At 44.9% G+C, this 62,080-nt stretch overlaps 1 protein-coding gene across 2 annotated transcripts; it reads right to left on the bottom strand.

Annotated features, from left to right (window-relative positions):
- Positions 1-8,151: 8,151 nt before the first annotated feature.
- LOC140721545 (NACHT, LRR and PYD domains-containing protein 3-like) lies at positions 8,152-52,788 on the bottom strand. Of its 2 annotated transcripts, none has more exons than XM_073036369.1 (11): positions 52,659-52,788; positions 32,447-32,740; positions 29,656-29,752; positions 27,385-27,891; positions 26,737-26,903; positions 22,507-22,678; positions 22,342-22,410; positions 16,575-18,312; positions 14,256-14,342; positions 13,933-14,100; positions 8,152-9,524 (listed from the first exon to the last, which is right to left on the bottom strand). In XM_073036369.1, exons 3-11 carry the CDS (start codon positions 29,663-29,665, stop codon positions 9,431-9,433), a joined length of 3,012 nt encoding a protein of 1,003 aa, XP_072892470.1. In that variant the 5' UTR covers positions 29,666-29,752; positions 32,447-32,740; positions 52,659-52,788; the 3' UTR covers positions 8,152-9,430. The 2 variants fall into 2 exon arrangements, with proteins under 2 accessions (XP_072892470.1, XP_072892471.1); XM_073036370.1 differs by having other exon boundaries at positions 22,342-22,407; positions 52,659-52,787.
- Between the last annotated feature and the right edge of the window lie 9,292 nt (positions 52,789-62,080).

Below are 62,080 nucleotides of genomic sequence, written 5' to 3'. Positions count from 1 at the left end.
GGTAATATTCCCGGTGTCGATACAGAGAACCGACACCGTGCGCGGTAAAACTCTCGGTGTGGAGACAGAGATAGGGAACTGGGCCTGGCAAAAATTCCCAGTCTGGGATATGAAGACCGGGAACCGTGCCCTGTGTCACCTCCTGTGTGCAATGTGGACACCGGGAACCGGGTGCAATGAATCTCCCGGCGTGGGGACACGGAAATCATGAACCTCTCTCACACGAACCCACCCCCCCCCCCCCCCCACCGCCATCTTCAGGAAGACGTGTCGAAGGTCCTTATCCACCGTCTCCGCCAGGAGATGAGCATCGTCAGTGTTACAAAGCCATCAACATCCACACCACCCTCGACTTTCCGTGTAACTAATAAACCCAACGGCGTCCGTGTCAATTTCCGTAAACGCTGCTCCGAGTTCTGTCAAACACGGAATTCGGGCCTCCCCGACAATTTCCAGGTTCATAGATCCATTGGAAATGAACTGGAAGGTCCCTATTGGGAGGCAGATGGTGGGAGTGAATGGGTAGGTATGGGTCCCATTGGGAGTGAATGGGAAGGGGTGAGGTCCCATTGGAGTTCAGACGATTGGAATGAATGGGAAGCGGTGCACACGGTGGGGGTAAATGGGAAGGGGCGGGTCTCCACAGGCAGGCAAACAATGGGAGTGAATGGGAAGGGGTGATGCCCACTGCGAAGCAAACGGTGTGAGTGAATGGGAAAGCGCGGGCCCATTAGGAGGCAAACAGTGGGACTGAATTGGAGGGGGTGGGGTCCACTGGAAGTTTGGACGATGCAAGCGAATGGGTAGGGGCGCGTCCCGTTAGGAATGCGGATAGTTGGAGTGAATGGGAAGGGGTGGTGTCATTGGGAGTGCGGATGGTGGGAATGAATGGCATTTGATTCGGATCGCGGTCCGTGCGAGTGGACGGGAAGGGACGGCATCCTGTGAGGAGTGCGGACAGTGGGAGAGGACGGGAAAGGGGTGGAGTCCCGCTTTGCAAAATTATCCTCAATTTCGATTTCATTCTGGGCTACTTCTCGACACTAGAGTCAAATGTGATTGTTAACCGCTATGTTTATGAATCCCATCTGTACTCCCCTGCCCGTTTGTGCCCCGTCCCACCCTCTCCTGATCTGTGCACACTGCATACCCCGTCTCTGTGACCACTTCTACGTATATTCATTGTGTGTGTGTGGTTCCCTGTACTACTGTTCCAAGATGAACACAATGAGAGTCTCCTCTGTAAATCTGTTTCAACTCGAGAACTCAGTTGATATATCCCACACTACAGAAACCTTTTTTCCCGGTCTAAACCCGAGTGTGTGATGGGATGGTGTAGAGGGAGCTTCACTCAGCATCTGACCCCGGGAGTGTGTGATAGGACGGTGTGGAGGGAGCTTCACCGTGTGTCTGACCCCGGGAGTATATGATGGGAATGGTGCGTAGGGAGCTTCACTCTGTGTCTGACCCGAGGTGTGTGTGATCGGACGGTGCGAACTGAGCTTCACTCCGTGTCTGACCCGGGAGTGTGTGATAGGATGATGTGGTGCGAGCTTCAACCCGTGCTCATCCCACATCCCTATCGTACTTGGGACCTGAGTGAAATCACGTCTGACATTACAGTCGATTTTAACTGTCTGCAAGCAGGCAGGGGCAGTTAGCCACAATGGAGGTTGGGTGGAGTTGAGATCCTGGACACCCAGACTCTGCCAGTCCGACATCCCTCAGCCTGGAGCTGAGACGCTGCTATACCAGTGTGAGGAGCTCAGAACCACCGGGTGCGGGGGACAGCAGTAACCCCAGGTCACGATTTCTCCTCTGATGAGACTCAAGTCTGACACCAAGACAGGAAGTTACAGCGGTTTATTGATTTCATCATGACAAATGTAAATTAAACAATGTGTGAGCTGCTGACGTGCGGGAATAAATAAGCTGCTTCCAACTCACTCACAGTCACACACAATTAACTGACCGGCAACAACGAGTGACCGGTTGAATAATCAGTCCCGTTTCTCACCGTCACTCTGCATCGAGGAACCGATGATTATAAAATCACACTTCAGGGCCGTGTCCGGGATCGCTGCAGATCCAGGGTCACTGCCGAGAGATTTGTCAATTTCTTATCATTATATCGGCCAGACTGCTGAATGCACCGTCCTCAGCAAAGGGAGCAAAAAGGTTCTCTCCCGGATAATCTGGTGTCCCAGATTGAGATCCAGCCTTCCTGCACTCTTTCTGTCTGTGTAATTCCCCGGGGTGGACTGGGATAGTTTTTTTAAACATTTTTAGAGAAGATGAATTCTTTTTTTGTGTGTGTGTGTGTATATATATATATATATATAGTCTCTCATAAGACTGACTTTTTCACTTTTTTCTCTTAATGTCAGGGGACTTAGACACACAGTTAAACGTAAGGCTTTATTTTTGTTCTAATAGCAGCATAAACATGTGGACTTCTTTTTTAACCCAAGAATCACACTCTGTGACTGAAGACATTTAACTATGAAAATCCCATGGGGGTGGGGGGGGGACGATGTTTGGTTTTCACACGGTTCTGAACATTCTGCAAGTTGTCTTATTCTGATGTTTAACTTTAAAGGAGATGTTTTGCACTCTGACGTAGATACGAATGGACATTTTTTGCTTATTGTTCAAATTTGTGGTAAAACTTTTCTTATTGCTAATATTTATGGCTATAATGCTAGAAATGATAATGATAGACTACTTGAGATTTTGGAAAGACTTTTTTATTATTAGCTCTCTAAATATCCTGATCTATTTATTTTATGGAGTAGACTTTAATATGGCATTAGATGAAAATATTGATCGATGGCCACCAAGGCTGCACTCTACTTATAATAACTTTACTAGCTTTATTCAGAAGTTTAACATCATAGATATTTGGAAAGAGCCAAATATTTCCTGGAGTTAGAAATTTTACTTGGACTAATAAATCTATTACGTGCATATCTAGACTCGATTACTGGTTACCTTAAGAAATAATAATGTCACTTTTAATTTTTCCCTCACCTTTAACAGATCATAAAGCTATCCATATACAAATTGCATTATCTTCAGCTGAATCCAATTTTAAATTTTATTGGAAATTAAATAAATCAATTTTGGGGAATGATGTTGTCTCTTTGCGCATTAAAAAACTGGCAACCTACTTTTTACATAAGTGATAGTAGAGAATAATTCCTCTACAAATTCGGAACTTTTTAATTTTGAATCTGCCAAATTCTTTAGGAAATACAGTAGTGATTTAGTAAAGAAAAGTAAATTGGAAGAACAATTATCGATCTCAAAGATCGCAAATTTATGTGAGCAAACATGAGGAAATCTGCAGATGCTAGAAATTCAAATAACAACCACACACAAAATGCTGGTGGAACACAGCAGGCCAGGCAGCATCTATAAGAAACACTGTCGACGTTTCGGGCCGAGACCCTTCGTCAGGACTAACTGAAAGGAAAGATAGTAAGAGATTTGAAAGTAGTGGGGGGAGGGGGAAATGCGAAATGATAGAAGACCGGAGGGGTGGGATGAAGCTAAGAGCTGGAAAGGCGATTGGTGAAAGTGATACCGAGCTGGAGAACGGAAAGGATCATGGTATGGGAGGCCTCGGGAGAAAGAAAGGGGGGGGAGGGGAGAAATCACCAAAGGGAGATGGAGAACAGGCAAAACAACTAAATATGTCAGGGATTGGGTAAGAATGGGAGGAGGGGCATTAACGGAAGTTAGAGAATTCAATGTTCATGCCATCAGGTTGGAGGCTACCCAGCCGGTATATAAGGTGTTGTTCCTCCAACCTGAGTTTGTATTTATTTTGACAGTGGAGGAGATCATGGATAGACATATCAGAATGGGAATGGGACGTGGAATTAAAATGTGTGGCCACTGGGAGATCCTGCTTTCTCTGGCGGACCAAGCATAGGTGTTCAGTGAAACGGTCTCCTAGTCTGCGTCGTGTGTCACCAATATATAAAAGGCCACACCGGCAGCACCAAACGCAGTATACCACACCAGCCGATTCACATGTGAAGTGTCGCCTCACCTGGAAAGACTGTCTGGGGCCCAGAATGGTGGTGAGGGAGGAAGTGTAAGGGCAGGTGTAGCACTTGTTCCGCTTACAAGGATAAGTGCCAGGAGGGAGATCGGTGGGAAGGGATGGGGGGACAAGTGGACAAGGGAGTCATGTAGGGAGCGATCCCTGTGGAAAGCAGAAAGGGGGGGGGGGAGGGAAAGATGTGCTTGGTAGTGGGATCCCGTTGGAGGTGGCGGAAGTTACGGAGAATTATACGTTGGACCTGGAGGCTGGTGGGGTGGTAAGTGAGGACAAGGGGAACCCTATACCAAGTGGGGTGGCAGGCGGATGGGGCTGAAGGCAGATGTGCAGGAAATGGGAGAGATGCGTTTGAGAGCAGAGTTGATGGTGGAAGAAGGGAAGACCCTTTGTTTAAAAATGGAATACATCTCCTTCATCCTGGAATGAAAAGCCTCATCCTGAGAGCAGATGCGGCGGAGACGGAGGAATTGTGAGAAGGGGATAGCATTTTTGCTAGAGACAGGGTGGGAGGAGGAATAGTCCAGGTAGCTGTGAGAGTCTGTAGGTTTATAGTAGATATCAGTAGATAGGCCGTCCCCAGAGATGGAGACAGAAAGATCAAGAAAGGGGAGGGAGGTGTCAGAAATGGACCAGGTAAATTTGAGGGCAGGGTGAAGGTCGGAGGCAAAAAATTTATGTGAATTGTTTCCAGATACCCTTTCATGGAAAGATAAAGAGGAGCTGGCTTTGTTAAAGGATAAGTTAAACCATCTTTATCTTATAAAGGCAAAAGGTGCATATGTGAGATCTAGAAAACAATGGCTGGAAGAGGGTGAACAGAGTACAGCTTATTTCTTTCATTTAGAAAAGCATCATGCCCAGTTCAATTCCATTCATCAGCTTAATATTGATGGTGTGATTACAGAGGACTCTTAAGAAACAGCAAAATATTGTTCTGCATTTAATACTGAACTGTATAACTCAAAATATTCTACAGTACAAAGCATCTACACTACATTTCATGAATGATATTAATATTCTTAGGAACCTGTCCAATGATCAGAAATACCTGTGTGATGCTCTTATTACCTTGGGAGAGGTTAAGGCTACCATTTCAAATTTAAAAAAATAAGTCGCCGGGTGTGGACAGTCTGACTGTAGAATTTTATAAGATGTTTTCTAACACCTTAGCTCTCTTTTTACTAAAATTGTTTTTAGAATGTATTGATAAAGAATTTCTTTCCACTTCTTTAACATAGGGCCTTATTACTCTAATTCCTAAACCAAGAAGAGATAAATTATTTATCGGTAATTGGTGTCCGGTTTGCCTTCTCATCAGAGATTATAAAATTCTGGCCCAAATCTTTGCTAACAGAGTGAAAGTAGCTTTACCATTTATTATTGATGAAACATAGTCAGGTTTCATGAAGGGTCGTCATATCTGTAATAATGTCAGACCAGTTTTAGATCTTATTGATTATTCTGATCTTGTTCAAAATGATAGTTTTATACATTTTTTAGATTTCTACAAAGCTTTTGATAGTATTGAGCATCAGTTTACCTTCTCTGTTCTTGGTAAATTTGGATTTGGTCCATTATTTTCGAAGGCTGTTTAGGCTTTGTACACAAATGCAAATAGATCCAAAAAGTTGAAGTTGGGGACTTCACCGAGGTTTGATGTGAATGGGGGGGGGGGGGGTTGAGACAAGGTTGTCCTATCTCACCTTATTTATTCCTTTTATGTGCTCAGCTGCTCAAATATTCCACCAAGTCCAGTCCTCTAAAAGGCATTTCCTGTGCAAATTCCAATTTTGTGATTAGTCAGGTTGCAGATGATACAACTCTTTTCTTAAATGATGTTTTGGAAATCTCATTGGCTTTAAACTGTATTTCTGTTTTTTTTCCCCCCCAAAGCCTCAGGCCTCTGTCTAAATACTCACAAATGTGAATTGTTTTCTCTTAAAGGTTGCACTCAATCTATAATTAATAATATTCCAGTAAAATACAAAGTTACGTATTTGGGGATAACTATTGTAAAAAATGAATATTTAAGGTGTGTGGATAATTTTCAGCCTCTTATAGACATAATCAAAAAGAGATTAAACCAGTGGCTTCAAAGGGCCTTATCACTGAAAGGCCGAGTTTTGCTTTGTAAAACAAAAGGTCTTTCCAGGATTATATATATAGCTCTCCACTTATACGTCAATAAAAAAAATCTGTAAATTGATAGACACCATGTTGTTTAACTTTTTATGAAGAAACAAAGTTAATTATATAAAGGAATCTGCTGTCATGAATAGTTACGGCAATGGGGGGTCTAAATTTGCTTAATTTTGACAGTCTTAATAATACTTTTAAAATTAATTGGGTTACACAATTTTTATGTAATCCTACTTCCGTATGGAATTGTATTCCTTCTTTTGTCTTTTCCCGGGTTGGTGAATTGAATTTTTTTCTTTTATGTAGTTACAAAATAAAATTATGCTCCTCTCCGTTTATCTCAGTTTCATAAAAAAACAGATGCTTTTATCTTGGTCTTTGACTTACAAACACAATTCTTCTCCACATACCTGGAATAACCACAACATAACTTATAAGAATGAATCTTTGTTTGATAAAGATTAGTTTGATAATAATATTTTGTTAGCTAAACAGTTATTTAATTCAAGCGGAAGTCTATTGAGTTATACTGAGTTTTTATCCACCTTTGAATTTCCAGTGACTCCAAAAGAATCTGCTGTTGTTATGGATACAATTCCCTCTGATGTAATTATGTTGTTTAGAAATACATCATATTTGGTAGTTGAATTACCCAGCTTGGATCCATCCGGTACAGCTGTAGGAAAGATTTGTTTTCTTCCGTCTTTAAAAAAATAATATAGGTACTCGAAGTTTGTTTCAAAAAGACATTACTTCTATTCCTGCGGCTGTTAGTTTTTGGAATAATCGCTTGGGGAATCTGAGGTGGCGGAGTGTTTGGGACTTGTTTAATAAATTTTTATTGAGGAATAAAATTAAAGAAATTTCATTTAAATTTCTACATAGATATTATCCAACCAATATTTATTTGACTTGGGTTAATTCTGATATTGAAACTAACTAAGGAGGAGTATAGGAAACTGATACAGGATTTTGTGATATGGTGCAACTCAAACTACCTGCGTCTCAATATCACCAAGACCAAGGAGATGGTGGTGGACTTTAGGAGATCTAGGCCTCATATGGAGCCAGTGATCATTAATGGAGAATGTGTGGAGCAGGTTAAGACCTACAAGTATCTGGGAGTACAGTTAGATGAGAAGCTAGACTGGACTGCCAACACAGATGCCTTGTGCAGGAAGGCACAGAGTCGACTGTACTTCCTAAGAAGGTTGGCGTCATTCAATGTCTGTAGTGAGATGCTGAAGATGTTCTATAGGTCAGTTGTGGAGAGCGCCCTCTTCTTTGTGGTGGCGTGTTGGGGAGGAAGCATTAAGAAGAGGGACGCCTCACGTCTTAATAAGCTGGTAAGGAAGGCGGGCTCTGTCGTGGGCAAAGTACTGGAGAGTTTAACATCGGTAGCTGAGCGAAGGGCGCTGAGTAGGCTACGGTCAATTATGGATAACTCTGAACATCCTCTACATAGCACCATCCAGAGACAGAGAAGCAGTTTCAGCGACAGGTTACTATCGATGCAATGCTCCTCAGACAGGATGAAGAGGTCAATACTCCCCAATGCCATTAGGCTTTACAATTCTACCGCCAGGACTTAAGAACTTTTTAAAAGCTATTATTAATGCTTTTTGAGATAGTGATTTAGATGCATATCATATTTTTTACTGAGTTAAGTATTGTATGTAAATAGTTTTGCTACAACAAGTGTATGGGACATTGGAAAAAAAGTTGAATTTCCCCATGGGGATGAATAAAGTATCTATCTATCTATCTAACTGTTCTTTTTGTAGTTTATATCCAGAGGATTTATTTCATCTGTTTTGAGATTGCAAATATGGTAAAACATTTTGGGTTGATGTTTGTCAATTAATAGATCAATATATTAATGTGGATTTTACTTTTTGTTTTGAAAATGTCTTATTTGTGTTTACTAATAATACCAAATCTCATCGGGATCATCTCTTTATTATAAATCATTTGTTAACTTACAGCAAATTTTATATCCATAAATGCAAACACAGCAGTAAGAAACCTTCATTTATATTTTTTGTGTCAAACTATATGTTTTGTCTTCAAACTATATGTTAATACTCTGAAAACTTCCCAGAAACAGAAAGCTGTAAAGACTGTACAAATCTGTCAACGTTTTGGGTTATCTCTGTAAATGTTTCAGTTTTGTGACTCCTTTTAGATATAGTTCCTTCTGTCCAACAGCATTTAGACTAGATTTCCTTGTTTATTTGAATATTTAAAGTTAATAGTTATAAATTTGTTGCTGCTTATGTGTGATTCCCTGGTTTTGTTAGCATATGTTTAGTGTTTCTGTTTTTGTTTGTGTTCAAAAAAAAAATGAAAAAAAATTCTAAAAATTCTCAGCTTATAAATGCCACATACTTATATTTAAGATGAAAAAGAGAAAAATTAATGGAAAGGCTTGGGGCAAATTTTAGTTTATACACACAGGTTGCCGGGAGTGATATTGGAAGCAGACAGTCATTTTTTAAATAAAATGCCATTCCCTTTTCGCAGCTCCTCCTGCTTAACATCAAAGGATATCCTCTATTGAAAGGACAGGCAGAAATGCATATAGGCAGTGGTGTGGCTCTGTTGGTATGACATGGAATTAAATATTCAGAAGCAGGTGATATAGGATCAGAGAATGAATAAAATGTTTAAAATTATGTCTGTCATCAAATCCAGAACCTAGTCAGAACTTACAGGTGTAAGTTACAGTAATAAGTGTCAGCTATATTTTCTAACATCTGATCAATTACTGCTATGTGTACCATATGTATGATGCAGTCCCTACTCTATGTTACACCATTGTATATTACATTATGTTATCTTACTGAAAACCTTGTTCCCATTGTATTAGGATGATGATGCAGAGGTTTGATAAGATTAGTCATATTTTATCTTGTGTATGTTTATTCTTCTTAATTATTTGTCTCTTGAAATGAAATATTATGTTAAAGAAGAAAAAAAATTCCCCCGGGTCTCATGTGTGGGGGAGGGGTGTCTCGAACCTGCACATGCAGCAGAAGCAGTACCGCTGGACAACAGGTGGAAATACGTCACTGCGGGGCCGTTTCCAGTGTCACAGAGCGTGAGTCTGGAGCTGGTTCCTGTTAGAACAGTTGGGAATTAAACCTAGTGCACAGCCATTAAAGGGGAGGGCAAGAAATCGGTGAAAATGTCGCCATCCCGCAGGCAGGGATGTTCCCACATTCAGCTGCTCACAGTCACTGTCAGTCCAGGTCTGCGTTCCTGCAGAGATTGCAGTTCCTCCCTCCTGGTCCTACTGAACCGATTGTACTGCAGACTGAAACAGATGGAAGAATAAAGATGAAATAAACAGATTACACAACAGTGTCAGTAACAGGGGACCACGGTTAATGTTTCAACAACACTCACAGACAAATATCACCAGAAAACCCGCGGATCCGCTGATATTTTATCACACTGAACATTCGGATTCGGAACAAGAAGGCAGCCGGAGAGCACCTAAGGATTTCCAGTGGGAAGACATTTTGAGTTCTCGAGGGAAGAGAGAGGCCAGACTGCGCAGGCGTGTGACGTCAGCCAGCTGAGCGTGAACAGTTTAAAAAGAAGGCAGCCATATCCAGCGGGCAGCTGAGTGAGAGGCAGCAGAGCAAAAGGGCTTTGGCTCCACGAGCTTTGGTGGTAACAGGAAGAGGTGAGGCAGTTGTTGATTGCAAAAGGAGGTAATATGTGTGTGAGGCCAGTTTTCTGTGGTCGGTGTCAGATGTGGGAGGTCCTGGAGTCTCCCGGCGACACAGACGGCCACATCTGCACCCGGTGCAGCGAGATGCATCTCCTAAGGGACCGTGTTAGGGAACTGGTGCTGCAGCTCGATGACCTTCGTCTGGTCAGGGAGAGGGAGGAGGTGATAGAGAGGAGTTACAGACAGGTGGTCACTCTGGGGCCACAGGGGACAGAGAAATGGGTCATAGTCAGGAGAGGGAAGGGGAAGAGTCATGTACAAGAGAGTATCCCTGTGGCTGTACCCCTTGACAATAAGTACTCCTGTTTGAGTACTGTTGGGCGGGTGGGGAACAGCCTACCTGGGGGAAGTGGCAGTGGCCGTGCCTCTGGCACAGAGTCCGGCCCTGTGGCTCAGAAGGATAGGGAAAGGAAGAGGAAGGCAGTAGTGATTGGGTACTCTAAAGTCAGGGGTTCTGACAGGCAATTCTGTGGACGCAGGAAAGAAATGCGGATGGTGGTTTGCCTCCCAGGTGCCAGGGTCCGGGATTTTTCTGATCACGTCCAAGATATCCTGCGGTGGGAGGGAGAACAGCCAGAGGTCGTGGTACATATTGGTACCAATGACATAGGTAGGAAAAGGGAAGAGGTCCTGAAAGGAGACTACAGGGATTTCGGAAGGAAGTTGAAAAGCAGGACTTCAACAGTAGTAATCTTGGCATTACTGCCTCTGCCACACAACAGTGAGAATAGGAGTAGAATGAGGTGGAGGATAAATGCGTGGCTGAGGGATTGGAGCAGGGGTCAGGGATTCAGGTTTCTGGATCATTGAGACTTATTTTGGGGCGGGTGTGACCTGTACAAAAAGGACGGGTTGCACTTGAATCCCGGGGGACCAATATTCTGGAGGGCAGGTTGGATAGAGCTGTTGGGGAGGGTTTAAACTAGTTTGGCAGGGGGGTGGGAATCACAATGTGAGTGCAAGGATTAAGGTAGAAGGACAAGGGCATTATGCTAAGAGTTCTGAGTTGATGAGGAAGGACAGGCAGGGGACAGAACATAATTGTAGCCAGTTAAAGGGGTTGAAATGTATCTATTTCAATGCTAGGAGTATTAGGAACAAGGAGGATGAACTTAGAGCATGGATTAGTACGTGGAACTATGATGTTGTGGCCGTTACTAAAACTTGGTTGGAGGAAGGGCAGGATTGGATGATGCAGGTCCCGGGGTTCAGGTGTTTTAAAAGGAATAGGATGGGAGGTATAAAAGGGGGGTGGGGAGTGGAATTGCTGGTCAAGGATAGTTTCACGGCTTTAGAAAGGGAGGATGCTGCAGAACGAGTGTCCACGGAGTAAATCTGGGTGTAAGTCAGAAATAGGAAGGGATCAATCACTGCTGGGTGTAGTCTATAGGCCCCCAAATAGCCCTTGGGATACTGAGGAGCAGATAAGCAGGCAGATTTCAGAATGGTGCAGGAAATACAGGGTAGTAGTTATGGGTGATTTCAACTTCCTTCATATTGACTGGCACCTCCTGAGTGCAAGGGGGATAGATGGGGCTGAATTTTTCAGGTGTGTTCAAGGAGGATTCCTGACACAGTATCTGGACCGGCCAATGAGAGGAGAAGCTATACTGGATCTAGTTCTGGGTAATGAACCTGGTCAGGTGATAGATCTCTTGGGGAGCATTTGGGTGAGAGTGACCACAACTCCGTTAGCTTCAGCATAGCTATAGAAAAGGATAAAATCAGACAAAATGGTAAAGTGCTTAACTGGGGAAGGGCCAACTTTGAAGGGATGAGGCAGGAATCAGCGGGAGTAAATTGGAAACAGATGTTCAAAGGGGAAAGCACAGAAGAAATGTGGGAGAACTTTAGGGACTACTTGAGCTGGGTTCAGGATAAGTTTGTCCCACTGAGGCAAGGAAAAAATGGTAGGAAAAGGGAACCGTGGCTGATGAAACATGTGAGGCAACTTGTCAAGAGGAAAAAGGAAGCATATGTTAGATATAAGAAGCAGGAAGTAGGAGAGGCTTATGAGAAATATAGGGTAGCCAGGAAGGAGCTAAAGAAAGGACTTAGGAGAGCTCAAAGGGGGCATGAGAAGGCCTTGGCATGTAGGATTAAGGAGAACCACAAGGTGTTCTATGTGTATGTGAAGAATAGGAGGAGGACGAGAATGAAGGTGGGACTGCTAAAGGATAAAGAGGGCAACATGTGCCTGGAGGAGGTTGGGGAGGTCCTAAATGAATACTTTGCTTCAGTATTCACAAGTGGAAAGGATCTTGATCAGTATGAGGTTGAAGTAGAGTGGGCCTGTGTGATGGACAATGTGGAGATTAGGGAAGAAGTAGTGCTGGATCTTCTTCAAAACATTAAGATTGATAAATCTCCAGGGCTGGATATGATACACCCCAGGTTGTTGTGGGAATTGAGAGAAGAGATCGCAGGAGCATTAGCTATGATCTTTGAATACTCTTTGGCTGCAGGGGGAAGCCGGAGGACTGGAGAATGGCAAATGTAGCTCCCTTGTTTAAAAAAGTTAATAGGGAGGAACCTGGGAACTATAGACTGGTGAGTCTTACGTCGGTGACATGCAAACTGCTGGAAAGGGTTCTTAAGGATAGGATCTATGAGCATTTGGAGAAGTACAGTCTACTCATGGATAGTCAACATGGCTTTGTGAAGGGAAGATCATGCCTCACGAGCCTGATTGAGTTGTTTGAAGAGGTAACAAAAGAAATTGATGAGGGTAGGGCAGTGGATGTGGTCTACATGGACTTTAGCAAAGAATTTGACAAGTTACCTCATGAGAGACTCATCCACAAAGTCATGAGGCATGGGATAAGTGGAACCTTGGCTGTTTGGATAAAAAAAAAATGGCTTAAAGGAAGAAAGCAGAGGGTAGTTCTGGAAGGAAAGTATTCTGCCTGGAGGTTGGTGACCAGTGGAGTGCTGCAGGGATCAGTCCTGGGACCCCTGCTATTTGTGATTTTTATAAATGACCTGGATGTAGAGGTGGAAGTATAGGTAAGTTTGCAGATGACATGAAGATTGGAGGAGTTGTGGATGGAGCTATAGGTGGCCGAAGGTTACAAGATATAGACAGGCTGCAGAGTTGGGCAGAAAAATGGCAGATGGAGTTAAATATGGACAAGTGTGAGGTGATGCATTTTGGAAGGACAAACCAGAAGACTGAGTACAGGAAAAATAGTCAGTTACTTAAGAGTGTGGATGAATAAAGGGACCTTGGGGTTCAAATCCACACATCCCTCAAGGTCGCTGTCAAGGTTTACAGGGTAGTTAAGAAGGCCGATGGGATGCTAGGCTTAATTAACAGGGGGAATTGAGTTTAAGAGTAGAGAGGTCATGTTGCAACTCAACAAATCTCTGGTGAGACCGCAATTGTGTTCAATTCTGGTCACCTCATTATAGGAAGGATGTGGAAGCTATAGAGAGGGTGCAGAGGAGATTTACCAGAATGTTGCCTGGATTTGAGAACAAGTCATATGAAGCAAGGTTAGCAGAGCTGGGACTTTTCTCTTTGGAGCATAGAAGAATGAGAGGGGACTTGATAGAGGTGTACAAGATTATGAGAGGCATAGATAGGGTGGATAGTCAGTACCTGTTCCCAGGGCACCAATAGCAAACACCAGAGGGCATATGTACAAAATTAAGGGAGGGAAGTTTAGGGGAGACATCAAGGGTAAGTTTTTTTTGTTTTTGTGTGTTTTTTTTTTGTTTTCGTTTTTGTTTTTTGTTTTTACACAGAGGGCTGCGAGTGCCTGGAATGACTTGCCAGGGATGGTGGTGGAGGAGGCTAAAACATTAGGGGTATTTAAGAGCCTCTTGGACAGCAGGCACATGGATGAAAGAAAAATGGAGGGTTATGGGGTAGTGAGGGTTTAGTACTTTTTTTTTATGGGTCAGCACAACATGAACGGCTGAAGGGCCTGTACTGTGCTGTAGTATTCTATGGTTCTATGGTTCTATTAACACAAACACTCACCAGATCCATTTCAGACTCGGGAGGGTCAGTATGAGGCGGCGGAGAGCGGGGACAGATCGGTCTGTGAGTGAGTTATGACTCAGGTTCAGCCCCGTCAGTGATGGGTTTGTACTGAGAGCGGAGACGAGATCCTCGGCACCAGAATCTGTGAGATCAACATTGATCAGCCTGGAGATGAGAGAGAGTGAGGGTGAAGGACACAGAGAGACAGGAGATGGCACAAATCCCCAGTGTTTATCAGTAACACAATTACAAATCATATTAATGTTCAGTGTCAGACACCCAGTGACTGTAAACACAATCTCCCACAGTCTGGTACTTACCACAGTTTCTGGATTTTACACTCCGGGTTCCTCAGAGCCGCAGACACCAGTTTCACTCCTGAATCTCCCAGTTTATTCTCCCCAAGGCTAAACACAAACAGACAAATTGTAGAATAAAGTGATTCAAACCGTGGGTCTGGGGGAATTTCTCTCACTCGTATATTTCAGGAAACATTAAACCCTTCAGTAAATCACTGATTGGAGTTCCCATCACTGTCAATGTCCCTCACTGCCCAGCAACAGGGTATTCGCCAAATGTCAGTAATTTCGTCTGTCGGTGTGACCCTGTTAACTCCACATATTCTGTTTCATTCCCCGATGGTTAGAAAAGTGTTCCTGACATGAAAGGGTGGGGAGGGGCAGGGATGAAGGATGGGAGAAAGAGTCCTCCACAGTGAGGAAGATTTGTGAATGGGGAAATGCCAGTGGCAAATGACACCAGCTGAGGAAAAGAATGGAAAGGCAGAACCTGAAGGAGGAAGGTGGATGGGGAAGAGAGAGATCCCACAGGAGGAAGGGGGATGGGGAAGAGAGATCCCACAAGAGGAAGGGGGATGGGGAAGAGAGATCCCACAGGAAGGGGGATGGGGAAGAGCGATCCCACAGGAGGAAGGGGGATGGGGAAGAGCGATCCCACAGGAGGAAGGGGGATGGGGAAGAGAGATCCCACAGGAGGAAGGGGGATGGGGAAGAGAGATCCCACAGGAGGAAGGGGGATGGGGAAGAGAGATCCCACAGGAAAAAGGGGGATGGAGAAGAGAGATCCCACAGGAAAAAGGGGGATGGAGAAGAGAGATCCCACAGGAAAAAGGGGGATGGAGAAGAGAGATCCCACAGGAAAAAGGGGGATGGGGAAGAGAGATCCTACAGGAAAAAGGGGGATGGGGAAGAGAGATCCCATAGGAGGAAGGGGGATGGGGAAGAGAGATCCCACAGGAGGAAGGGGGATAGGGAAGAGAGATCCCAGAGGAAGAAGGGGGATGGGGAAGAGAAATCTACAGAGGAGGAAGGGGGATGGGGAAGAGAAATCCCACAGGAGGAAGGGGGATGGGAAAGAGAGATCCCACAGGAGGAAGGGGGATGGGGAAGAGAGATCCCACAGGAGGAAGGGGGATGGGGAAGAGAGATCCTACAGGAAAAAGGGGGGTGGGGAAGAGAGATCCCATAGGAGGAAGGGGGATGGGAAGAGAGATCCCACAGGAGGAAGGGGAATGGGGAAGAGAGATCCCACAAGAGGAAGGGGGATGGGGAAGAGAGATCCCACGAGGAAGGAGGACGGGGAAGAGAGATCCCACAGGAGGAAGGGGGATGGGGAAGAGAAATCCCACAGCAGGAACTGTTGCGGTGAAGAGAGATCAGATAGTAGAAGGGTAATGGGTAAGAAAAATCCAACAGGAAGAAGGACGATGGGGAAGAGTGATTGCACTGGACAAAGGAGGATGGCATTAGGGATGGGGAAGAGAAATCCATAGAAGGAAGGGGGATGGGGAAGAGTGATCTCATAGGTGAAAGGGAGATGGGGAAGAGAGATCTCACAGGAGGAAGAGGGATGGGAAGGAGAGATCCCACAAGAGGAAGGGGGATGGGGAAGAGAGATATCACAGAAAGGGGGGGGGGGGGTGAAGAGAGATCCCACAGGAGGATGAGGCAAGAGTAATAGAGAGCCCACAGGAGGAACGGGGATAGGGGCAAGATTCCAAAGAACGGAAGGGGGATTGGGATGAGAGGTCCCACAGGAGGATTCCAAGGGTAAACGATAATCCTACAAGACGAGAGGATGCAGACATTTTTTGTACGTGTGTGTTGGGTCTGAACAGAGCCCCAGAGGAGATGCGCCCTCGCTCTTTGCGTATCTGGAAGTGAGCAAAGTCACACACGGGGAAGGGCAGTGGGAGGACAATCTCACAATGGTATTTCTTTCCTTCTCACTGGGACAGTCTGCTGACGGTCTCTTGTCCCTCACCGGGATGGGGGTGTGAATCTCTGACCCACCTGCTGCAGTCAGTGTCGGTCTGGGTGTCAGTAACAGTGAGAAGGAACATTGTCAATGGACGTGTCACAGGCTGCGATAAACATGGCCATTCCTGTGATTTACTACCATTAAACCAATGGCCGTTGTTCACTGATTTGATGAAGTCTCCAACATCCCTTCACAAGGAACCACAGAACCCTCCCGTCCTTGGGGAATTACTGACCGAACCCCTGGTTATTTGTTACAATACTTCACAATCTGATTTACTACAGTTTTACCGAAATTCCTTTACATTGGAACACAATGGAACCGTTTCATAGTTCAGAGTGAAAGATAAACCAAGTTACCTCAACTCCTGGCACTTGCGCAGCCCGGGTCCCAGCCGCAGGATTCCTTCACACTGAATGTGGCATCTCTCCAGGCGAAGGTGCTTTATTGTATCACAGAGTCTGATGGCATGAGACAGGACCGCACAGTCAATCGGGGTCAGTGTTATTCCACTGAATGAAAGTGTTTCCACAGATCCCAGTGCGGTCTGAGCCAGTCCACGATTCTGAGACTCAAACAGGTAGTGCAATGTGTTCAGGAGGCTGCTTTTACCAGCTTCACTCACTGTGTTTCCACTCTGACGTTTAACCTCCTCCTTCACCCAATCAATCACCCGGCAGGTTGTTTGATGAGGAAATGGACCCAGAAACTCCTCCAGGCCCCGAGCTGTCATTGGGTTGGAGAGACCAGCTACAAAACGGAGAAATACCTCAAATCGCCCATCTGTCATGTTGTGGGCTTCAGTGAGGAATATCAGGATATCCCCGGGATGTGGATTCAGGAATTGTGCGACTGCAGCTACAAACTCTTGGATGGTGAGGTGTGGGAATGTGTACACCACGCTCCGGGCAGAATCCTCTCTCTCCAAAAGCTCCATCAGGAACCCGGACAGGAACTGGGAAGGCTGCAGATTGTACTTGATCAAATCTCCATCTGTAAACACAATCTTCTTCTCGGACACTCCTCTGAAGGCCATCTGACCAACCCTGAGTAACACATCACGGGGGTTCTCAATCTCACGGTCGTGGTTTTTCAGGATGTTGTAAATATAGTAGGAGTACAGTTGGGTGATGGTCTTAGGAACTCGCTGCGGGTCCCTGACTCTTTGTGTGAAGAAGGGGCCCAGTGCCAGAGCGAGGATCCAGCAGTAGGAGGGGTTGTAGCTCATGGTGTACAGGATCTCATTCTCCTGCACATGTTTGAAAACACCTGCTGCCACCGTCTGATCTTCAAAATGTCTGCTGAAATATTCCTTCCGTTCCTCACCGGATAATCCCAGTATTTCAGCCCAGACACTGATCTCAGCCTTTTCCAATAAATGTAACGCAGTGGGGCGGGTGGTCACCAGCACTGAACACCCTGGGAGCAGCTTGTGCTGTATTAAACTGTACACAATGTCAGACACCTTGCACTTGAATTCAGGATCTGTGCATGTGGACTGAGGTTCTGTGTCTCTCCGACTGTCAGCAAAATCAATTGTGTCATTGAATTCATCCAAACCATCGAATATAAACAGCAATCCCTTTGGGTTCTTCCAGACCTCTCTCAGGATATTCCCAAAGTAAGGATACTGATCCAGAATCAGTTCCTTCAGGTTTATTCGACAGTTAATACTGTTTAAATCACGAAATTTAAAACTGAACACAAACTGGAATTGTTGGTATATTTTCCCCGTGGCCCAGTCATAAACAATCTTTTGTACCATTGTGGTTTTCCCAATCCCTGGGACTCCAGTCACTGCTGCTGAACTCCCAGATTTGGATTTATTCCGGAAAAAGCTGCTCTGGAACAACTGAGCAGTCCGGATGTTTTCCAGCTCCCTGCGGAGATGTTTCTCTCTCCAATCCTCGTGGTCTCTGCCTCTTGCCAGCAGCTCATGTTCCACCAGTCTCCGATCTCGAACAGTAGAAATGACCGTGAGCTCAGCGTATCGATCAACCAGCTGGAAAACCTTCACCTTCTCCCTCATCAGGATCGTGTTCACTCTCAGTGTTTCAGTTTGTGCCCGTAGAGTCTCCTTATGTTTCTGTTGAACATCTTCCATGGGAACAGAGAACATAGTCAAAATGTTAAATGGCTCAACTGACGAGGAATATTATAACAGCATTTCAACATTCAGTGTTTGAGATTACAGTCCATGGATTAATTTCATACTTCCTTGGATATTCGGACAAAAGTAAAATTCTATTCACAGACACCGGAATTGACAGTGACGGAAGTCCCAGAAAATGTCCAGTCCTCATATTCTGGCATGAATTACTTGTGAAGGTGAACATTCCCCTGATATCCTATTGCAGTCCTGACTGCTCTCCCGTTACAACAACATTTCACTATATTTAAAACATTGTTTGGATCAGCAGCAGATGATGCTAATGTTGATCTGGTGTGGAAATATGGAGAGCAGGACACTGTGCATTTTGGCAAAGCTGCACACTGGGGAGTCACAGGTGTCCACTGCTCTTGTATCACAACAGGAGCAGAATATGCATGAAATACTCAAGGCGGACAGCATCTGGGGGAGAATCACAGTTAAGTTTCAGATTGATAACCCATCGGAACGACAAGATTGAAAATGGGTAGTTTTCAGTCTCAGTGATGGAGGAATCTCCGTGAACGGCAGAGACCATAAGCGTCTCAGTGGTGTACATCGTGTGTGTGGAGAGGGTGGGGAAGTCTTAGCAACTGCTTCTGATCAGTCTGGCAGGTGGAGTGTGGGGCAAGGTATTATGATGCCTCCGCCTATCAGAGTCGACCATGGATGTTGCATTCCAGCTGACTAGATGCGCAAGCCAGGACACTCTTCCATTGGTTAACTTTCTTCTCTTATGATAGTTTCTTCATTTTTATGGATTCTGCTTTCATTTCCATTCAGTGATGTGTACCCTTTATCAGAATTACATATGCTTGTACGGAGTGCTGAATACTCCTTGCGTTGATGAAAATATATCCTGAGAGCTAATTGTGGATTTCAAAGAAGGCAAAATGAGGGAACACAACACACCAGTCCTCATAGAGAGATCTGATGTGGAAAGAGTGAACAATTTCAAATTCCTGGCTGTCAATATCTCTGAGTATCTAACCTGGTCCCAATATATTGATTCAGCTACAAAGAAGGCACAACAGTGGCTATATTTCATCAGGAGTTTCCAACATCACTCGAATATTTCTACAGGTGTAACTTGCAGAGCATTGTAACTGTCTTCATCACCGTCTGGTTCATGGGGTCTACTGTACAGGATCGGAGTAAAGCGCACACTCAACGATTCAGAACAACTTCTCTGCCATCCAGTTTCTGAATGGACATTAAACCCATCGATAGTGACTCACTAATCTCTTTTTTTATTTCTATTTCTACACAACTTATTTATGGAATCACTTAGATATGCATAGCTATATATGGTTTCTTTGGAAACTAGTTCCATGATTTGAATTAATTGTTTTAGCTTTACTGATGCAAGAACAACTAATTTCAAATCATCCCTGTACAGCTGCGTCAAAGTATAATTCGTTTTTTTTCTGATCTGAAACCTGATTTTTGTCCGCTTCAGTAAATTAGAAAGCTAGTTTGAAACTAGACAAAACCATAGTAGGCTTTGTAAGTCGCTCTGGAAAATGCCTACATTTATTTTGATAACAGTGGTTGTTAATAGGGTGATTATTGTACGCCAATGGTTCATCAGATGTTGTAGAAATTTCATAAAGATTGGGTGCATCTTATATATATTAGGAAATTCTCTTAAACACGAGGGACAGAATCAAATGGTTTTTGATAGACAATATATTGAAAGATTCCTGCTCTCCCCAGGGCTTGCTAAAGTATTACATAATCTATTATCAGTTGTTCCTTAAATCCATTCATACCCAAGCTGTATTCTTACTGCACTTCTGTATGTCTATTGTGGTTATCTAAGTGAGTGGTAAAGTATTGTTAAGAAGCCAATAATAACATAGTAGATGACCATTCAATAGTATTATAAATGCAGAATTAAAGTTGTCCTTGAGGGTGGTGGTACATACCTTCAGCCTTTTATCTCTTCTACCCCATGGGAATATGAAAGAGAGAATATTTGTGGTAGGTTAGGGTTCAGCACCGAGGCTTTGGGCAGTGTTGCTAACTTGATTGTTTTCCTCCAGGAGATGCCAAAGGTGCTGGATGAAGTTACACATGGATATTGTCTGCTTGGATATTAGTCGGGTGTTTGACAAGATCCCACATGGGAGGCTCATACAGAAAATTAACATGCTTGAGAACAGTGGTGATTGTCCTGGCTGCTGGGGACCCACACTGGGAGAAATTTCTTTCGCTGGTGTGTAGTGAATCTGTGAAATTATTGTCATAGACAGCTGAGGAAGACAAGTCATTGGGTATATTTAAAATGCAGGTCGATATGTTCCTGATTAGGAAGAGTGTCAACATTTACTGGAATAATGGGGTAGAGGGGAATTGAGGAGCAAATTCACTGAGCCGATTGGCTTAATTCAGCTCCTAGATCTTAATGTTTTAGGGAGCATCTGGAGTATTGTAGTCACGTCTGACTGTCCAGCTCTTGGAAGGATTGGAGAGGGTGCAGAACAGGTTCATCAGGATGTTGCCTGGATTCGGTGACATGTGAGACAAGTAGAGTAACTTGATAGGCTTGGTTTGTTTACTCTGGAGTTAGAATAGAGATCTGACAGAGGTGTACAAGTTTGAGAGATAAGAGTTTAGGTACACAACCTGTATTTTGTTGGTTTTTGTTTCACATATGACTGGTGTCTAGTACCAGAGGCCATTTGATTAGGGTGAGATGTAGTAAATGTACAGCACGTGGGTAGCTGTTTCCACCTGGTAGTGGGTGCCTGGAACTTATTCAACACACACAAATTGCTGGTGGAACACAGCAGGCCAGGCAGCATCTATAAGGAGAAGTGCTGTTGACGTTTCGGGCCGAGACCCTTCATCAGGACTAACTGAAAGGGAAGATAGTAAGAGATTTGAAAGTAGTGGGGGGGAGAGGGAAAATGCAAAATGATAGGAGAAGACCGGAGGGGGTGGGATGAAGCTAAGTACCGGAAAGGTGATTGGGAAAAGGGATACAGAGCTGGAGAAGGGAAAGGATCATGGGACGGGAGGACTAGGGAGAAAAAAAGGGGGAGGGGAGCACCAGAGGGAGATGGAAAACAGGCAGAGTGATGGGCAGAGGGAGAAAAAAAAACTAAATATATCAGGGATTGGATAAGAAGGGGAGGAGGGGCATTAACAGAAGTTAGAGAAGTCAGTGTTCATGCCATCAGGTTGGAGGCTACCCAGCCGGTAGATAAGGTGTTGTTCCTCCAACCTGACTGCGGCTTTATCTTGACAGTAGAGAAGCCATGGATAGACATATCAGAATGGGAATGGGACGTGGAATTAAAATGTGTGGCCACTGGGAGATGCTGCTTTCTCTGACGGACAGAGCGTAGGTGTTCTGCGTACACCTTTATTGCCTGGGTCATGTCGGAGGCAACTATGATATAGATTCTCCTAGATATACGCACGAAGTGTGCAGTAAATGCAAGGATTTGGTCAGTAATATAGAAGAGGATAAAAAAGTATTTTTAAGAGTAAAAAAAGTGAGAGGGTCGATATTGGACGGCTGAAAAATGATGTTGTGGATGTAATAATGGGTGAAAAGGAAATGGCAGACAAACTCTGTGGAATTCACTAGCAGAATTACACAATGTAATGAGCATCAGCAGACAGAATTGAGTGCAGCTGCTATTACGAAGGAGAAGGTGCTTCGGAATCTGAAAGACTGAAGATAGAAAAGTCACCTGGACTGGAAGATACAGTGTATCAGGAACATGTCTGTTGTGTGTCGGCGTTCCCAGAGAGTTAGAACCTGGAGTGAAGGCTTCACCAGAACCAACAGCTGGATTCGTAGAAAAATACATTGTAGAATATTCAGGCTGCAACGAGAGATTCTCTGAATTGTACCCTGAACCAGAGATCAGCGAATGATTAATGGTGAATTTTGATTCCCAGGTTCTATCAAGTCACAGTCAAACATTTGAGATCTGGTTTGAACTGTGCATTTCATCACTCACCTATCAGATGAGAGGGTAACTCAAATAACTCTTGGGTGATGTTCATGTATTCTTGTGGATCAGGACCTGCTTGAATCAAAAAAAATGTCCATGAAAACAGAACTAAAATAATTAAACCTGTTTATTTCAATGTGCCTTTGTGTTCAGTGCGTGTTTTTAACGTACCGAGTTCCTGTATTTCCCTCAGTATTTTGTCCAACTTCGGTAACTCAGTCCTCCATGTCACAAAGGATTCCCACATCACCCACCGGGCCCGGGAGCCTTTGCCCATCACCAAACTGAGGAAGAGTCTGGAACTCTCTGTCCGGTTTCCCTTCTCTGTCAGTTCAGTGACTTTCTATAAAAGGAAACAATGAATTTATTGTGGAGCAGACAGACAGACATGGAGAATGCGGAGGAAAATATCTGTTCATGGCCCCGGTAGCTTCAGAACAGATGCAGTCACTGGGCTGCTGCCTCATCCTCCCTGGGTTCAGTCATTAACAGAGAAACAGTAACTGAAGGAAATTCTAAATCAATATTGTGTAAGAATAAGGATTCACTGACGCCCTGCGGTAGACGCAACGTGATTAATTTACCTGTCCGTCAATATGCAACATTACATCAAAAGGATGTGACAACAATAACGGAAGAGAGGGAGAGTGAGAGAGCAAATAAGAAAATGGATAGCAGGCATCACTGAATTGTGGCTGAAAGAAGATCCTAGCTGAGTGATTACATCTACAGATAAATACTTAATCGAAAGAATAGGCGAGTAGATGAAAGGGCTGGGTTGACTCCGTTCTCATAGAAAAATAAAAGTCCTTATAAAGAGGTGATAGCGGATTGGACGATGTGGATGTTAAGAAACTGCGTAGGAAAAATGACCCTGATGGAACAGTAACCAGGATGTGGGCTACAAATTCCAGTGGGAGAGAGAAGAGGCATGTGAAGAGGTCAATGTTAAAATAGTCATGGGGAATTCAATATGCAGGTAGCTTTGGAAAATCAGTTCAGTGCTGAATCCCAAGTGAGGGACTTTATAGAATGCCTATGAGATGGCTTTTGAGAGAAGCCTATGGTTGAGCCCACTATAGGAAAGGCAGATCTGGATTCAGTGTTGTGTACCGCAACAGGTTTGATTGGGGAGCTTCAGCTAAATAAACCCTTAAGAGGCAGTGATCATAAAATAGCAGATTTCATACTGCAGTTTGAGAGGGAGAAGGTAAAGTTAGATGTATCCATATTACAGTGGAATAAAGGAATTACAGAGGCATGAAAGAGGAGCTGGGCAAAATAAATTGGAAGAGGACACTAGCAGGGGCAACAGCAAAGCAGGGATAGATGAGAATTCGGAAGGTGCAGGTAGAGGTCGATAATAGACAACAGACAATAGGTGCAGAAGTAGACCATTCGGCCCGCCGAGCCAGCACTGCCATTTTGAGATCATGGCTGATCAACGACTATCAATACCCAGTTCCTGCCTTGTCCCCATATCCCTTGTTTCCCCTATCCATAAGATTCCTATCTAGTGCCTTCTTGAAAGCATCCAGAGAATTGGCCTCCACTACCTTCCAAGGCAGTGTATTCCAGACCCCCACAACTCTCCCCAAAGATGAAAAATTATACCAGAGGGAGGATGATCAACTGTAGCTGACGAGGAAGTTAATGCAGCACAAAAGCAAAGGAGAGGACACAGAATATAGCAAAATATAGTGGAAAGCTGAAGGACTGGGAAGCGTTTACTGAAAGCAACTAAAAAGCTGTAAGTAGAGAGAATATGAAATATGAAGGTAGGCCAGCTAATAATGTAAAATAGCTTACCAAAAGTTTCTTTTGATATACATGTCCTTTTAGGACATCCTATTGATTTTTTCTGTCATGCTTTGTGCATGGTAGTTCATATCTAATCAATCTTACTGTTTTCCCAGGAAGTTACCAGGAAAGTTGATGAATGGAAGGAAGTGGGTGTTGTGTGCATGGACTTTAGCATGGCATTTGACAAGGTACCGCAAGGAGGGTGGGCAAGAAAGTTCATTTGCTCAGCAGTCAAGGTAAAGTGGTAAATTGGATTAATCAATGGCTTTTTGGAAGAAGACAGAGAGTGGTTATAGACTGTTGAATCTCTAACTGCGAGTCTGTAACCCATGCGGTGCCACAGGGATCGGTGCTGGGTCCGTTGTTGTTTGTCATCTATATCAATGATCTGGATGAAAATGTGGTTAACTCGATCAGCAAATTTGCGGATGACACTAAGAGTGGGGACGTGTAGGAAGAGAGGGGAAGACGACCAAAGCTTGCAGTGGTGTCTAAACCAGCTGAGAAATGGACTGAAAAATGGCAGATGTAATTTAATGCAGACAAATACGATGTGTTGCACTTTCGAATGAACAAGCAGTGTCGATCTTACACAGTGACCAGTAGGGCACTGTGGAGTGTAGTAGAACGAAGTGATTTGGGAATACAGGTCCATAATCATTAAAAGTGGCAGCAAAGGTAGATAGATCGGAAGGAAAGTATTTGGAAAGAAAATATTGAGTACAGGAGGTGAGATATGATGTTGAATGTGTACAAGACGTTGGTGAGAACTAATTTTGAATATTATGTGCATTACCAGTCAGCTACTTATAGATGTAATGAAGTTTGGAAGAGTACAGAAAAAAATTTACAAGGATGTTGTCGGATTGGAGGACTTGAATTATAGGAAAAGATTTAACACATTCTAGATAGATAGATAGATAGATAGATAGATACTTTATTCATCCCCATGGGGAAATTCAACTTTTTTTTCCAATGTCCCATACACTTGATGTAGCAAAACTAATTACATACAATACTTAACTCAGTAAAAAAATATGATATGCATCTAAATCACTATCTCAAAAAGCATTAATAATAGCTTTTAAAAAGTTCTTAAGTCCTGGCGGTAGAATTGTAAAGCCTAATGGCATTGGGGAGTATTGACCTCTTCATCCTGTCTGAGGAGCATTGTATCGATAGTAACCTGTCGCTGAAACTGCTTCTCTGTCTCTGGATGGTGCTATGTAGAGGATGTTCAGAGTTATCCATAATTGACCGTAGCCTACTCAGCGCCCTTCGCTCAGCTACCAATGTTAAACTCTCCAGTACTTTGCCTTGGAACGTAGAAAATTGAGGGGAGATTTGATAGAGGTACAGAAAATTATGACGGGTATTGATAAGGAAAACACAAGCAGACATTTTACACTGTCGCAAAGAAGTACTGCAACAAGAGGTCTTCAGCACAGGATGAAGGGTGAAAAAGTTTAAGGGGTACATGAGGGGAATCTTCTTCACTCGGAGGGTGGTGAGAGTGTGGAACGAGCTAGCAGCATGAGGTACAAGCGGTTAAGAGATGTCTGGATAGATACATGAATGATAAAGTATAGAGCTCCACCTCTGTCACAATGGTTCTCTCAAGTGATTGATTCTGTGTCTTAGTTTGGAGAAAATTAGAAGACGAACCTTTGAATCTGTGTTTGATTTTGAGAAAAGATGGGGTTCATTAGCTCGTTATTACCATTTGACTTAATTGATAGATTTCCTCCATGATCTAATTGTAAATCTTGGTATATTTTTTTCTTGCTGGCGGTTTGATGTTTATCTTTAGAAACTTTATTGTATGATGCATGGCTCCGCGGTTGAACTCTTAATAATTTTTTTCCCCTCACTTTTCTTTGCTTAAGTAGGGTTTGTTGTGTCACCATATTTTTCAATTTTTAAAACAATGTTTTCTTTCCCCTTGAGACGTTGTTTTACCTACTTCGATGTTCTCTTGTTATTTTGGATGATAATAATAAAAAGATTTGAAAATAATGGAGGGTAGAGAGCGCTATGGCCTGGTGAAGGTCGATGGGAATAGGCAGCTTCAGTAGTCCAGCATGGAATAGATGGGCCAAAGGGCCTGCTTCTGTGCTGTACTTTCCTACAACTCTGATAAGTCAATCACTTATTGTTCGGGAACTCAGATGGAGACCAGATCAGATGTGGTTAGCAGGTTTCCCTCCCTCAAGTTCCACAGTGAAGCTGGTTGGCCCAATTTACAATCTGACAGTTTCACATTCATCCTGGATTAATGAGCTGAGGTGAATTTAACCGATGGTCCTGATGAGACGCGAAATTAGTTTTAGACTGAACACTTGCTCAACAGTCCAGATATGCAGCCACTGCTCTTATATCGCACGGATAAATACAGCAGGTGTGAGAGGAAAAGGTGACACTGAACCTATAGTTCCCAGGGCTCCCCACCTTAACAGCTGAAACCAGATCTGCTAGAGACAAGTTAGAGATCAAAGTCTCCATTGCCATGTAGAACTACTAGAATGTGCAGGAGATTAATATTGATCACTATTCCCTCTGATACCAGCAGTTCAGTGACAATACACTAAATACACTCACCTCATTTTCTTCTCTACTGAAATGTCCCTCCTTTGTCAACATCCAACCGAGTCTTTCAACCTTTTCTTCAATCGCTTGTTGGAGCCTGTCCCTGTAGAACTTTGTCAGTTGGTATAGTCGATACTCGCCCCCCTCTGCCAGGAGGTCAGAGATTGTAAACTCTGGCTCTGCGAATATAAAAAGAGAATGTAGACATGAACTCAAATCTCCCTCGTCTCCAGCGCTCTCACCCAATGCAACGAAGAAAATCCAGTCTGGAACCTCAGTGTTTACCTGCCTTCAGCTGGAAACATGGATTTTGTCCTAAACTCGAACACTGGCCTTAAAACTGACCCAGCGATGTTCTGGGCATTACGTTACCAGAAGGACCTCATTTAATACCAACCATCCTGGAAAATATATTTTCCTTAATTCACATCCTGGAAATACTCTCTTCATCTGGAATGTAGCATTTCCTCCAATGCACAGCCTGGAAATCCTCAGAGCAGGTAGTACATTTCCTGTAGTGGGGTAATGGGTGCCCCACTACACCACATGTACCACACCCATACATTTACCCTCTCCTCTGATCGACCCTCCAACAAGGAATCACATTTACCCTCCTCCCTGCCACATTCTGAGAACCCATCATCCTCATGTTCCACTCACCCGCTCCTTGTTGGGGACTTGACAATTCAGTTTCCCATGAGCTTCCGAGCTGACAGGCAGTTGCCTCACTTGTGCTGGTTCCAGGGTCCTGATCGGTGTCTCTGACATCACTGTCTCTGGGCTGACAGGCAGTCGCCTCACTTGTGCTGGTTCCAGGGTCCTGATCGGTGTCTCTGACGTCACTGTCTCTGAGCTGACAGGCAGTCGCCTCACTTGTGCTGGTTCCAAGGTCCTGATCGGTGTCTCTGATGTCACTGTCTCTGAGCTGACAGGCAGTCGCCTCACTTGTGCCGGTTCCAGGGTCCTGATCTGTGTCTCTGACGTCACTGTCTCTGGGCTGAAATTGCTCCTCCTCCTCCACTGCGGTCGGATCGCTTTCTATTGGGACATCGCTCTCAATCTGACCCTGCTTTGGTACCTTGCTTCCCGTGTCCCAATCATCTTCCTTCGATGAGTTGCCTGGCAAAAACCTCTTGAGTACTTTCTGTACTCGATTTAAATTCCCACCTGAAATAAATGATGAATTGCCGGTTATACCAGAGTGATTTAGAGCAGATCAGAACTGATTGAGACTGGGTGGGTGCAATGGAGCCGAGGCTCTAGCTGACCAGATTTGGAGTGGGACTGTGCTGGTGAATGTGAACCACACTTCCTCCAGGTGACCATCCCAATAAGCCAGTGAGTGGACACATGCACTCCCAGAAAAAGAACAGGATAGACACAGTAATAGTGACCTGTCACATGATGTCCAGTCCCATTGGTCACAGACTGACCATTACCTTGAGATCTATGCTGTCCAGTCCCCTGGTTCCCATCTTATCTCCCGCATGATGATCGTCATGTAACAACTGTGCATGTCATTGGCAAAGTCTTGCTTAGAGAGCTTTGTGTGTAGTTGTAGTTGCAAATCTATAGGATGGATGTGATTAAACTGGAAAGAGTGTAGTGGAGAATGACCAGCATGGTGCTGGGACAGTTTGCCCTGGAGTAAGGGAGCTGGAAGGGTGACCTTGCACATGTACATAAAATAATCAGGGGTGTAGATAGGGTAGATGGTCACAGTCTTTTTCCCAGGGTAGGGGAGTCTGAAACTCAAGGGCAGAAATTTAAAAAGGGACCGAAGGGTCATTCTTTCGTGTGGGTATAAATTACATGCAGTCAGAGGAGGCTGTAAACAGAAATAAAATTACAAAGTTGAGAAAATGTGGGCAGGGAAAAGGATAGAAGTCTATAAGGGAAATTTGGGAAAAGCTGTCAGAAAACTAGGCAAGCTCAAAAGACATTTAGGTCAGCATGAATTAGTTGGGTCGAAGGACCTGTATCCAGGCTGTAATCTCTGTTTTATTCCACCTGGACTCACAGAGTTGAGCACAATCACAATGCCTATTGGGGACTGAGACATTTGGTCACTGGTTATACAAGGTTTCTCACCAGATGTCCTGGGATTTAAAATCCAGGTAGCAGATCATCTCAAGAGAGAAATATTGAGAACTCATGTTCACCATTTGTCCACAGCCCAGACATGGATTCGGGTATTAAAACACCGAAGCAGACAACAAATTTATCTACAGTGAACTGTCTTCTGATCCTCGGCCATTCTCAACGCTGGCAATGTCCTTGGCATGGCTACAGAAAACAGATTTCAGAAACTCCGCTCATCTCCTTTCTGCAGCAGCCCACAAAAACAAAAGGGAGTTGATAGCTGCCCTTCCAAAACCTGATGTGCTCTGTTCTTACACAATCTCTGAATTCCTGGAAATGTTCCTACTATCTAGTTCTGAATTTTATAAATGAAAGTTGGAGATTTCTTACACATCAGAGCCTGTCTAGAGGTGAAGCAAAAACTAACCCTGGACTTTTACATAACCCACAAGCCCGCTGTTGCATTCCTGTGTTTCACTCACAGCCACCTGATTCAGGGTCTCATGCTCCTTTCACTCAGCTGAAGCTTTGCTTGGTGAGTGGAGTGATTCAGCCATCACCGGTGTCAGGTCCCTGAGCTGGAACTGTTAGATTGATCAATTACTCAAGGCCGCTTTACCAGTGGGATAAATAACACTTCCATTTTCAACAGATGCCGCCCGACCTGCTGAGTTTATCCAGCTTGTTTGCACGTGTTGATTTGACCACAGCATCTGCAGTGTACTTTGTGTTGGATAAATAACACTGCTTGATTAAAGTTTTCTGTACCCAGTTAAGTAAGTTTCTTCATCTATACTAGTGCGTGCCAACGTGACTGAAGTTTAATTATAAAGATCCCACTTATCATACCTGTGTCCATTCTGATTGTGACTGAGGATTGTTGGTTGTCACCTTCTTGTTTACACTTTGGTCCCGGTGCTGGACAGCTCTACCTGCTGGTGATACCCTGAATTGCACACAACAATCAGACTGAGTCAGAGAGAGAACAATTACTTTGTAAATATGACAGTATCTCCATCCCCTATATTCGAGCAGCAGTTTGCTTAGGGACAAAAGATTCCCTGTTAATAACAACCACCACACCATGTCTGTATGTCTGTCCAGTGCATCCACTGATAGAGTTATACAGCAACAGATACAGACCCTTCAGCCCATCGAGACAATTCTGACCACAGTGCTCACCCAGATGGTCCAAATTTCCTGTGATGGGCCCATTTCCCCCCAGGCCTCTTCACTCCATCTACACATCCCAACTGCTTCTGGAATTATACAGTTGTGCCTGCCTCATCCACTTCCTCTGGCAGGTCCCTCCATATAATCACCAGCCTCTGTATGAAACCGTTGCTGCTCGTGTTGGTTTTGCAATCTATTTACCACTCCTCTGCCCATTTTGATCCCCTATAAGCTACGACAGTGTTCACCGTGAACACCATCTACTAATTTTGTATCATCTGCGAACTTACTGGTCAAGCCTTGTACATTCACATCCAATTGTGTGTAGGACATTGACTGTTCTGGAACCTGGCAGTGTGTGTGCTGAGGCACCTGTACTTTCTACCTGATAGCAGCAGTGATAAAATGCATTGCCTGGGTGGTGAGGATCTTCGATGATAGATGCTGCCTTTCTACAGCAACATTTCATGTATATGTGCTCAATGGTTGAGAGAGCTTTACCTGTGACATACCAGGCCAAACCCACTAACTTTTGTAGGATTTTCTGCTCAAAGGCATTGGTGTTCCCCAACCAGTCCATAATGCAGACAGTCAGCTGACCTTCCATCACACATCTACAGAGGTTTGCCAAGGTTTTTGCTGACATACCTATCTTCGCATGTAGTCATTATAATAATTTACAGTAAGTAAATTGTCAAAACTTTTCTAGTTAACATACCGATATGCTGGACCACACTGCTGGACTCAAAACTGCTGCAGATCATGAAATCATGGCTGATCAGATCTAAAATTTAATTACGTTTTCCCCCATATCCATCCCTGTAATACTTCAAACCCACTGTTTATCAACAATCTCGGCTTTAAACAGAATTACAGTCTTTGCTTCCACTGGCGATTGAGAGGAAGAGTTCAAATTGCTCACAATCAACACAGGAACAATAGATGTATTCGTCTGAAATAAGGAACTCTGAAAAGGGAACAGGTGTTTGCTGTACAGATCCCGCCCCCTTGCTTTGAAACAGGTGGCCATTGTTCTAGAGCTGTTATTAGTCTTTACTAAACCAGTGAAAAATGTAAATCATGCAAGCAGGGAACAGTTGGAAAACAAAAGACACCACAGCCAGAAGTGACTTAAAAAACACAAACACCTCTTTGATCGCTGATCCAATGCACAGACAACTGGTTGTTTGGAAATAAAGATCCAAAATATATATCAAAAAATGGATTTTTCTCACCTTAATTCCTCAAGAATATTCTGACAGTGTGGATACAAATAACCCCTCCCAGTGCCCCACATGGATCTCTCAAAACCATAACAACACGCAGGTGCTGGAGGAACTCAGCAGGTCAGGCAGCATCTATGGATGGGTATAAACAGTCGACGTTACGGACCAAGTCCCTTCATCCGGACTGGAATGGAAAGGGGAAGAGGGTGGAAGACTGATTCGGAAGATGCTTGTGGTTGTTCTGTGAGACTGGGTGCTCAGGGTCTGCGTGCAAGCAGCTGCCTGTCCGGGCACATTCCACAGAACAATGAGCGGCCGTTCCACTGAAATCAAATCCAAAGCGGTTCGGCAAAACACTGTCATTCAAGTGTGAAGAAAGTTTAACCCTTTCTGCTACAGGGAAGAGCTATAGAACCAATGACGCGATGTAAATTACATTAGCTGGGGTCTCGAAGGTCGACTGTTCTTTGTTCCATAGATGCTGCCTGGCCTGTAGAGTTCCTCCAGCATTTTGTGTGTGTTGCTCGGATTTCCAGCGTCTGCTGATTTTCTCTTGTTTCAGAGAGATCGGTGACGGGTCACAGTCCCGTAGGATATCTCACATGTCACTACCGGGGTGAAAGATGCCCTCTGTTTACACTCAGTAGAAACCACACTGGAGAGTATTTCTGGTTGACGGCAATAATGTTGTTTCTCTTAATCCATTTAGACCAGGGGTGTCAAACTCATTTTAGGTCACAGGCCGGATTGAGCAAAATACAGCTTCATGCGGGCCGGATCAGTCGGACGCGTGCGAACGCAGCTTTCGTTGCCTCCGTTTTTTCAGCCTGCTCTCATGTGTATCAGTCTCTGCTATAACTACAAAGTGTTTCACTTTACAACTTCCGTTTCTTATGAAGAAGACTGCCGAGCAAGACTGCCGAATAAACACTAAAATCCCTGAAAACCTGGTACCTGAATAAACTCAGCATTAGCCATATCATACGCCATAGGCGCTTCGATTACTGGGGCCAGCTTTAATAGTAATTAGATATTATATCGCGGGCCAAAGATAATTCCACCACGGGCCAGATTTGGCCCGCGGGCCTTGAGTTTGACATATATGATTTAGACAGTAATTGACTCGTTAACATGAACATGTCAGAACTGCCTCCTCCCACGAAATTCACTCCCCATCTCGACCAAAGCCCAGTCTCACTTTAAACAGTGAATAGTTGTGCAGAATCATAGACAACACTTACCTCTGATGATGTAACTGAACGGCATTCAATGTGGTCCGGGGAAATCACAGTCCGACTTCCCGGGTGATCGACAACGTTCCCGCACCGGTGTGCTCACTCTGTACGGAGAGTTGAGTCTGAGCTGCTGCTCCCGAGGCCACTCGGCTGTGATGTGTCCATCGCTCATTACAGATGGACAGGGCCGGGTGAGCCGGGGTAGAGCGGGACTGCCGCAGTCCGGGTCACACTAACTCTCACCGGCTCAGGACGGGTCTGACAGCGGGAGGAGGTGGGAGTGGGGTCAATGTAGCAACCCTGAAGAGGAAAACAAACAGGCTGCGTTGACCTTTCTGTCCGGGTTTCCGTGTGGATCTCTCCTTTTTCTTTCATCACAACCAGTGGGGCGGAGTTTCTCTGTTTAACTCAGCGAGTCCCAGGCTGCGGATTTGATCCAGTCCGGGTTCTGGGAGGGTCTGAACTCCGCCCTCTGTGTAAGAAAGTCTGCCTGACATGGATAGAGTTTCAGCTCAAACCTCCCTCACCTGTTCAGGTACAGGGAGCCGCATTTCTGCTGAAATTAAACCAAACACGTTCGACTATATATTTCCACTAACTGGAAAAAAAAACTGGGAGAGATGTTTGCATTTCCATCCGGACAACTATTTTCACAAGAAACCTCCTCACCCACAGTTAACAGCGGGCTTCATTTCACAAGCAGTGATAGTTGATTCACACCCCACTGGAAATACTTGTTGAATTTACTTCTCTTAAAAATCACTTATTCCAAAAGGCCTGAACTTTTACCGAGGGACAGAATGATGCACTCACTGAAAATACATTGAAATGGCCGACGGAGGGAGTGACAGACTGATTGAAATGAGCACGGGGGGAGGGGGGAGCTGTTTGCCAATTAAAAATGGGAGCCTCATTCCACTCTATCTCCTGACCTAGCCCTCACTATCCTCATCCCTCTACCCTATCTATACCCCTCATGATTTTGTAGACCTCCATCAAATTTCCCCCAAATCTTCTGCGTTCCAAGGAACAAAGTCCTAACCTATTCAAGCTTCCCTTATAACTCAGGTCCTCCAATCACAGCAACATCCTTGTAAATTGTCATTGTACTCTGTCAATCTTTTTTATATCTTTCCTGTAGGTAGGTAACGTAAACTGCAAACATACTCCAAATTAGGCCTCATAACTGTCTTATATCATGCAATCTCCTGTACTGAATACTTTAATTTATGAAGGCCAATGTGCCAACGATTTGTTTACTACCTTATCTAGATGTGCTGCCACCTTCAATGAATTGTGGACCCGTATTCCCGGATGCCTTTGTCCTACTGCACCCCTTGGTGCCGAACTCTTCACTGTGTTACACCTATTCTGGTTGATCCTACCAAAGTGCACAGCTCGCACGCCTGCATTAAATTCCATCTGCCATTATCAGCCCATTTTCACACCTGATGCAGACCCTCAGCAAGCTCTAATAGTCTTCATCGCTGTCAAATAAACCCCAAACGTTGGTGTCATCTGCAAATTAGATCTGGATAATCTAATTAACATCAAGATCATTGATATAGATGACAAACAACAACGGATAGCAGCACCGATCCCTCTGGAAATCCACAAGTCACAGGTCTCCAGTCAGAGGCACAACCATATGCTACCACTATCTGCCTTCCTCCTCTATGCTAATGACTACTTCCATTTACTACCTCACCTTGAATGCCAAGAGAGTAAAATTTATTGGTCAACATCCTATGCAGCGCCTTGTCAAACGCCTTGCTAAAGTCCATGTAGAAAATATCCAGTGCCTTGTCTTCATCAACTTTCCTGTTAACATCCCTCATAACTTCTTCGAAAAACTCAGTAGATTGTCTAGAACACACAAAGTCATGTTGGATATCGCAAATCAGTCCTGTTTATTTAAATACTCCTACATCCGGTCCTTCCAATGTCTTCACACGACCGATGTCAGGCACACTGGCCTATAATTTCCTGGTTTAATTTTGGAGCCTTTTTTAAACAGTAGAATGAAATTAGACATCCTCCAATTCTCTGGTAGCACTCCTGTCTTTGAGCATAATATAAACATATCGGCTACATACCTGCAATTTCTGCATCTGCCTCCATCGGGGTCCAAGGACTGAACTTCTCAGTCACTGGGGATTTATACACTCAAAGTTGCCCAATTTGCCCAAGACACTTACACATCCATAATTTGTATAACATCCATGGCCTCACTTCTATAGATTCTTTTCCCGAGTGAACACAGAAGCAAAAATCCACTTAAGAACTCCTCTATCTTTTTTGCCTCCATGCGTACATTGCCATTCTGATCATTCAGACATCAATTGTGTCTCCTGCATCCTTTTGCTTTTAAAATATCTGTATAATCCCTCACCTTGTCTGCTAGGACAAGCTTATGCCACCCTATAGCCTCCTGGTTTCTTTTCTCAATGTTATCTTGCATTTCCTTTTTCCTACCTGCCTACACCTGTTTGGCACTCATTTCTTCTCTATACCAGGGCCACAATATCTCTTGAAAGACTGATATATTTACCTTTTATTCGGACAGGCACATAAATACCTTGAAGTCTACAAATTGTATTATTCAAGGTCTCCCACTTACCAAGTAATCATTTACCAGATTATAGCCAATCCATACTAGTCAGATCCTTTCTGATACCATCTTTGAATAACTCAATACATTGTCTAGAACACACAAAGTTATGTTAGATATCCCTAATCAGTCCTGTTATTTAAATACTCCTACATCTGGTCCTTCCAATGTCTCCCCATGAATGATGTCAGGCGCACCAGCCTATAATTTCCTGGTTTAATTTTGGAGCATTTTTTTAAAACAGTGGAACAGAGTTAGCTATCCTCCAATCCTCTGGTCCTCTCCTGTCTTTGAGCATAATATACACCTGCTATGAACCTACTTTTTTTTAATACCAGGGCCTCAATATCTCTTGAAAAACTGATATATTTACCTTTTATTCGGACAGGCACATAAATACCTTGAAGTCTACAAATTGTATTTTCAAAGGTCTCCCACTTACCAAGTACTCATTTGACAAATTATAGCCAACCCACACTAGTCATATCCTTTCTGATACTATCAAAATTGGTCTTTGTCCAACTTAGAATCTCAACCCATGGCGCAGAGCTATCGTTGTCCACAGTTCCTTTGAATCTGATGGCATTGTGATCACCAGATGCAAAGAGTTTCCCTGCTCAGACTTCAGTTACGTGTGCCCTGTCTCAGTCCCTAATGGGAGATCAAGTATCACACTTCAGTCTTTGGGACTTCAATGTTCTGATTAACGAAACTTTCCTGAAGACATTTGTCATATACATGAGTACATCTACTCAATATACAGTATGAGACTTCCAGTCTGTCTGTGGAGGGTTAAAATCAAATTATAACAAATTATGTTTCTTGCAATATTCTGTGACGTCTACTAATTTGTTCCTCTAAATCCCGCAGACTCTTGGGTGGTCTATGATACAGACCCATTAACATGTTCAAACAATTTTTATTTCTCCGGTCTACCCACAAAAACTCACTAGATGAGTTCTCCCATCTGTCCTTACTGCACACTGCCGTGACATTTTCCCTGAGTAGTGAAACTGCCCCTACCCCTTTAATCCCTCACACTCTTACCTGTCTAAAGCAACAGAACCCCAGAATATTGAGCTGCTGGTTCTCTGCAAGCCAGTCTCAATAATGGCGACAATATCATAATGCCATGTGTTGATCCATGACCTAAGCTCATCTGCCTTTCCTTCAATACTTATTGCATTGAAATATACGCAGCTCAGAACATTAATCTCAACATGGTTAACCTTCAATTCCTGACCTTGTCTGAGGTCTTAACAACATCTGTTTGAGAAACTTGGATAGGTACATGGATGGGAGGTGATGGAGGGCAGTTCAAAGGGTGTCGACGGATTTACTGTTCGACAGGGAGACCAGGACCCGTGCACAGTAAAACTCCCGGTGCGGGAAAGGGAGAATAGGGATCATTTGCAGTAATGCAACCTGTGTGGGATGTGGAGACTGGGAATGGTGCACAATAAGATCCAAAGACCGGGAATTGCTTGTGGAAAAATCCCCGCGTAGGATTGGAGACCGGGAAGCATGTGTGGTAAGCACCCCTGCTGTGGAATACCGAGACCAGGAACTACAAACTCATGGTGGATTTGTTCAGTGACTTGTGATCAGCCATGACGAACATCCTTACCATTGTGGATGAATAAATTTTTAGTCCAATTATTCTGGCCTCCCTCACTCATCCTTGCCTCCTCACCGCTGTTCTTCACTCTGCTCTCTTCTCCATGCCTCTCAACTCACCCCACATCAATCTCACCGTCCTTTCTCATCATTCCCCCTAGTGATCACCCTCCTACGCCTCCGCACCCCACACCTTCACTCCTTCTGCCTCTGCCATCAGGCAAACGATACAGAAGCATCAAAACTAAAACCACAAGGCTACCACAGGCAGTCAGACTGCTAAATAGCTGCTCTACCTGACTCTGCTTTGGACACTTTTAACTTGCACTAGAGACTTATAACTTGATTGTAACTGACATGTGGCTGTTGTGTTTTACTATTTATTGTTATGTTTATTATTTAGTGTTGCGTTTGTTATGTTATGATTGCACTGCTCCTGGGAAACGCTGTCTCATTCTGCCCTGCAGAGCTGATGTATGTTTAGAATGACAATAAAGTTTTTGAATCTTGAATCCTATCTTCCTCACTGCTGTCATTGGTGTCATTCTCACTCACCCGTTTCCTCGCCAACCAACTCGTCATCCTTCCTCCTCACTCTACAGCCCACCAGCCCCACTCCTCACCACTCATCCCTCTCTTTGCCAACCTAGTCACACCCCTCCTTACTTGCTGCTCCTTTCGCTCACCCATTCCTCCTCGACGCCTCCTTTGACATTTACTTACTCAGCCCTTCCTTGACACCATCCCCCTCCTACTCTCCCTAACCCTATCTCCTACTCCGTCATTCCTTCACTCTCCCCACCATTTATTCTTCCGCATTCTCGCTCCTCTCTGTCTGCCACTTTCCATCATCCTCTCTTCTATTCCACTCCACTCTCTCTATGCCGCCCTTTACCCTTTCACCATCCATCCATCCCTCTCACTCCCTTTCTCTCAGCCTCAGTCACTCTCCACACACTTCCCCCCTCTTTATTCCTCCCTCTCTCTGCCCCTTCTTTCCCTCTCCGACCCTCTCCCCCATCTGTCCCCCTCCTCTTTCTGGACCTCTCTCACCTTGCTTTTCCTCTCACCATCTCACTCCCCCTCTTTGTCACTCTTGCCCTTCTTTCTCTCTCGATGTATCACTTCTCTTACTCCCCCTCTCTCTGTCCCTCCCTCTCCCTCCTCTCACTCTTGCCCTCATCCCTCATTCCCCATCTCTTATTCCATTCTCTCTACTTCCTCTACATCCCCCTCTCCACCTTCCACACACTCACCCTGCCTTTCCCCTGACCCTGCTTACCTCATTACTCTCCTCCTTACCCTCACAGTCTCCCCCTCACACTCACCCTTACATCAACAGCAGTTAAAACTTTAGTGGGAACTGTGACTGTGAATGCTGCAGGTTCCATACCCTAGGATAATGTTCTTTAATTTTAAGAATGTCACAGTTGGGAATGGCACAGACTGATTTATTTGAAGGAACCTTGAAAATAAAAGCAACTGCAGATGATGAGAGTTGAGGTAAAAACAAACTTTTGTAAACTCACAGCAAACAGGGCAGCAAACGCAACTGGTAACGTTACAGGTTTGAGACCGTAGGTCATGTTCTTTATATCATAATAAAGACTCTATCACTACACTGCAGCAGAAATGGATAAATACAATATTAAAGTGACTTTGTTCACACCCCAATGAGAGTGATTTGTCAAACCATTCCATCTGATTTCAGCAGTTCTGAGGAAAGTGGGTGTGCCAGTTTACAATGACATTAAAACACGTTAGACTATTCTTGGGGAATACCGTGTGAATCATTCAACTTCTGATATTTATCAAAAGTTCCATTAAAAGAAGACGAGGATGAAAAGACACAGGAACATTAGATGGCCAGGGAGGTGATAAATTTGGTCAAGAAGGAAAAGGAAATGCATGCAAAGCTTCAGAGGTTAGGATAAAAAAAAAACTCATGAGTATAAAGACACCAGAAAATAACTAAAAAAGGGAATCATGAAAGGCAAGAGGGCTCAAAAAATTCTTGGCAAGTTGGATTAAGGTGAATCCTATGGCATTCGATACATTCATCAAGAGCAGGAGGATAACAAGGAAGAGAACGCTAACTTGTTCTCTTCAGTTAACTAGCTCAAATCACATCAGGCTGGCACCATCCCGAGCATTCACAAAACTGGATGTTATATTGTATCAAAGAACACCTCACAAATAACCCCTTTGCAAAGGATCTCCAGTTTAATAGATGACATGAAGAATCGTTGTGCCTATTTTAAAACACAGAAAGCAAAGCAACTTTATCTCACAAAGTGGAGGATGTAAAACAGTTCCACAAAATGGCAGCTTCCATCTTCAAGCACGAGGAAAGAGCAAAGACAATTGATCTGTCTGCTTCCACTGTCCTTGACCCATTCGACTTCGACATTTTCTTCCAGATGAAAAATCCACCGTCATTAACAAATTAACACCAATGAGTTAAACTGTCCGCAATTATCACCGTCATTCTGCATTGATATAAAACTACAGTGCAGCAGCGTGTCCGAGCATGTCTGCAGATCCAGAGTCAACTGCTGAGATATCTATCAAATCAACATTAAACAGACAGGCTGCAACAGGGACAGGAGTAAACAGTCCAGCTGCACCGACCTCATAACACAGCCAAACGGGTTTTCCCCCCACATAACCTCACCCCTGAGATAATGAATCTGATTACTGGGGTCCCATTCTGCGCCCTATCCTGGGATACTGATGGCATTACTGGTGTCTGAGACCGAGTCCCACTTGGGTCTTTGTATAGCATTACACTGCACCATTCTGCACCCCATCTTAGGACACTGATGGCATCAATAGAGATTCTTACTGAGACTAATCCTGGGGCATTCTGGGAAAATGTTTGTGTTTCCATCGATTTTGGGAGAGTGAGGAAGTGATGGGTGCTGTCATCACACAGATTTACAAGGGATTTCAGCCACCCCAGAAAAACAGGAGTTGTATTCTGTGAATGCTTCAGAGATGGGGTCATTTTGCTGCAGTTGAAAGTTTCCACATTCCTTAAACGGCTAACAATTATACCAGTGCCCAAGCTCTTCTCTCAGCAAGGACCTGGGCCCACTGTAATTTGCCTATATCCAAAATAGGTCACAGTAAATCTCATTGCCTCATCACATGGCTTTGGATTACCTTGACAATACGAATACTTACATCAGAATGCTGTTTCTCGACCAGAGCTCAGCGTCTAATGCAATTATTCCTACAGTTCTGATCGAAAGGCTCGAACCGCTGGGCCTTTCTACCTCCCTCTGCAACCGGATCCTTGATTTCCTCACCGGAAAACCACAATTGGTACGGATTGGATATAACGCCTGCACATCACCAGCGACACGGCTATTGTTGACAGATTATCAGATGGCGAGGAGAAGACAAACAGGAGCGAGATATATCACCTGGATGAGTGGTGTTGCAGCAACAAACTTGCACTCAACATCGGTATGATCAACAAACTAACTGTGGACTTCTGAACGGGTAAGATGAGTTCTCACACACACACCAATCGTCATTGATCAGTCAGCAGTGGAAAGAGTGAGCAACTTCATGTCCCTGTGTGTCAGCATCTCTGAGGATCTATCCAGGGCCCAGCATATCGATGCAGTTACAAAGAATGCATGACAGCAGCTATATTTCATTAGGAGTTTGACGAGATTATGGATGTGACCAAAGACTCACAGATTGCTACAGCTGTACTGTAAAAACTGTTCTAACTGACTGCACATCGCTTGACATGGTGGGGTGGGGGAAGTGGTGAAGCTACCGCACAGGATCGAAATATTCTCAGCAATGTTGTCAATTCAGTCATCTTCGTCATGGGCAGTATCCTCCGTAGCATCCAGGACATCGTCATGGAGCGATGCTTCAAAACGGCGGCATCAGTCATTAGGGATCTGCTTCACCATGGAGATGCCCTCTTCTCATTGGTATCACTAGGAAGGTGGTACAACAGACTGAAGGCACACACTCAACTAGTCAGGAACCACTTCCTTCCCTCTGCCATCCGATTTCTGAATTGACATGGAACCCACAAACCTACTTCATTGAATTCATTTTTGCAATATTTATTTAACTTTCAGTAACAGATACTGATTGTAATAGTTTTTTCTCTACTATTATATATTGCATTGTACTGCTGCCACAAAGCCAACAACATTCACTACGTATGCCTGTGATATGATACATCCTGCTGATGACTCTACAGGGATTAATCCCGATTGGGCCTATCAGGCTGAAGATCCACTTCCCGTGTTCTTCTCCGTTCCCCAATAACAAACTGTGCAGACAGACAGCCAAAGATCACATCCTCATCCCTGGGACAATCACAGCCATCGTGGGGCAGTAATGCTGCTGCTCCACTTGTCAGCGATGGGAAACCATCTTTATCATTTCACTTTCCAGAGAGCCGGACTCTGGGCATTGCCGATTTGGGGCTGTGTTCACAGGGATATCCAAGGCTTTCTGAAACAGACTCACTCCACTGCCCTGAGAGGACACTTGCAGTGTGGACGGTCCTGCAGCAGCCCTGGGGTCATCAGGACCTGGACTCAGACACTGGGCTTTGGGCAACAGCAGAGCTCTGCAAAGTCTCCCCCATAACTTTCATGGTTAGTTTCTCCCCAGAGCAGTGAAAGTATGGTGTGCAAGAATGTTGTTGGTCAGTTATCAAACTGGAACAACGTGACACTTACTGCTCTGGGAGAGAGAACAGTTAATTTACTGAATTAAAAATATATAGTTCAGTACAATGTAGCAAGACATTTGGCAGAGTCCCCACCTGGGAGATTAGTCAAGAAGTTTGGCATTCAGAATGAGGTGGTAAATTGGTTTGGACATTGGTTTTGCGGGAGAAGCCAGTAAGTGGTGGAAGATGGTTTGACTCTCTGACTGGAGACCAGTGACTCGTGGGGTGCAGTGGGGGTCGGTGCTAGGTTCATTGTTGCTTATCATCTCGGTCAACGTTCTGGATGATTTAATTACTGCAATAGTTACAGAGAAGCAGTTTCAGCGACAGGTTACTATCGATGCAATGCTCCTCAGACAGGATGAAGAGGTCAATACTCCCCAATGCCATTAGGCTTTACAATTCAACCGCCAGGACTTAAGAACTCTTTAAAAGCTATTATTAATGCTTTTTGAGATGGTGATTTAGATGCATATCATATTTTTTTTTACTGAGTTAAGTATTGTATGTAATTAGTTTTGCTACAACAAGTGTATGGGACATTGGAAAAAAGTTGAATTTCCCCATGGGGATGAATAAAGTATCTATCTATCTAACTATCTATCTAATAGCTGTTTTTTGTTCAACAGTAGGTTATTTGTCGTGGTCCGTACTTATTAACTTAGTTTACAGTAACTCTGTAGTCAGAGCTTTTCTTGTGCATAGACCAGGCAGAAATTGGCCACTCAGCTCATCGAGCCTCCTGCCCCACAGAGTGAAATCTCATGGTGTTCGCTCTGCAATGCCGCCTGTCGCTTTCTGTAACTGGTCCCCACCCCACCCCCAATGTTTGTTATGTATTGAGACCTTGAACAGAATCAACGTCTTTTCTTTTAAAGGACGTTGAGGAAATCAGCTCGAAACACCAACAATAAACACAGTCATGAGAAAAACAACATGCATTCATCTGAAGTCACAAGTTTTGGAAACAGAAGCCGTGCTGACTAAACATCTTTTTGCACACTTGCTTTGGAATTTTAACCCCTGATTTGGGAACTGTTTTTAACCTTGACATGAATTGTGGAGAATCTCAACCGTGCAGACAGGATAATGCAAGAACACAAATACCACGACCGACAGAAGGGACAAAATAGAGCGAATAACTTCTTCCAATACACACAAAATGCCAGAAGAGCTAAGCAGGCCAGGCAACATCTGGGAAAGGAGTCTGTTCACTCTTTTCCGAGATGCTGTCTGGCCTGCTGAGTTTCTCCAACATTTTGTGTGTGTTGCTCCAGCATCTGCAAATGTTCTCTTGTTTGCAAGTAACTTCTTGATCACTGATCCAAAACACAGGTAGCGTGTGAACAGAAGCTGAATTCACCTTAATTCACTAAGAATGTTCAGTCTCCCTTTGGGTATATTTTCAAGTCGTTTTCTTCTAGTTTTACACCAGACCATCAGACGAGGGTCATTGAGTAACTATGGGGGAGGGGCCGATGTTGCTGCTCTGTGAGACTCACAGTGCAATTTTCTGTGTGCAAACTGTTGCCTGTCTGCAGGGCAAATTCTGACACACAGGCATTCCTCGGAGCAGGGAGCGGCTTCTCTGCTGAAAACAAACAAACTACTTCAACATTTTGCGCTCACCTTCAACTGTGAACAAAGCTAATTTAACACTGTATTTAAATATTTCTGTAACAGGAAAAAACATTAAAACATCGATGATATAGAAAAGAAAGTTCACCAGTGTCTGCAGTCTGAATGTCTACTTATTACAATTGCTATCAGACTTTGAGAGTTTCCAGTAGTTTATTTTACTTCAAACACCCAATATCTGTAGTTTTAATATATATATATTTGCGATTTAATTAAATGAATCGATCTGTGGCATAGTCCACGACGATGTTCCGAATGCCAATATCTTACAGTAGCTCTGTATTCTCAATAGTTTTTCCTGTGAATGTGAGTGAGTGTGTGTCAGGGAGGGAGAAGAGGGAGAGAGACTCTTTCACTGACCTGGGGGGACATTTCGCATATCACTGCAGAAAGGTTTTTCTACAGCGTCTCAGTAGAAACCAACTGGAGAATGTTTGTAGTTGAAGGTAATTGTTTCTTTTAATCCATTTGGTCAATAATTAATTTGTTAATTTGAAGATTTCAGAGTTCCCTTCTCCCACTGACTTCCCTCCCGAGCCCGACAAAAGCCAAACCCCATTGTAAATGCTCCCTGGTTCTGAAGAATCGGAGATAACACTTACTGTGATGTTGAAACCGGACGGAGTTCAGTGAGGTCCCGGGTGAGCGGTGTGCTCACCATACACAGAGATTTCTGTCTGAGCCGCTACTCCCGAGGTTATTCGGTTATATAGTGTCTGTCGCTCATTACAAAACACTCGCTTTCCTTCCCGTGCTGTCCTCCCACTTGCCCCTTCCCCGTTGCGCTCTTCTCCCACACCCCCTCCACTTTTCCTCCCACCCTCTCCTTCCCCACCTACCCCGAGCTCTCTGCTTCCCCCTCCCGCGCTCTACTCATCCCATGCTCAACTCTCCTTCCTCTTTCCCCACACCCTTCCCCGCTCTCTCATGCCTTCATCCCTCTCCATCTCTCCTTCTTTTTCCTGCCCAGCTAACGCCTGTCTATCCCTATCTAACAATGTAGACTGTCATCTAAACGGGAGAATGTTCAAACATCAGAGGTGCAGAGGGAATCAGGTGTACTCGGGTCTGACTCCTGGAAGGTTAATTTATAGGTTGAGTTTGTGATAAAGAAGGCAAGTGCAATGTTGTCATTTATTTTAAGGTGAATAGAATATAAAAGCAAGGAGAAAATTCTGAGTCTTTATGAGATATTAATCAGGCCATATTTCAAGTGTCATCAACAGTTTTGGGCCCAATATCTCAGAAAGCATTTGTTGTCTTTGTTGAGTGACCGCAGGAGGTTCATGAGGATGATTCTAGCAATGAAGGGGTTCACATATGAGGAGCATGTAGATAGATAGATAGATAGATAGATAGATACTTTATTCATCCCCATGGGGAAATTCAACTTTTTTTCCAATGTGGCAGCTTTGGTAATCTCATTGACACCTACTGACTGTTAAAAGGCCTGGCTGGGGCGAATGTGGAGCGGATGCATCCTGTGGTGAAGGTATCAAAATCTGGGGGTTGCAGCCTTAAAATTGAGGGGCGACCATTTAGAAAAGATTAAAGAAGGATTTGTTTTAGACAGAGAGTAGTGAATCTGTCACAGACTGTAGTGGAGGACAATCCGTGGGTGTATTTAAGGCAAAAGTTGATTGTCTCCTGATCATTCAGAACATCAAAGGATATGGTGAGAAGGCAGATGTATAGGGTTGAGTGGGATCGGGGATCAGCCATGATGGAATGTCGGAACTGAATTCTGCTCCTGTGTCTCATGGTCCGGTGACTGTCACAGACTGAGTTTTTAAGGAATCATGAAAAGAATTTTTTAGAAACATATATAGACAATGTGAGTCTGAAGGAAGAAATTATAAAAGTCCCAAAACTCACAGCAAGCAGAGCATCAACTGTAATTGGTAACGTTGTGGTTTCGAAATCATCGGTAGTGTTCTTTATATCAGCTTTCACATTCATTGACCCTCCCTGCAGCAGAAATAGTTAAGCAGACTAATAATGTGAATGTTTTCAAACCTAACTGAGAGGGAAACTTCAAACCAGTTGGATATGGTTTTAGCAGAATGGCCTAAAGTTCTGCTTTAAGAAGAACTGCCTATGTTCTGTGGAATGTGCAGGGCCAAACAGCTGCTTACACCAGACCCTGAGCTTGGAATCTCCCAGAAAAACAACTCGCACCTTTTCACAGTACTCTTTCAACCTTATTTATTTCTCTTCTATAGATAGATGACCAAAACTGCAGTCAATACTCCAAATTCGAACTCACCAATGTCTTATTCCTTTTATTCCACCGCACTCTTTAGTGCACCATTGTTTACTGTGTAAGACCTACACAGTGCAACACTTTGCACTTCCCTGCATCTGCAATTTTCAGCTCAGTATTTGCAGCTGCGCCAGAGCCCACTGTAACCTACGATAACTTGCCTCTCTGCCAACTACACCCCTGATCTTGCTGACATATGCAAATGTGCTTATCAAGTTAAACACATTATCATAGATGACAAACAGCAATGGCCCAACTACCATTTCCGTGGCTCTCCACCAGTCATAAACCCCCAATCAGGGAGACAATCATCTACTATCATTGTCAGCCTTCGCCCAAAGCTCCACTATCTACGCCAATTTACTTCCTTACGTTGAACGTGGAGCAAATAAATTTTCTTTACCAAACTCCCTCTCTGTCCCTTTCTCTCTAATCATATTCCCTCCCACTGTCTCCCCATTGTGTCCCATCATCTACCCCCGGTCTACCTACTCCACTGTCTCACCTTCATCTTAGTTGCTCCCTGTCCACCTCATAGACCTGTTATGAGTGATGAATAGACCTGATGGACAATGGGGTACAGAGTTAACCATTCCCCTCCTGAGAAACACAAACTATTACTGTTGCTATGCTGACCATGAGAAAGAGAGACAGAAAAACAAGCAAGAACATCGGCGACAGATAAGAGAGAGGGTGAAATTGCTGATTAACCATATTGTGACTCCGTTTTGAATTATTTACTGTTTCGCTGCAAGGACAATAGTTTGCTCATAAACATTCCTCAGTGGATTGAAGGAGTGGCCTTATTTGATGGACACAGACATTCAGGAGTGATGGATAGCTGAGTCCCCGTGAGTAGGGATAAAAGACAGGTCTGGAGAGACACCCTCCAGACACACCAGTGGACACTGACTGAGTGTTGGAACCCACAAGAAAGGTGGGGGCTTTGAAGACCGAACCAGGAGGTTGGTCATTAAGGCTATCAGTGTAAAAGCAGGGCCAGTGGGGACTTGTGTGTGTGTCCACTCATGCCAGAGTGACGGGTCCACCACAGAAGAACGGTCTAGCAGAAGGACGGAGAGGTCATAGCTGAATGACCACACCGATACGACGGATTAAGAAAGCAAAGGAAGGTTTGCCTGACTGTAACTGTTACATCTCGCTCGCTCTCTCTCTCTCTCTCCAACCATTACAATACAACAGCCATAACTACATCAGCACTCATGAACTGAACTGAACTTTATACTTTTCTATGACAATTTATTTACCCCTAGACATCAATAGAGCTTGTTTATTATTGATTATTATTATTCCAACACTTTTAGGTTTATTACTGCTAACTGGTTTTATATGTACATTTGCATTATTGATATGGTTTTGCTTATTTTTATTAATAAACTCCTTTAGTATAGTACCACCAGACTCCAACGGATTTTTCTTTCTCTGCTGGTTAGACACCCAGTTACGGGGTACGTAACAGACCCTCGCCCTGACTTTTTCCCCTCTCCCTGCTCAACCTCTCTCTCTCTCCACCTCATTCTGCCCCTCACCTTTACCCTTACATCAACAATATTTTAAGGGTTATTGGCAATTTTGGGAAAGATGCACTTTTCATACACTGTGTCGTGTCTTTGTATTAAGGAATGTCACAGTTGGGAATGGCGTGGATCTTTTTTTTAATATCATTAAAAAAAGTTTTAAAACAACTGCAGATAATGAGAGTTTGAAGTAAAAATAATTAAATTCTGCAAACTCACAGCAAACAGGACAGTAACTGTAACTGGTAAGGTAGCTGGTTCAAGCCCATTGGCAGTGTCGTTTATGACATGTTACAGGTTCCTTGCAAACTATTAACAATTTAGCACATTTGCATATGCAGAAATAGTTAAACAGAACACTGAAGTGACTTTGTTTATGTGATAGAGAGTGAAATGTCAAACCAGTTTGAATTGGTTTCAGCAGAAAGGCTGCTCCCTGTTCTGAGGAATATGCAGGCAGCTGTTTAAACACAAACCCTGAGCTCCGAGTCTCACACAAAAGCAACCTGCACCTTCCAACTCAATCAATGATATTGCCTCTTCCCTCTTCCTTTCCAGTTCCACTGAAGGGTCCCGGCCCAAAACGTTCCCGTTGTATTCAGTTCCATACATACTGCCCGGATTTTCCCTGGTTACGAAATATCCGTGACAGGGAGTGTGTGGGCAGTTTAAAACCACATCAAAACACATCCAGGCTGTTGAGTATTCTTGGGGAATTAAGGTGTGAATTATTCAAGTCTGATATTAATTTCGGATCTTTACTCAACCAAACTTTTGTCTGTGATCAAGGAGTCATGGTTAGAGAGTCGTATCGAAACAGAACACAGTACAGGTGCATTGTCTGAGCCATTTAAACCACCTGTTCCCACCCACCTGCACAGTAGCCATATTCCCCCATCCATATTTTCAAAGGTGAAATCGTGCTCGCATGTAACACTCCTGTTGGCAGCTCGTTCCACATTCTCTCGACCCTCTGATTGAAGACATCCACTCATGTCCCACTAAAACTTTTCATCTTTCACCCATGATGCATGATCTCTGGTTGTTGTTCCACCTGACTTCAGTGGAAAAGACCTGCTTGCATTAACCTATCCATACCCATCTTCATGTTGCATTGCTCTATCAAATCTCCTCTCAATTTTTAGCATTTCAAGGATTAAAGTCCAAAACTATTCAACCTTTCCTTATCACTCAGGGCCTCTGGAAACCTCCTTGAAGTTTTTCCCAGTACACTTTCAAACTTACACCTTTCCTGTAGGTAGGTGACTAAAACTACACACAATACTCTAAATTCGGACTCACCGATGTCATATACAACTTCAAAATAACATCCCATCTCCTGCAGTCAATAATTTAATTGATGAAGGTCACCATGCCAAAAGCATTTATTAACCACCCTATCTACCTGTGGTGCTGCTTTCAATGAATTATGGACCTCTATTCCCAGATCCTTTTGTTCCACCACAACGTTAGTGCTCTACTGTTTACTGTGTAAGACCTACCATAGCACAACACTTCGCACTTGTCTGCATTAAATTCCATCTGCCATTTTCAGCTCAGTATTTCCAGCTGTTCCAGATCCCTGTAACCTATGATAGATAATTTGCCTCTCTGTCAACTACACCCCTAATCTTGGTGTCACATGTAAATGTGCTTATCAAGTTAAAAACATTACCATCCCAATCATTGATATAGATGACAAACAGCAACGGACCCAACGATTAATGGAGACAATCATCTACCATCACAGTCCACCTTCTAATGGAGACAATCATCTACCATCACAGTCCACCTTCTAATGGAGACAATCATCTATCATCACAGTCCACCTTCTCCCAAAACGCCATTGTCTACTCCAATTTACTTCCTTACGTTGAACGTGATGCAAATGAATTTTCTTGACCAACCTCCCACGCAGGATTGTTAAATGCTTGCAAAAGACCATGTAAACAACATTCGCTTCATTGCCTTTATCTACGTTCCTGGTAACATACCCCATAAACTCATCAAAAAAAAATTGTGTGCGTTGCCAGGAGTAAACAAAGCCATGCTGACTGTTCCAAGTCAGTCTTGTCTTTTCAAATACTTATATATGCAGTGCTTCTAATAGTGATGTCAGAAGCACTGGTCTATAGTTTGCTGGTTTATTTTTTTAAGCCTTTCTTCAACAGCAGGTCTATATAACCCATGTTAGTATGGGGAGCAGGATTTTACACTATATTCCAGGTACAATCTCAACAAAACGCAAGTAATTGTTAATGTCATTTCACTCTTACACCCAATAACTCTTACAATAAATACAATGTACCTTTCACCTCCCTCTCTACCCACTGCACTTAAACTCTCCATTTTAACACACTCAGGATTTCAGTTTCTCCTACAGAAGTGGGTGATCTCCCATTTCCCACACTGGGTTCCAGTGACCTGTTGTTCCCACTCACTCCTTTTGCTTCCATTACCCCAAAACCTCTCAACAAGAGACACAAAACACAGAACAGTACAGCACAGTGCTCAGTCTATTCAATTAATGAAGTGGCCAACTAAACTAATCCCATCTGCCAGAACAATGTCCATATCCTTCCATTTTACTCACATTCATGTGCTGATCTAAATATCTCTTAAAAGTCCCAATGTATCTGCCACTAACATCACCCAGGCAGCAGAGACTGGACGGAGATTGAACAAGATGGTTGATATATATCATTGAGATGATCGGATACAGGCTGGACAGAGGTTGAACAAGATGGTTGATATATATCATTGAGGTGATGGGATACAGGCTGGACAGAGGTTGAACAAGATGGTTGATATATATCATTGAGGTGATGGGATACAGACCGGACAGAGGTTGAACAAGATGGTTGATATATATCATTGAGATGATGGGATACAGGCTGGACAGAGGTTGAACAAGATGGTTGATATATATCATTGAGGTGGTGGGATACAGGCTGGACAGTGGTTGAACAAGATGGTTGATATATATCATTGAGGTGGTGGGATACAGGCTGGACAGAGATTGAACAAGATGGTTGATATATATCATTGAGGTGGTGGGATACAGGCTGAACAGAGGTTGAACAAGATGGTTGATATATGTCATTGAGGTGGTGGGATACAGACTGGACAGAGGTTGAACAAGATGGTTGATATATATCATTGAGGTGGTGGGATACAGGCTGGACAGAGATTGAACAGGATGGTTGATATATATCATTGAGGTGGTGGGATACAGGCTGGACAGAGGTTGAACGAGATGGTTGATATATATCATTGGGGTGGTGGGATACAGACTGGATAGTGATTGAACAAGATGGTTGATATATATCATTGAGGTGATGGGATACAGGCTGGACACAGGTTGAACAGGATGGGTGGGGAATGAGCAGATTGGATCAGCTGGGAGACGGGATCAAGGACGATCACTGATGGTCCTCAGGAGGAGGGGTTGGTCAACAGCCCGCCCCTACATTTCTAATGAGCAGCACTGTTTATTGTTCTTGTGTTAAAATGCTTTTGTGGGATTACGATGGGATGTTCTAGTTCATTTATTGTTACCTTTCAGCTTGGATTATACAGTTACTTGCTTGTGTATTTGTGGGTCACACTGATGGTCACCTCCCGTCTGTATGAGACTGGTTGGGTTCACTCTCGGGGTCGTGCTGGCCGGTCTATTTTGTGTTTATCACGATAAAACTGTTATTGAGTTCAATGAACTGCCTCATCTGTCATTATGGACCAAATGCTCACCACAATACTACTGTATAAAAGATCTGAAAATAACAAAGCTAGAACAAACCATAAGAACTTTGGAATATACGCGTTGCCCATCACCAAATTTTATCAATGCACCATAAAAAGTTTCCCATCCGGATACTCCACGCATTGGTATGGCGACTGCTTTACCCGTGACCGCAAGGAACTGCAGAGTTACGGACACAGATCAGCTCATCACAGAAACCAGTTTCCCCTACATGAACTCCTTCTGGACTTCCCACTCCCTCGGTAAAATCAAAGATCCCCACAACCTGGGCATTCCCTTTTCTCACCCACCTCCATTAGGGAGAAGATACATATCACCAGGCTTAAAAGCGGCTGATCTGAAGTGAAAACGTTTTTGAGAAGTTCCAGGAAGCGAGGCGAAGTCGACAGTTCGGGAAGTTAACGGGACTCATTGGCCAATATTAGATTTCTCCAACAAATCCACGTCAGCACAAAACGGTGACTGCACTCCGCCGGCCAAAAATCACTGCATTCCGCCGACTGTGAGCATCCGCAATGCGATTTTCACATCGACAGAGCCGGGGGGGCGGGGCCTCGGGAAAAACCCGCAGGCTGCAGATCTGCGGCAGAATAAGAGCGGAAAACAGGATACCGTGATCGGTGGGCACGTCTCCCCGACAATAAACCGGCTCCACAGGACATAGGAGCAGAATTAGGCCGTTTGGCCCATCGACTCTGCTCCGGCGTTCAATCAGGGTGACCCTTTTCCTCCTCCTCAGCCCCACTCCACGACCAGATAGTTGGAAAATGAGTAAATGGCCGACAGTTCGGGAAGTTACCGGGATTCACTGCCGACTCGACACTGGCCTCAGTACTCACCGACGGGAATCTGATTTTTCCCCCGGCTCCCGGCTCGAAGGTATATATACATATCGTTTCAACAACGAACGGGGAGAAAAACCACCATCCATCCGGGGGAGGGGGGGGCGGCGGCTGTGAGCATGCACAGGGTGATTACTGCGTCAGAGCGGAGGGTCACCCCAGGGAGCAAATTCCAGTGACCGACCCAGCAGACTCGGTGAGGAACAACATACACGCCCCTCATATCTCCATTAACCCACCCCCTTGCAACTCAGATGAATGGCCTCTTATCTTAGAAATTTCAACCCTGGGAAAAATATATCGTCTATCCACTCTATCCCTCTCGTCATCTTATAAAGGTCCATCCAGTCTCACCCCAGCCAACACCGCTCTGGAGAAAACAGCACAAGTTTGTCCAGCCTCTCGTTATAGCTCATGCTCTCTAATCCAGGCAGTGTCCTGGTAAACCTCTTCTGCGCCCTGTCCAAAGCCCCAACATCCTTTCGAGAATGGGGGCGATCAGAAATGTATGAAACACTCCAGATGTGGTCTAACTAGTTTTATAAAGCTGCAGCACAACTTCCCGACTTTTGAACTCAGTGCTTCAACTGATAAAGACAACCATGCCATTTGCCTTCTTAACCACCCGATCAATCTGTGCAGTCTCTTTCAGGGAGCGATGAACTTGTCTAAGATCCCTCTGATCATCAACACTGTTCAGGGTTTTGCATTTAACAGTGTACTGTCGCATACATTCGACCTACCGAGCTGCCAAGATGATCATCACTAATCAAATCTCAGTGAGATTTCTCAGGTCCTGTTGAATTTATTGCCAAGTGCACAAGTACGGGAAGGTACAGGGACAGAGAAACACTGACTTGTGGCAGCATCACAGGCAAGTACATTCAGATAACACACTCAACACAAATTGTACATTTCTCTGTCAGTAACAATATAGAAACATGTTTTACGTCATCCTGCTAATAGGACCAGAACAACAGGGGCTGAGCGGCGGCTCATCTCAGACGGTTCGGTGTGAAGGTCTCACAACCCGGACCGACCCCGGCAGATTCTGTGAAGGAAGCGAGGCGAGGCCGCCAGTTGGGGAAAGTTCATCCCCTCCCCCTTCAGGTTTCACCGATCACCTTGTGTTTCTCTCTCCCTCCCCACCCCCTCCTTTTGTTCTCCAGTTCTCATGTTTGAATTCTCCAGTTCTCCAGTTCTCCCCGCTCCGGACCTGTTTCAATACTCACCGAAAGGAAATTGTTGGTGTCGCCCCACAGAGAATAATCCGTCCCCGGCTCCCTGCCCCAAGCGGCGAGGGTGAGGACCCCTCCCGATCCCGATCCCACCGCCGACCAGTTTAAACAAAGAACGATAAACAAAATCGCCCTTCCCGTACTGAGCATGCGCGACGTCTTCAGCGCGTCAACAGATAAGTGGGCGGGGCCTCGGAACGCAGCTGCAGATCCACAAACCTGCCTGTCCAGGTAGATAGATAGATAGATAGATAGATAGATAGATAGATAGATACTCTATTCATCCCCATGGGGAAATTCAACATTTTTTCCAATGTCCCATACACTTGTTGTAGCAAAAACTCATTACATACAATGCTTAACTCAGTAATAATATGATATGCATCTAAATCACTAACTCAAAAAAAGCATTAATAATAGCTTTAAAAAAGTTCTTAAATCCTGGCAGTTGAATTGTAAAGCCTAATGGCATTGGGGAGTATTGGGAATGGGTAGACCCATTGTCTCAGATTGCTCCTGCCCCACCGAACTCATTTCTGCATACCTTGATACTGTTTTATCCCCCCTTGTTCAATCCCTTCCCACCTATGTTCGTGACACTTCTCACGCTTTGAACTTTTTCAATGATTTTAAGTTCCCTCGCCCCCACCGCCTTATTTAATCCATGGACGTCCAGTCCCTCTATACCTCCACCCCCGACCAGGAAGGTATCAAAGCTCTCCGCTTCTTTCAGGATTCCAGTCCTAAACAATTCCCCTCTACCACCACTCTCCTCCGTCCAGCGGAATTAGTTCTTACTCAATAATTTCTCTTTTGGCTCCTCCCACTTCATCCAAACCAACGGTGTAGCCATGGGCACCCGCATGGGTCCCAGTTATACCTGCCTTTTTGTTGGCTTTGTGGAACACTTCATGTTCCAAGCCTTTACGGGTATCCGTCCCCTTCTTTTCCTTCGCTACATCGATGACTGCATTGGCGTTGCCTTCTGCACGCATGCTGAGCTCATCGACTTCATTAACTTTGCCTCCAACTTTCACCCTGCCCTCAAATTTACCTGGTCTATTTCCGACACCTCCCTCCCCTTTCTTGATCTTTCTGTCTCCATCTCTGGAGACCGCCTATCTACTGATATCTACTACAAGCCTACAGACTCTCACAGCTACCTGGACTATTCCTCTTCCCACCCTGTCTCTTGCAAAAATGCTATCCCCTTCTCGAAATTCCTCCGTCTCCGTCGCATCTGCTCGCAGGATGAGGCTTTTCATTCCAGGACGAAGGAGATGTCTTCCTTTTTTAAACAAAGGGGCTCTGACGGTGGTGTCGGAGAAGAGGATGCTGTCCAAGTTGCATGCCATCTTGGACAATGACTCCCATCCACTCCATAATGTACTGGTTAGGCACAGGAGTACATTCAGCCAGAGACTCCACCGAGATGTAACACTGAGTGTCAGAGGAAGTCATTCCTGCCTGTGACCATCAAATTTTACAACTCCTCCCTCGGAGTGTTAGACACCCTGAGCCAATAGGCGGGCCCTGGACTAATTTCCACTTGGCATGATTAACTTATAATTATTTAATTATTTATGGTTTTATATTGCTATATTTCTTCACTATTCTTGGTGGTGCGTCTGGAACGAAACCCAGTTTCCCTCGGGATCAATAAAGCATGTCTGTCTGTCTGTCTGTCATCACCTCTGCTCTGAAACGCATCTCTCCCAATTCCCGCACATCTGCCCTCACCCCATCTGCCCACCACCCGACTCGGGATAGGGTTCCCCTTGTCCTCACCTACCACCCCACTAGCCTCCGGATCCAACGTATAATTCTCCGTAGCTTCCGCCACCTCCGACGGGATCCCACTACCAAGCACATCTTTCCCTCCACCTTCCCTTTCTGCTTTCCGCAGGGATCGCTTCCTATGCGACTCCCTTGTCCCCCCATCCCTTCCCACCGATCTCCCTCCTGGCACTTATCCTTGTAAGCAGAACAAGTGCTACACCTGCCCTTACACTTCCTCCCTCACCACCATTCAGGGCCCCAGAAAGTCCTTCCAGGTGACCTGTGAGTCGGCTGGTGTGGTATACTGCGTCCGGTGCTCCCGGTGTGGCCTTTGGTGAGACCCGACGCAGACTGGGAGACCATTTCGCTGAACACCTACGCTCTGTCTGCCAAGGAAAGCGGGATCTCCCAGTGGTCACACATTTTAATTCCACATCCCATTCCCATTCTGATATGTCTATCCATGGCCTCCTGTACTGTCAAGATGAAGCCACACTCAGGTTGGAGGAACAACACCTGAAATACCGGCTGGGTAGCCTCCAAACTGATGGCATGAACATTGACTTCTCTAACTTCTGTTAATGCCCCTCCTCCCCTTCTTACCCGATCCCTGATATATTTAGTTTTTTTTTCCACCCTCCTTTTCTTCTCTCTTTCTGCCCGTCACTCTGCCTGTTCTCCATCTCCCTCTGGTGCCCCCCTCCCTCTTTCTTTCTCCCGAGGCATCCCGGCCCATGATCCTTTCCCTTCTTCAGCTCTGTATCCCTTTTGCCAATCACCTTTCGAGCTCTTGGCTTCTCCCCAACCCCTCCGGTCTTCTTTTATCATTTCGCATTTTCCCCTCCCCTCGTACTTTCAAATCTCTTACTATCTTTCCTTTCCGTTAGTCCTGACGAAGGGTCTCGGCCCGAAACGTCGACAGAGCTTCTCCCTATTGATGCTGCCTGGCCTGCTGTGTTCCACCAGCATTTTGTGTGTGCTGCACATGCTGCGGATCCGCGGTAAAACCGGATTACGTGACGGGTAGAGGGTCTCCCACGTGACCTGGTGACTCCGCTCCTCGCCCCTCACACTCTACCCGACCTCCTCACCGCATTTCCCATATAATTCCATATTTACACCGGGTACATGTTTAACATTTTCCCTCTGTATATTCCCGTCCCATCCCTCCACCTCCCTGGGTTAGGGGTTACGGGTTCGAATCCCATTCCGGTTCGACTAACATTTTAGATCCAAACCAGAATTGTGCAGGTTTCATGTAAATCAGTCTATGTTTATAAATACTAATTTCTATTCACATTCCTCCGGCCTCACTGGACAGGAACACTGAAATATCAACTGAGAAACAGCAGGAGGAGGCCATTCAGCCCCTCTCACTATCAACAAGATGGCGGCTGCTCTCCCATCTCAGACACATGTTTCTGTCCGATCCTAATTTCCTCCATCCCTTCGGTCTCCACACATCTGTTTTATGTGAAGTAGATCACTGAGTCTTCACTGCCCTCTGTGGTGGGGATTTACAGACATTTACCACCCTCGGAGTGGAGACATTTCCCCTCATCTCAGTCCCGGACAGTCCATCCCTGTTTCAGAGACTGGGATCCCTGGTTCAACCGGTAATGATGTTGTACATTTCAAAGTTCACCTCTCAGTCCTCGATTCTCTAAATGAAAGGGTTATCGCATTTCATCTTTCTTCATATGATGACCCCACCACCCCAGGGATCAGCCTGGTGAATCTTCATTGCACTCTCTATAACAAATATTCTCTAACCTCTTTGTTAATCCTCTATGGAATTAATTTCCATCTTCTGTAGCCCCATGTTGCCCCAAACACTCACCTACCACCCCGTCACTATTTCCACCTTCCCACCTCCCCCCTCACCTGAATTCACCTCTCAGTCTCCAGCTCTTGCCCCAACCCGACCCCTCACCTCTTTTCTCTGACTATTTCCCGTCCACTCTCAGTCCAGAGGGAGGGTCTCGGCCCAAAATGTTGACGGTCCATTTCCCTCCACAGATGCTGCTCGACACCCCGAGTTCCTCGGGCAGTTTGTTCTTTGGTCTGTATAACCCGTGTTAATATGGGGAGCGGGATTTTACACCATATTCCAGGTACAATCTCAACAAAGCACAAATAATTGTCACTTTGCCCGGATCATTGGCCCCGCTTGCAGACAATAGTCTGCCGGTGTTTGCACCCCAATGTGATGAATCCCTCCGCTCGACACCACCGTGGACTCAGACATTTCCAGAGATGAGCCTCTCCTGTCCCCACCGGGACAAACATCCTGTCCGCCCCCTCTCACACCATCTTCATCCTTTCAATAAAATCCCCCCTCTCCCTCCCTCCCGGGGGAACTAGCATCAAACCGACGGGCCAAGCGGTCTCCTTCTACCTCTCAGCGACACATCAGACTCCGGCCGCGGGAGACGCTTCACAAACGCCCCAACTTCCCTCGGAGGGAAATGGAAATAAATCAGAAAGCGGACATTTACTTTGAGGTTTTCTCCGCTCTGAGGAGGCGGTCGCCGCTTGAGCGGGAGACGAACTCAGCGGGGTAACGCCCACTCGGCTTGTCCGCCTCCGCGACTGGTTGTAACCAGTGATTGACATCGCTTCGCACCAATGGGAATAGCGCAGCTCCTGAATCTTCTGTTGACAGCGGTGGGGAGGGGTGGTCACGTGATTATTAGCCCAGCCGTTAAACCGATAAAGCTCAAGCATAACAGCGCGTGGGTGATGTAAGACACCGCGCACGTGAGGGCAGATCCCGATGTGTTACGTCAGGCGCGTGGGGAGGGAGAAGCTGTGTGACGTCACCTGTGGGAGAGGGCTGGCATTCAAAATCACCTTAATGGACTTTTCAGTGGGACAACAACATTAATCACGGGTTTCATCACTGAATCCAGTGTTGTGGGATGGAAAGTCCCCTGTTATGTGTCCGGCTGTGCCGTGTTGTTGGTGGAGTGGGCAGCGTGGTGTTTGTCTCGATTCGCGTCACAACACCAGAATTGCCAGCGGGGTCCATACACAGTGTACTAGTCAACAGAAAACCTCTCGTCCCTGCAGTCTTTGTCTCCTGGTAAACTCAGCACCCTGACAGTGTGGACCATAGATACCCCTTCCTCTCAGAGTCAGGGAATCATTCAGACAGCTGATAGCTGAGAGGATTATATTTATTAGTCATTGAAGTTCACCCAGATTCGTTTGGACGGATTTGATGTGGAGGTCGGGGTGTCACAGTGAAAGGGCCGGACGGCCGAACTCTCTCCGTTGTCCAAACATCCTTCCAGGTGAGGCGACACTTCACCTGTGAATCTTCCGGTGTCACCCGTTGTGTCCGCTGCTCCCGATGCGGCCGCCTCTACACTGGTGACACCGGATCCTACGCAGTTGTGCGGGGTAGGGTTGTTTTCTTTTTATCGGGGGTCGATGTTATTGTTCCCTTTTGTGCGGGAGGGGTGGATTTTGGGGGTTGATGATTGGGATGACGTTCTTTTTTATGCGGGGGGTGGGGTGGGAGTTTGATTTTTCTGTCTGATAGATGCTGCCCGGCCGGCTGAGTCCCGCCAGCATTTTGTTTGTGTTGCTCTGAATTTCCAGCATCTGCAGACTTTGTCGTGTTTGGGATTTACCTCTCCGTTGTCTCTTCCGCCTCCGGCCACTGGTCCCTCTGTAGGGACCTCCGGCCACGGCTGGTGCAGCCCAGAACCTCCTGCTAAACGCAGGCGCAGTGCCGACCGTAGCTATTATTTTGTTTAGGCGTCCGTGAAGAAGGGTCTGATCTCGGGTTTGTGGAAATCGGGGGCCGGCTGCCGTGGAAGCACAACTTTGTGGGCCGAAGGGCCTGTATTGTGCTGTAGGTTTTCTATGTTTCTATGAAAAGTGCCGGGAACGAGCTCTGCCGGACGGCTGGAGACTCCGGGCTCTCCGGTCCTGCAGCCCCGGTTTTAGCTTTGCGCCCGAGCCCGGGCTGTGGGATCAGTTAGTTGTGGTTCCCAGGCTCGGAGGGGTTTGGGGTGAGGGGGATCTGTCTGTGTGTGTGTGGGTAGAGGCTATGGTGGACTGTGGGTGTGGGGTGAGAGGAGTGACGTTTTGGGGGGCCGTATTCGGGGGGGGGGGGGGAGTTGCTGTTGTGAGAAAGTTGGATGATCGGACGTTCCGTGACCTGGGTCTAATAAAGTTGTGAACGGGGAAGGATCTGCTCCGTTGCGTCGAACGCTCGCGTGTCCTTTCAGGAAGTAGCAATTATCTCTTCAAATGAATTACTGTCTAATCTTGCTGCTAACATTGTGTTTGTTACAAAGCCCCAGTGTCTGGAAGAGCTGTCACTGTCATGGGCTGTTGGTGCAGATTGGGATGGCGGTAGGGTGTCAGTTACCTCTGTATCAGAGAACGACACGGGTTTCTACCTCCTCCTGTGAGATATAAATGTCCTCACAGTGGATTCGGATCAGCTGGCATAGCTGGAGTTTGCAAAGGGAAAGGGGATAGGGAAGGGGTGAGGAAAGAGAGTTTTAACCAGCAAACCATCGTCCGGGGTGGAGGGGTACAGGGGCTGTCTGATAGATCGTTTTACAGTGATTGTGTTTTTATATAATCTCACAGACGGTGACTGAGGAAGAAGCTTGTTGATGGAGGATACCCGGAGGTGAGCAGGTCAGACACGGTATCAGGAGACTGACAGTGATGTGATTTCCTGTGTCACGGGTACAGACAGTCGTCTCCAGTGAGGAGTTTGTGTGGAGATGCAGCTTCCCTGGAGGTGGAGGAAAGAGGACACACCAACAGGTGGAACCAGCTGTGGAAGACATGGTTTGTCAGGTCTGACGATGAGCTGAATGTACCATAACCTTCAGACTGAATCAGAAAACCATTCTGAGGGTATTTGAAATGTCAGAAGCAGGGCAGATGTGATCCCATGTCTCCATCAGACCCTCAGTGAGATGGTTCCAGTTATAACGTGCAGGGATGAAAGCACAGTGTTTGGTGCGGGATTTAATCACTGATTCTGACACAGTGAGAGGGTTAGTTTTGCTGTAAGGCAGCAACATTAATGGAAGAAGACACAGAAACCTCATCAATTGCCAGTTGTTTAGCAGAAGTGATCAATCTCTATGCTACCTTGACAGAAACAGATATTCCCAGTGGTGACAAAGGGGTTCAGTCTGGTTTACTTCAGGTTGAAGAGGGGTGTGGAGTTTTGAAATCAATGCCTCGCGGTGCCACCATCGTTAATTTAGCATGTCCAGAGTGGAGGATCACACAGCACGGAAACAGGCCTTTGGCCGGCCATACCTGTTCTGACCATCCACTCACTGTCTCCACTGGTCCCATTTATCAGCACTTGGTTCACAGCCGACTGTATCTCGGCAGTTTCAATGCTCATCCTCTTCGTAAATGTTGTGAAGGGACCTGTCTCCACCACCACCTCGGGCAGTGTGTTCCAGATTTCAGCTACCCTCTGAGTGAGAAATCTCCTCCTCAGATCCCTCTAACCCTCTTCATCCTCTGCTTAAATCTATGCCCTCTGATGGTGACACCTCTGTCCCAGGATCGGGGCCGATATGGGCATCAGCGAGGCCTTTGATAAGGTTCACATGGTAAGTTGCTGTGGAAAGTCAGATCACACGGGATCCAGGGAGAGCTGGCTCACTGGATGCACAGTTGTCTTGATGGTAGGAAGCAGAGAGTGATGGTGGGAGGCTGTTTAGGCTGTGGGGGCCTAGTGAGGTTACCCAGGGTTACACCCCATTGCTCTCATTATTCATTGATATTTAATTATATTTCCATTTGCACAGTTTGTTGAATTTTATGCTCCAATTGATCTTTCATTGATCCTGTTACTATTCTACAGATTTGCTAAGTGTTCCTGTAGAAAAAACAATCTCAGGGTTGTATGTGGTGACATATATGTACTCTGATAATAAAATTTACTTTGAACATCAAGCATTGCTACTTGTCATCCAGATCAATAATCTGGTTAAGAATGTACAGGGTATGGAGAGTAGGTTTGCAGCAAGTTCAAACAATTACTTTTTCTGAAAGATATTAAGTATAAACTCTCCGCTCTGTTTCCCTCTCGGCACTCGACCACCCACTCCCCTTACTGTCTTCCCTCTCTGCCCCGTCCTCCCTCTCACCCTGACATTGGACATACGTTCAGGGTGAAAGTGAATTATTTTCGGGGAATCTGAAGGGGGATTCTTCACTCAGAGGTTGGTGAGAGTGTGGAATGAGCTGCCAGAGGAAGTGGAGGATGTGGTTTTGATTTAGATCCTAAAGAGCAATTTGGGTGAGGACGTGGATGGGAGGTGTATGGAGGCTCTGGTGCAGGTAGTTGGAACCAGGCAGTAACGACAAAAACAGGTCGGCATTGACTGGAAGGGCCGAAGGGCCTGTTTCAATGCTGCTGCTATCTGTGACTCTAGCAATATAGTGATTTGTAATTTCCACAGTCAGTACTTTGCTGTTTATGACTGAACCCAGAAATTTACCCAAACAAGAATTGTAAGACTCAAAAAGCATTTATAAGCTGTGTTTCTTGCCAAAGGGGTTGTTACTAAATACTGACCATGGAGGGCGCCCAAACCTTTGCTTCGGGCCCTTTTCCTTTTTTGTTATTTTGAAACTGTAAAAGATGGAATTTAAAATGTAATCTTGCTTAAAATATTAAATAAATGTGTCATCTTTGACTTTATGCCTTTTGGAAATCAGGTCATCTTTTACTTGCTGAGCTATTCACAGTAACATAAATTTTGACCAGGGGTGCCCAAACCTTTGCAATCCACTGCTGGACTAAGTGTGTAAATGTAGGACGGGACCACGTTGAAAAATAAATGTGCTAGGTTTTCCAAAATTGACCCCTTCCACCTGAGGCCACGAACATATCAATCACCCCTCAGATATATTTCCATCCAAAATTAAGAGGATTCAGCACTCCATGTGTGTATATGCAATCGTGGTAAGAAATACAGACCAGAACACGTACATGAGAGGCCAACTCAGAAAAATACATCATCACTCTGGAAGAAAACATTAACCAGTGGAATGAGTATGACCCCCCATGGGAGACATCCCAACGATCTGAGCAGACGAGATGGTGACAAATGAGCCTGAATAAGGACGTTCACTCCCAATGTCATTCTTCCTCAGCCAGAGATTTGAGGGGCGAAGAACATCTCAGACAGAACTGCAGTCAGCTCGACTTCTTCAGTCTGCAGGAAATTCAAGGGAAACCTCTTCTTCCAGAGTGATGACAATTTGGAACCCATCACCACAGGGAGAGTGAGAGGTGAACAACAGGGGAGGATTTGAAAGATCTGTTGTGGAACAGAATCAGGTGCAGCCGGCCTGAGTTGACTCTCTACTGTACACTAGCTGTGTTATAAATTCACTATGTACCAGAGACAGTGATTAAAATAGAGCTGATTTATTTGTCACAGATCCAGAATATTAAACTCCAGTCCCATTAAAGGTGAATGTGTAGCAGAAGAAACTCCTTCTATGCCCAGTGACCAGGGTGCAGAACTGGGTGTGGTGAGCAGCAGCAATAATTGCAGAGTTCAGCACTTACAGTCACTCTCGAAATTGCATTTAGCAACGGTGATGGACAAATATCCAGCATGCAGCTT

This window comes from Hemitrygon akajei, unplaced genomic scaffold (genome assembly GCF_048418815.1).
Source record: "Hemitrygon akajei unplaced genomic scaffold, sHemAka1.3 Scf000057, whole genome shotgun sequence".
Classification (NCBI taxonomy): Eukaryota; Metazoa; Chordata; class Chondrichthyes; order Myliobatiformes; family Dasyatidae; genus Hemitrygon; species Hemitrygon akajei.
The sequence above is the reverse complement of the archived record's forward strand: the minus strand, read 5'-3'. Positions and strand labels throughout refer to the sequence as shown.

Bases quoted from the DNA above. Each gene is read 5' to 3' on its own strand.
- LOC140721545 (XM_073036369.1), bottom strand. The intron at 22,679-26,736 runs GTGAGTGTATTT...TTCCTTTTATAG, and splicing joins TCAGTAGAGAAGAAAATGAG to AAAGTCACTGAACTGACAGA. The intron at 22,411-22,506 runs GTACGTTAAAAA...TTTTGATTCAAG, and splicing joins GAGGGAAATACAGGAACTCG to CAGGTCCTGATCCACAAGAA.